Source organism: Gossypium hirsutum, chromosome A03 (genome assembly GCF_007990345.1).
Source record: "Gossypium hirsutum isolate 1008001.06 chromosome A03, Gossypium_hirsutum_v2.1, whole genome shotgun sequence".
Lineage (NCBI taxonomy): Eukaryota > Viridiplantae > Streptophyta > Magnoliopsida > Malvales > Malvaceae > Gossypium > Gossypium hirsutum.
The window spans coordinates 14468929-14541017 of record NC_053426.1 but is presented as its reverse complement, the minus strand read 5'-3'; the positions used below and the strand labels follow the sequence as shown (position 1 = coordinate 14541017).

The 72089-nt window shown below is 33.7% G+C and overlaps 3 protein-coding genes, 1 non-coding gene and 3 pseudogenes across 8 annotated transcripts; 2 read left to right on the top strand and 5 right to left on the bottom strand.

Annotated features, from left to right (window-relative positions):
* Positions 1-1295: 1295 nt before the first annotated feature.
* Positions 1296-4202, bottom strand: LOC121217828 (protein argonaute 4A-like; annotated as a pseudogene).
* A 6498-nt stretch (positions 4203-10700) lies between these two features.
* Positions 10701-10807, bottom strand: LOC121225668 (small nucleolar RNA R71). The gene has a single exon (XR_005923525.1). It is a non-coding gene; the product is annotated as a small nucleolar RNA R71 (small nucleolar RNA).
* Positions 10808-25316: 14509 nt separating this feature from the next.
* LOC107886169 (NAC domain-containing protein 7-like) lies at positions 25317-28657 on the bottom strand (annotated as a pseudogene).
* Positions 28658-35417: 6760 nt separating this feature from the next.
* Positions 35418-40129, top strand: LOC107886167 (pentatricopeptide repeat-containing protein At5g62370). 5 transcript variants are annotated; one of them, XM_016810020.2, is made up of 6 exons: positions 35514-38411; positions 38558-38667; positions 38799-38876; positions 39153-39244; positions 39370-39479; positions 39565-40129. In XM_016810020.2, exons 1-2 carry the CDS (start codon positions 35693-35695, stop codon positions 38584-38586), a joined length of 2748 nt encoding a protein of 915 aa, XP_016665509.1. In that variant the 5' UTR covers positions 35514-35692; the 3' UTR covers positions 38587-38667; positions 38799-38876; positions 39153-39244; positions 39370-39479; positions 39565-40129. The 5 variants fall into 5 exon arrangements, with proteins under 5 accessions (XP_016665504.1, XP_016665509.1, XP_016665508.1 ...); XM_016810019.1 differs by having other exon boundaries at positions 35515-38411; positions 38558-38658; XM_016810015.2 differs by having other exon boundaries at positions 35418-38658.
* On the bottom strand, positions 40096-42645 carry LOC107886168 (pectinesterase). The gene is made up of 2 exons (XM_016810021.2): positions 41074-42645; positions 40096-40962 (listed from the first exon to the last, which is right to left on the bottom strand). Exons 1-2 carry the CDS (start codon positions 41936-41938, stop codon positions 40271-40273), a joined length of 1557 nt encoding a protein of 518 aa, XP_016665510.1. The 5' UTR covers positions 41939-42645; the 3' UTR covers positions 40096-40270.
* A 20999-nt stretch (positions 42646-63644) lies between these two features.
* On the bottom strand, positions 63645-65531 carry LOC107886166 (probable pectinesterase/pectinesterase inhibitor 33). Its single transcript, XM_016810014.2, has 2 exons — positions 64551-65531; positions 63645-64450 (listed from the first exon to the last, which is right to left on the bottom strand). The coding sequence occupies exons 1-2, from the start codon at positions 65521-65523 to the stop codon at positions 63756-63758; spliced, it is 1668 nt and encodes a 555-aa protein (XP_016665503.2). The 5' UTR covers positions 65524-65531; the 3' UTR covers positions 63645-63755.
* Positions 65532-68203: 2672 nt separating this feature from the next.
* LOC107887587 (endoglucanase 8-like) overlaps positions 68204-72089 on the top strand; it is a 7050-nt pseudogene continuing 3164 nt past the window's right edge.

Below are 72089 nucleotides of genomic sequence, written 5' to 3'. Positions count from 1 at the left end.
GCACCAATCTTCATTGTCCCTTTGAAGAATATGACCTGTATAATGTATATGAGTTCATGCCTAATGATTAGGATGCTATGATCGAAATGAGTCAAATGCTCCTAATTAAACCTGTTATAATGCAAAATGTTTATGAATATGACCCCTATTCTAGATGTTACTACTCATTCCTTCGTCGTAGCTCATCATTGTTTCTCTCAAAATATCACTCCTACTCAGCCTCCAAATATTATGACCCATCGAAAATGTCTGTAAGATGATCCTCTGATCGAATCGTTTGATTTATCCAATCATAATTTAGACTGAAAAGAAATTTCAATTTCCCCGAGTACATCCGACCCTCACATATAGGAATTTCTTAAACAATTGTCTTGTTTCAGTTCTTGTATTATCTAGAAATTTCCAGAGTAATATGCAAAACTTTGTTTGTAAAGATATTTAGTTCATCAATCATTATTTCTATGCAACACACTTTATGAATAATAGAGGATGAATAAATAGATCCAGAGGATAATTAAATTTGAATGAATTTGTTCAAAAATACAAAGGAAATTAATCTGATAGCTTATCTTTAAGAAGAAAGAGAATCTAAAGATAGCAAGCAGGACAAAAGTTAGATGCCCTAGATATCGCCGCTTGAGCGTCCATACACCAGCTCCATGAAGACTTTTTTTTTAGTTCAACATGTGTTTAAAAGATCCAAAGTAATTCGTTGATGCCTCGTTATGTAACATACTTTACTTCTCGTCGAATCCGGTATAACAAGGTCACTACATGACTTTCCAAATTTGAGCTGCCCTTTCGGGTTTTCAACTCAAAACCCCTTTGGTCTCAAGGCGTCCTTTGCGGGTTTTCACCTTGGCCTCTCCATTTTTTTCTTTTTTCTCTTTTTTTTTTTATTTTTTTCTTTTTTTTTTGAAATAGAAGTCACAAAGTGCCCTTTGCGGGTTTTCACCTTGGCTTCCCTTCTCCTTCAGACAAAGTACTCCTTGACCAAGTCCGAATTCACTAGATCAGATAAATTCTTCCTATCCATTTCTTGTCAAAATCAGTGCACCTCTAGAGAAAGCCCTCTTCGCAACATATGGCCCTTTCCAATTCGGCATCCTTTTGCATGGGAATGATATCTTTCAGCACAAAGTTTCCTTTATGAAATTCTTTTGGACGAACCTTCTTTGTCATAAGTCTGTGTCATTCATTTTTGGTACATTTGCTTAGGATGAATACTTTCAAGTTAAGTTTACTAGAGGTATTCAATTCTTGACTCCATCAAAGCTTGGAGGAAAAATCTTGATTCATAAACCCATGAGAAAGGGATTGCCCCAGCAACAATCCTGGCTGTTGTTTGTCAAACCCTACAAAAAGATGGTTCAATGATTCTCAGCAGACAAGAATGAAGTTGCTGACTTTATCCTTCAACCTGGAAAGCTAAGGTATAGAGATTACTCTCGGAGTATACATCCCACCATGACTCGATGATGTTTCTGAAGCATCCCTAATCTTCATAAATTGCCCCCAACTGTGAAGCTACCAAATGAGTGTAGCAAATAGGAGCCACAAAAAATATGGCTGTGGTGCTCTTTTGGTACATATAAGTTAGAGAATGAACAAACTCTTACAGATCATCAGCCAAAAACCCAGCCTAGTCTAAGAGAACATGATAGTGGGTTTGCCTCGTGATTCCAATCATTCCAGCATAGGTACCAAGGTAAAAATCATTGTTCTTTGGATGGCATACTTTGTTGTCAATGACAGTACCATGTAGCACATTGTCAGGAGATGCTTGCTGAAAAAAAACTTGGTATGATGGTTTTTCGTACAACAATAACCACAATCTTTAGGGTTCCACTTCTCGTCAAGGAACTTGCAAGCCTCAACAACTTGATCAAAACTTGATTGAATTGAGACTCGCTAACCCCATCCCTGAAAATAATGATTTGATCAGGTTTCCTCTTCTCTGAACTTGTATAGAAGTCTAAGAGAGCTTCCTTCATGATACCGTCATCCACTTTGTTAGAAACTGGTTTTGAAGAAAGAATCTATCATTTTAAGCTTCAGAGACTGCGTACGGCCTGATGCCCCGTAGGTAGAAATCAATGGCCACCGCCTGGAGCTAACCATCGCAGCTATTGACGGCACATCAGACTGCTCAGGAAAGCCAAACAATGCACCCATTCCAAGGATAATGGCTGGAACCTTTGAAACAACTGGAATTGAAGTTGTTTGCCCCAGCGTAAGCATAGAGAGTAGGCGGTAGTTTCTTATGCCAATTTTTACCAGTCTCGGTCATCTTTTGTAATTTGTTTTTTCTTCTTTTTCTTTTCTTTTGGCAACCTTTGTTGTACCATGGTATGACGCGTTATCTTTGAAAAGACTGCAAACTTTTGGCATTGTGCAGTTATATATAATCTTTTTTCTTTTTTTTTTTGAAATAGATGACTTTTGACTTTGTAATATTGGCATATGAAGCTATCTCCCCTCTTAATGAAGCAGTTGATGTCCAAAAAGATTATTCATTGTCAGCTTGAAACTTTTGACGAGCTCGGGCCCACAGCATATATGCCCCATAAGTCTTGACTCCCTTAAATTTGGCATTCATTGTACAACTGATGCGATCCCTTTCATGGTGGACCAGCAGTGCCCCAAAACCTCATGTTTATTCTGGCAATTGCAAATCCTCCTGCATGCGTTTTTGGACCACATTTTTGAATTCCCATAATAGTCTCAACAAGGTATTGTCTTGTCTCTTTAGCTAATTCCAATTTCGCAATCTTTCCTTCCTCTAAGGCTATATTTCCTACCACCACTTCATGGGGTATAAACCATTTTTAACAAATTCAGAAACAAGTCACAATTTCTGTCACCTTCAAAGTACTGAGATTCCTCTAAACACATATCACACTCAAAAGGAGCTCTGAATCTGTAGTATCGTTGCCCGTGTCATTGATATCTAGGGATCTATGATAGGCACACAAAAGAATATACAAGGAAAAATGAATTCAAGAATGACTATTTACATGAAATGAAAATTTATAAAGAATGCCAAAGGTCAAAAGAATCAGAATGAAAGAGTATTTACTCGGATAAATAATAAAAGTATGTTTTATTGAAAATAAAAATGTCTGAACATGAGCCCACTTCTCAAAAGAAATCTCATTACTCTTAGGCTTTAGAGCAATAAGAGTGTTCTGAATATTACTCCGTAAAATTCCTAAATATTATAGGAAGTTCTTCTGCAGTCTAATTGTTTAACGAACTTCCCGGTTCGTAAGGGCGAATGCCCTCAAGGTTTCTTTGTGCAGTCCCTTCCTCATTGATAATTTTAATTTCCAAACACCCCCTTCTCCGGGTAAGCTATCCCTTCTGACACAAAAGTCGGGGATATGTAAGGGAACGTCGTTAATTCCCATTCAACTTCTTTTTCACTCAGCCGTGACCCTCTTCTCTCTCTCTCTCTCTCTCTCTCTCTCTTTCTTTCTCTTTTTGATAACTTTAACTAATTAGAGTCTTTTTATAATTTTGAATGCAAATGATGCGATGAGATGCGACCTGACACAAAAGTCGGGGATGTGTAAGGGAACGTCGTTAATTCCCATTCAACTTCTTTTTCACTCAGCCGTGACCCTCTTCTCTCTCTCTCTCTCTCTCCCTCTCTCTTTTTCTTTCTCTTTTTGATAACTTTAACTAATTAGAGTCTTTTTATAATTTTGAATGCAAATGATGCGATGAGATGCTATTAGATGCAAATGCATGAATGTAAAAGGATATCGATTCTAATTCAATTTCATTTTAGAAAACGTTATTTAAGGAACAAAAATCTTTTCATAAAACGAATTACAAATACGCTTTCGCCCGTAGGCCCAGAGTCTTAACCCTATCTAATAACAAAGCTAACTTTCGACCACGATTTGACTATAGCTCATATTGGTGCTCAACGTGCTTGCCCTTTCTACCAGTATCTGTAAATGATTAGCTATCTCTTGAATTTGAATTATGGCTTCACCTATGAAGTAAGCTCTACAGCCAAAGACACCTTCTCCAATGTCTGTAAAGTTGCTCTGATTACCGTGAAAGAAAGATTGGCGAACAAGTAGCCATTCCAGCTTCGCAGCATACTGCCTTAAAATGATATCAAACATCCTCAGTGCTTCTTGAGAGTCTTTAAATTTCTGCCTCCACAGAACATTTCGAATTGCTTGCATGGATATCTTTGCAGCATAGCTAATCTCCACTTTAAAGGTCTTTAAACGATACGATCTTCTTTAATCTCTTTCTTTCATGCTCATTTGGGTTGTCCCGGTCATCAGGGCTTGCATTTCCATTATTTCTGATAAGTACAACATCCTAAAGTGCCACAGTAAATTCCAGCTTGTTGTTTGGTAGCGGTCCTATAGTAAGTGAGCCTTTCTACCATCATAAGCAAAATTCTTTCCATCCAATTCAATGTTGTAGGTCTTAAACCCTTACCATCCACGAGGTGACTATCTTTATCTGTAATGGTAGAAGTGTCCATCAGTACTCCCCACGCTCACCTTGAATTGTTCATCTATCTTCATGTCAAGCAAATACTGCAATTCCCCATAACTGTTGTAGAACAACTGCTTGGCTTCGTTACTCCATTAATCCCATATTTCCTTTAACTCTTGGAGGTTATTTTGCATCACACTAATGAGAGTGTAGTCCCATAATTCTAATCTGTATCCTTCGATGACACTATTTCCTTTTTCTATCTGGGTTTTCTCTGACCAAGCACAAACGAAAGAGTTGTCCTCTACTTTATTAAGATATTCGTTCCCCATTACAAAACTTTCTAACTCAGAAATTGAACCTTGAATTGACACCTTTTAATGATAAATGACATGCAATGATAGCAAAATAAGAAAAACAAGTCAGTGTCACATATATAAAAAAATATAATAAATAAGAACTTATAAAGGTAGGCACTAAAGGTCATCATCATACTACCTGGGGCAAGCACTTAGAGTTCACTATATGTAGTTCGGTTCTAAAGCAAGGGTACCTGAACCAGCAGATTCCTCGATCCTCACCAATTATAGGATCATATGGACCAAGTTCGGTTCAGGGGGACACATTTCCCTATGGTCATGCGGAGATGAAAATCTCACGAACACATAGGTACGGATGTATCCTGGAAGCAATCCACTAGCCCATGCGGACGTGAAAACCTCACGAAAGCATAGCTTCTCACTCCCACTTAAGGGTGTGACCATAACGGTCATGCACATGCAATGTGTGCGTAAACAATAACAAACATATGCAACTAACACATGTAAAAATGACATATTTTAAAAATTTTCCAAATTTCTGACTTTAAGACAGAAAATCATCAATTTTCGGCTTGACTCTCTTATAAGTCCCCAGTGGAGTCGCCAAGCTGTTGAAACCATTTTTTAAAGGGTTTGAAAAATGGGGTTTGACTTTTTGATAAATGAAAATGGGAGTCGCCACCAACCTTTTTAGGTGTAATTGATCACCTTTATAAAACATTTTGGTCTACGAAATGCAAGAAAACAGGTTCGGGAGTCGGTTACAAACAAGGAAGGATTAACACCCTCGTAACGCCCAAAATTGGTACCGAATTGATTATTTATTGTCCTAATGTCGAAAATTTGAAAAGATTTTAAAACTTGAACAATTTAAAGTTGAAACTTGAGATTCTTTTGTTCCGAAAGTATACAAACATCACATCCAGCATGTTAGGACATGATGTTTTAAATCCTCGTCACTAAAATTATCTCATGATTTTGAAAATTTATTAAAAGGATATTTGGTCATTTAGTCAAACGAAAAAATTGCAACCCAGCATGATAAGGCACGATTTTCCGAATTTCTAAACACCAAACATTGCCTTATTTAAGAAAAAACTTTTTCAATTAAATAAAATATATTTTTTAAAACAATGAATAATATAGAATTTAATAAAAAAATAATTTGATATAATACTAAAATTATTAAAAAATAAAATATAAAAGAGAATTAAAAAATCAAGGAGATAGGGATGAAATAAAAAAAGGTTGAAAACGAAGATGAACAAAGAATAAATAAGAACAAACTGTAGAAAATAAGAACGCAAGAGGGAGAGAAATTTGAGTGAATGCTCTCAAGAATTCTTATTGCTTCCCAAAACTCAAGTATTTTACAATGAAGGGAGAGGCCTCTATTTATAGTTGAGTCTCCCAAAATCCAACGATACAAATCAATTACATCAGTGATTAAGATTAAAGGATATCTACAAATTAAATCTCCAAGATTACAAGATCATATCTTCAAGATTGCATATCATATCTAAGATTGTATATCATATCTAAGATTGTATCATATCTAAGATTGCATATCATATCTAAGATTGCATATCCTTAAAGATTATATTTCCATATGAGTCAAGCTTATAGATGGACCTTAAATCTTTTCAAGTAATGGGCCATTCCGATTGGGCCAAATTTTATGTTTGTAATTTTGGACTGAACTTGGACTTCATTTTTTTTGGGTTTATTATTTTTGTTTTTGGACTTATTTCTGGGCCCGGGCAAAATTGAGTGTCTACAACCATAATTGATTTACCATATATATACCAAAATGGGCTGATGGATAGTGTGAGTGATCTCTGCCAAGCTTCCAATCCAACGAGCCTCCAAATTACTATAGAACAGGGGAAAATAAAACAGAGTAAGCATGAAATGCTTTGTAAGTTTGTATAACATGGTAATTAACTTACCACTCATTTACATTCAATATAAACATACAAGGCACATTCAATCAACTTGATCACGAGCCCTAACACATATCCTCATCACCCTTGTTAGTCATATATTTCATATATATATATATATATCAAGAAACATGTATGGGCTCAACAATAATTAGGTTTCCATGTACATATATTTTCCACATCATGTATTCATATAACATATACAAATCATATCATTGTATTTCAAGTACATTTTCATAATAATTCGTCTCAAGTTCAGACTATTTCATGTCGGAACTTTGCCTATTAAATCAATCAAAATGTCGATGGTTACACAGGTAGTACGATCGAGGTATACAAATATATAATCATAAATGAACATATTCATCAAACAAATTCCATGTTCATATAGAATTATCTCATATTTGCATATATCATATATTTCAGGCAGAACGTGTAATAATTCAATTCGTGTTCATATTTTCTCATGTCAGGATTTTGCTCGTTGAATCATTGAAAACATTGATGGATACACAGGTAGTACACTCGAAGTGTACAAATCAGAAATCCGTCAATTAATATTCAGGAGTGCTTTTTAAAGTACATAATCGGGAAATCCTCTCTCGAGCCATATAATAGGAAGTTCACAAAGAGCTATTAATCGGGAAGCTCACAAAGAGCCTATCAAGAAGCTTATCCGGGCTATATAACAAGAAGCCCATAAGAGTCATAATCAAGAAGTTTACAAAGAACTTTTAATCAGGAAGCTTACGAAGAGCCTTTAATTAGGAGCTCTGGATAGCCATATATCGAGAAGTTCAAGCGAGCCATATTAGGACACTCACAAAGAGCTGTATTTGTGTCCGTAATATATGCACAATCACAACCGATCATATAACAGGACGTTCACAAAGAGTTGCGGTAGTCCGCAACACATGCAAGATCACTACAGATCAGGATGCTCGCAGGAACCATATAACAGGAAGCTCGAGAGGGCTTATAACGAGACGCTCTTTCGAGCTATGGTGTGTCCATAACACATGCAGGACCACAACCAATCAGGAAATCTTGTATCCATCAAATTTCATTATTCAAACGAGATTTAATATTTATCGAGCTTTTTCGGATATATAACCAATTTCATATATTTGGCATTTATACAATTCAGATACACAACATTTAATTCGAGCATATAAATATACACAATTTAGTTACACGAACTTACCTCGATAAACGTTCGTGTACGTAAAATCTACTAATCCGATATTTTTTCTTTTCCTTATTCTAACTTAGAATTTGGTCCATTTGAATCTATATGAATGAATTTAACATTAATTCATGTTCATTTCAATTCAATTCACATCTTAGGCAAAATTACCATTTTGCCACTAAACTTTTAATTAATGACGATTTCATCCTTAGGCTCGAAAAATGAAATTCATGCAATTTAATCCTTATTCCAAGCCTAGCTGATATTTACATGTAAAAATTACAGCCCATGTATTTCATAAAATTTAGAATTTTTCCATGAATTTTACATCTTTTCAATTTATTCCCTAAATCATAATTTCATAAAAATCCCCTTTACAAAAGTTGTTTATCTATTAACAACCTTTCATTTTCTACCATAAAACTTCATAATTCATCTATGTTCATCCATGGAAAAACCCTAGTACCTTGATAACTTTGCAAATTAATCCCCTGATAGCTAGATTAAGCTATTACGATATCGGAAATATAAAAATCATTAAAAACGGGACAAGAAAACTTACCTAATTGATCAAAGTAAGCTTGCTTGAACTACTTTCTCTTAGCTAGGGTTTCCATGGAAATAATTCGAGCAAGATGATGAGAAAGATGATATTTTCATTATTTAATTAATTATCATCTTTTATTGTTTTTCACTTTCCAATTTCATCCTTTTTTTATTTTATTTTCCATGGATGAATCATCATCTTTAACCACTAAGCATTTTTAAATGGTCTATTTACCATATAAGGACTTGTACTTTAAATTTTTATAGCTATTTAATCCCTTTTGCTATTAGAACTCTTTTGCACTTTATGTAATTTGGTCCTTTATCAAATTAAACATGTGATCTGTAAAATTTCTTTATGAAATTTTTATACGACATTACTATCATACTATAGACCATAAAATAATATAAAAATAATTTTTCTTCCAAAATTAGATTTGTGGTCTCGAAACCACTATTCCGATTTTACTGAAAACGGACTGTTACACGGGATGTCAAATGGCCATGTGGCAAGTCGTGTCAATTTAGCAAATTGCACCCAAAACAGCAAAAAATGTTATTTTCAAGGTTTTTCGAGTATTCTAAAACCTATATATGACAAAAATAAGAAGATAATATGGAGTCGTCATAGAATATTCAAGAAAACAACTTGAAAACACCATTGAAGCATATTCTGAAGCATATTTCCATCAAGATTAAAGACTCCTAGTTAATATCTTAGGAAATTATAATGAGTTTCTTTATTTCTTTCAGTTATATTGTTTCTTGATTGTTTTTACTTTCAAGCATGAATTAATTTTCTAAATATCTAGGGGAGATGAACCTTAAGATATATTTTGTCATTTGACTTTTATTTTACGCAATAAATATTTAGATATTGTTCTCAATTATGTGTGCTTAATTCTTGGTTTGATATTTCTAGATTATTAACTCATGTTTGATGTGTTTAAATCAGAGGAGGAATAGACTCTATTTAAAAGTAAATCTTGCGTAATTGAGTTGAGTTGCATGTAATTCTAGAAATATGACAATATAAATCTACCAGATTAGAGTAAAATTTAATAGGGGGACCCATAAATCGAGATAATGCAATAATATAGGTTTTAATTAGAAGCGAATTTTAATTAATTAACCTAGAGTCAATTGCTTTTGTTCTTAAAGAGAAATATTAGCATAATTTAGGGATTTCTAGGATCAAGATACTAAGTGAAGAAATTGCGTAGTTTAGATTGATAATGACAGATGAAATCTAGGTGAATTCTTTCCTGGATATTGTTTCGCCCCTTGGTTATTATTCGATTATTTTCCTGATTTGTTCTTTATCACATTCGTAATTTAATTAATTTTAGTTTTAATTAATCATTCAACTTTATCCGTTAAATAATAGGAAGACGATAATTACTAGTACTTTTAATCTTTTAGTCTTTATGAGAATGATATCTTTGCTCACCATAGCTATACTATTAATTGATAGGTGCACTTGCCTTAGTCGGATTTTTAGTTGGTTTACGATTCCATCAAGTTTTTGGTGTCGTTGCTAGGGACTAAAATATTAGGAAAACTTTATTTCTATTAATTTAAAATTTTTTAATTTTAATTTTAATATTTTTGTTTTTAATTTAATTTTTACATTCTAATTTTTTCTTTGTTTAATTCTGACAGGTTCTTTTGGTTTATGATTAGACGAAACCCGTTAGAACTATTAGTGTTTGATAGTGAAATTGAAAAGATTGCTCGTAGAAATCGTAGAAAGGTTAGTGAAGCAAAGTAAGGTCAATATATTTTAATAAATGATCAAGACAAAAATGATATTATTGTGGAGATGGATGATAATCAAAATAATCAATAGCCTCCAACATCTTTTGCCCATTATACTATATTTGATTATGCTAAGCCTACTCTGATTGGGGCTAAATCAGGTATCATCAGATTGACTATTGTTGCAAACAATTTTGAGCTGAATCCAAACACAATTCAGATGGTAACACAATATGTTCAGTTTCATTGGTTGCAAGATAAAGATCTAAATGCTCATTTGCCTAACTTTCTATAGATTTACGACACATTAAAGATTAATGGAATTTCTGATGATGCCATACACTTATGGATATTCCCATTCTCTTTAAGGAGCAAGGAAAAACAGTGGTTAAATTCACTTCTATGAGGTTCTTCACAACATGGGATCAGATGATTGAGAAGTTTCTGTTGAAATACTTCCCACAGGCTAAAACAACTAAATTGAGAAAAGACATCTCTTCTTTTTCTCAAATTGAGTTGGATACATTATATGATGCATGGGAGAGATATAAGGATCTTATGAGAGGATATCCTCATCATGGGTTACCTTTGTGGTTACAAGTTCAAACCTTTTACAACAATTTGAATCCCTCGACTATGCAACTAATTGACGCAACAGCTAGCGAGACATTGAATAATAAGACACCTGAGGTAGCTTAAGAGTTTATTGAGGAGATGGCACTAAATAACTATCAGTGGCAAGTCATGAGAACGAATTCGATTAAAGTAACCAGTGTTTTTAATATTGATGCAGTTTCTATGTTAGCAAATCAAGTTGAAGCTCTTGGTAATAAAATTTATGGTTTGAATTTTTCTAAGCGGGTGAATCCAGTAGTGTAATGAGATATGAATGGAGTGGGGATGATTGATTCAGAATGTTTACCCTTTGGTTCTAGCATGGAGCATAAGCAAGTCAACTTTATAGGTAACAATTTAGGCCTCAAAATAACCCCTATAGCAATAACTATAGTCCAAGATGGAGAAATCATCCAAATTGTTCTTGGAGTGGTCAAGGAAACCAAAGGTCATAACCCTCTCCGAGTTTTTCGCAATCTTATCAGTAAGAAAAGAAACCAAACCTTAAGGAGATGTTAGCTAAATTTATTTCAGTGTCCAAAACTAGAATTTAGAATATTGAGGCAACTCTGAAAAATCAGTAAGCATCAGTTCAAGGGCTTGAAAATCAGATTGTGCAACTTACTAAACTGGTTTCAGAGAGACAATTAGGTAGCTTACTTAGTAACACTGAAACTAACCCAAAGGAGCAAGTCCACGCAATCACTGTTTGAAGCGTGGAAGGGTTAGTCGAGCCTAAAAAGAAGCTGAATCTAGAAGTTGTTGAGAAAAATGATGGGGTTGTGGAAAGCAAGAAAGAACATAAGCCAGTGGTCGTAGAATACAAACCACGAATTCCATATCTGACAGCATTAAAGAAAAACCACATAAATGAATAATATGGTAAATTTCTTAAACTTTTGAAAAAAAATTATATATTAACTTACATTTTAGTAAAGCTATTTCGCAGATGCCCAAATATGCAAAACTTTTAAAGGAGTTGTTAACAAATAAAAGGAAGTTAGATGATTTGTCAACTATAGAGCTCAATGAAGATTGTTCAGTCATTCTCCAAAACAAACTACCCAACAAGCTTAAAGATCGAAGGAGTTTTACTATTCCTTGTCTTATTTGTAGTTTAAATGTTGAAAAAGTTTGGCTAATTTGGGGGCTAGTATAAATTTTATGCCTTATAAAATGTTCAAACAACTTGGTCTCGAGGAACCAAAACCCACTAGGATAAATATTCAATTAGCTGATAGATCAATTAGGTATCCTAAGGGTATTATTGAAGATATACTTGTTAAAGTAGATAAATTTATATTCCTTATTGAATTTTTTTATAATGGACATTGATAGGATATTAATGTAACCATGATCTTAGTTTAACCATTTTTAGCCACTATTAGAATTGTTATTGATGGTAATGGTGAACCTCTGTTGAATGTAGGTGATGAAAATGTTAGTCTTCAAGCACATGATTTTGTTAGAGTTCCAAAGAAGCGAGATGATACTCATTATTCTGTTAACGAGATGATACTCATTATTCTGTTAATGTTAGTAATCATGTGGCTCAATATTCTTTATAGGAGTTTACTAATGAATACATGTTCGAACAATATCCATCTCAAGGTGAAAAAAATCAATAGACGAATGGAGAGTGAATGGTGCAGCTTGATGAATTATATTTATGGCGGACAAAGGCTGATGAAAACCCAAGAACGATCAAAGAAATAACTAAGCAATGCCACAGTGTACATGTAAAGAGGATGAACCAATTCAAAGTTGGAGATAAAGTGTTGCTAGACAAATCAGATCCTCGAATTTCTCATTCAGAGCTTAAGGTCGAACCCATTTGTGGTACAAAACGTATTTCCATACGGAACCATTGAGGTAACACACCCTGATTTCGGCACATTCAAGGTAAAAAGTCATCGTCTCAAACTTTATTTTTGTGGTAATACTGATAACGAGAGAAAGGAGCTCTAGCTCTAAGACTTGCCTTAATCGTTAGCTTGAAAAGGGAAGTCAAGCTTAGACTTTAACAAGCGCTCCTCGGGAGGCAATCCGAGTGTGTTTTATTTTATTTAATTATGTTGCATGTTTAGTACACTTTTTTTTATTACTACTTAAAAAATTCAAAAAATTTTGAAAGAAAAATTGAAAAAATATTTTTTAAAAAAAGGTTATCCACTTAGGCATGTAAAAATTGGAGCTAATTTTTTAAATTTTCTTTTAGCTCATACGGGCACAGAGAGTTACATGGCTGTGTGATCCACACGAGCGTGGGAGAAATGAACGAACACCCCACACGGCCTAGATACACAAGCGTGTCCTAGCCCGTGTGGATATTGGGCTTATTTTTACTTTTTTTTTATCACACATGGTCTAAGTGATTCCACATGACCTATACACACAGTCTGAGTGATTCCACACGATCGATACACACGGTCGTGTGGCTCACAAGGCCTGACCATACGGCCATGTGACTTACATGGCCATGTAGTTTTTTTCTTTTTTAAAGTTATTTTTTCTTTTGTGTTTTTGTTCCTTTGTTCCCTACTCTAAGCCCTTTCTTTTTTTATTTTATTTTATGGATTGATATCTTTTATTTTATATTATTATGCATATTTTATTATGTTTTTTCAATTGTTTTTTTTTCTAGTTTGTAATCTCTTTATCTTATTTATTTTTGTCTATTTTCTTAATAGTTTGCTCGTAAACATGTACTTCATTTAGAATTGCCTACGATTTCAATTTTCACTATTTTGACGAATTCATCTAAATTCAGGGCAGTTTCAGTTCTCTTCCTCCCTTATAATATTTTCCTTATTCTGTTTCTATCTATTTTTACATCGAGAACAATGTACATCTTAACTGTAGGGAGGTTGTTTATATGATTATGCGATAAAATCCCTGAATTATTTATTTTCAAGTAATTTTCTCATAGCTGCCATTGAAGTAATTTCTTTTAATTTGGAGTTTTTATTGATTTTTTTGAATAATTTTTGGATTTTTATACATTGTTTTATTTATTCTTTAAGTCACGAGAGAATCAAGTATGTTAAGTTATTTTTCAAAAATATTATTTTACGTTGTCTCCCTGAATTTTTAAATATTATCTTTAAATTTTAAATTTGCAAGTTTGACATCAAAACCATAATTTTTTGTGAGCTTTTGAGCCTATAGAGCATTTATTTATTTCATGCTAATTTTAGTTTTGGTTGTGAGTAGAAGTGTACATGGGCCGGGCTACCCGGCACGGCCCAAAGGCTCGCCCGAAATGTGGGAGGGTTTGGGCAAAAATATAGGCCCAAAAAATGGGCTTGGACAAAAAAATAAGGCCCGTTTAAAAAATGGGCCGGGCATTGGGTAAGGTATTTTTAGTCCGAGCTCGGCCCGACCCGGCCCGAATTCACTAAAGGAAAAAAAATCTGCATATTTTTTTATTTTTGAATGTTATTTTCTTGTTGTTTTCTCCATATTTTGCTACCATTTTACTATTATGTTGCTATATTTTGTTGTTATTGTTTGGATATTGTATAAATTTTATTTTATTGTTAATTTTCTTATTATTTTAAAGGTATTTGTTAATTTTTTATTATTTTAGAAGCATTTGCTTGTTAAGTTGCATTTATCTTAGTGTTATTTAAGTTTACATATTTTTCAAAATTTATTTTCAATTTTTTGGGAAATATTTATTTTGATATTTTTAGTATTTTTAATGTATTATATATATTTAAAAATAATATAAAAAATTAATACGGGCGGGCCGGGCCGGGCCGGGCCGGGCCCGGGTTTTAATATTTTTATCCGGGTGGGCTTGGGCAAAATTTTAGGCCCATTTTTTGAGCCTGGCCCGGCTCGAGCCCAATAAATGGGCATGATTTTTTAGTTGAGCCCAACCCGAACCCGATCCGGCCCGGCCCATGAACACCTCTAGTTGTGAGTATGTCAACTTGATTTGTTATTTTAGAAGGGTTATGCATGTCGAGACAACATTATTGATTTGATATAATGAGATGATAGAGGCACTTAGGGTTTAACCCACCTAACCTTTAATCAGTTTACATGTTGTATTCACCCCTAGTAAACCACGTTGATCCTAACACACTCTTTTCCTAACCCTTTAGTGTTAACACATAACCCATATCTATGTTGTAAATTATCCATTTTTATTGACTCTCTCTTTGTCGGGATTTGATTTGGTTAATTGCTTAACTATGTTTTATTATTCCAATTATTGAATTTATTTTGTTTTAAAAAAACAGAAAAGGAAAAAAATCAACAAATCAAAAAAAAAATTTGAGCTTGAATCGTTAGCTTAATATTGTGTTGAAAAGCTCATTTTTATTATTTATTTCTTGTTGATGTGAATTCTTTTAATTCAACATTTGATTTTTTTTTCTAATTTGGTAACTTATCAACTTGATTCTCGATTTTAACTAACTTTTCTAACTTTTTCCATACCCTTGACCTAAGCCCCATTACAACATTGTAAAGACTTCTTGATTGGTGTGACATCTTATTCTATAGTGGTGGAGATTTGATTTTCAAGCAAGCCTATGGTAATAACATTTCTTGTTTGACTGTTGAGTGCACATTATTTGAACCTTAAACACTTTAAATGCTTTTCATGTATCTTAGTGAGGATGTTAGTCATTGTTAAGTTTGAATTTCAAGTAATTTTTGAGATAAGGGAGATGCCTAATTTTTTTTAAAGCTTAAAATTCTCTGCTTGGATTACTTGCACTGTTTAGTGTCATTTTAGTGTGAATTTCCAATGTATGATTATCTTTAAATTATCTTAAGACATTATTGGTGAAAACAATAAATTGAGAGAAGTTAACTTGATTGTGAGTTGAGGATTTTGCTTAAGGATAAGCAAACGCTTAAGTGTGGGGATATTTGAAAGGTGCTAAAAGTAACATGTTTTAATCCCATTCTTAATGAGTTTTTGAGTGATTATTCGATGTTAATGGTAAATTTTATTCTCCTAATACTTTAAATTCATGTTTTAATACTTAAAAGAGCATTTGGGAGCAAAAGGAGCAAAAAACGAATGAAAACTGGAAAATCGAAGCAAGTTACAGGAGCCACACGAGTTGGACCATATCACATGGTCGTGTTAGCCACATAGGATGCCACACAGCTATGGGGCAGGCCATTTCGATTTCACGAATTGCACCCCAAACAATAGAAAAAATTAATTTTTAGGGTTTTTAGGCTTACTAAGATCTATATATAACAAAAATAAAAAGATGGGATGGAGTTATCATAGAATATTCAAGAAAACAACTCTAAAGACACCACTGAAGCCAGTTCTAAAGTAGATTTCCGTCAAGATTGAAGATTCCCATTTAATATCTTAGGAGATTATAATGAGCTTCTCTCTCTCTTTTTCTTTTTTTTACACACTTTCTCTCACTTTATAAGAATATCTAGCTCTAATTATCACTTTGTTAGAGAAAATCTAGAGATGGTAAAGAAAAAAGATACTTAAAAATGGAATATGAAACTTTAGATTTTATTTTTAACTTTCTCATATATAATGACTTCATTACTTACAATCATTTATATAGATGGCGTAAGTGACTATTAGATTTCTATACATTCATACATTTTAATCAAGTAATTAATGTTACTCCTTTTTTATTTATTTATTTTTCCTCAGTCAATATTTATATAAATTAAATTTAAAGACAAAATATTGCCATAAGAGTTGCAAACCCCAAACAAGTGAATAAATCACCTAACCAAATACAAAAAAACAAGTAATACATGGTAGCCAAGAACCAAACCAAAGCTCCATAACACAAAACATGATGACTTGTAGACTTCCCATAACAGAATGCAAACAGGAATTGAATCACCACCCGAAGCAGTCATACTCAATTCAAGGCTTTTGATCATCCCTTGCAACCACACCAGAATCAAACTGAATCGATTCAAACATCTTAATCCAATATAAAACATCATTCCACCAAACCTTATGTAAATAAACATTTAGCCATCACACCTTGCCTATAACCCAACCACAATTCACATCAACAAGAGAAAGTGAAAACAACACTCAATCAACTAACACATCTTACAAATAAAAATATGTAGCTATCCAAGATTATAAATCGAAGAAGCAAATTTTTAAAACCAACACAAACTAAGGGCATAATCCCACAACTCATAAACACATTTATACCAACCTTGTCCCTAATATAATACACCATTCTCTTACCCCCAAAGACATTTACATGCTCCTAACTAAGACAACTTCCCAAAAAAAAAAACAAATAGAACTAAATTTAAATTACTCATTTGAATAGCTCCCAATGATCCAAGAATAACAATTTAACCATACACTTAAGAAAGAACCTTATAACTTGATGTTCAATCTACAAGCTTCAATATGAGCCAATTCTTCAATAATTTCCTTTTCATGATCATCAGCCTTCAATCCCAACTGTTTTCCTAGTTCTCATGCCTTTTTCACTTCCTTCTACATCATTTTTCCAATTATTAAAGTTTGAATTGAAAAGTGAATCTTTTGAAAAATTTCCAATACGAGAGTAAGGTTTTGGGAACTTGTTTTTAACCTTTCTCCCTCTTTTTTTTTCTTAACCTTTAAATTTGCTAATCTACATTCTTCTAATTCAAATAATTACTTACTTTTCTCGCTGTTTTTTTATTACTGCTAAATTAATGCTTAATATTATTTTCTTTCAGTAAATATGCATCTTCTTCTAGCATAGCATTAAAAGGCTCTTTCTCACATAAATTTGGTCCTTCATACTCATTGATCCCTATCTCGTCATCATTATATTAAAAAATTCTCACCTTTCTATGCACCCTTTGATCTTGATGCCTTAATTGACCAATTTTTTTTAGTAAAGGATCATCTAAAACTCGTATGGCAATATCCCTAATGGAATTGCCTTTCACATGTTAGTGCTATAAATATTATAAATATATTAGCTAATACAATGGTAAAATTTCATTTTAACTTTTATAAAAATTTATAATTTAATTCTGCCCCTTCAAATTTTTTTTGACTTTATCCCTTTTGTGACACTCAAGTTAATACATTCATGCATATTAATAAATAACTATTAATTTTTTTTTAAATTCATCCATTTTAAGCAATTGATTGACATTACATTATTCAACAAAGGATAATGTTAATAGACATTGCTATATGTCTTTACGTATGATTAATTATTTGTCTACCATTAAACCCAACTGTGGAGTGTGTCTCATATGTTTAGGTCAAACCAGAGTCAAAATAGAAGCAACATCATGACGAGGAATCACGTGACATCACAATGATGTGATGATGTTCAAAACAGAGGCAAGGTCGTAATAAGGAGCCTAGGACGTCACGACGTCATGACGAATTTCAAACTTAAAACAGTTACATATTAGACTCTTAGTAAGGTTAGTTTTCACAGTTAAACTCTGATTACACCAGAGATATTATAGTCATATTAGAACTTTAATATTAGCCTATTTAAAGGGCCCTAGTTACCTTAGAAAAAATGCGAACATAACACAACATTAGCAAAAAGATCAAGAGAGAGCTTTCAAAGAGCTTTAATGAAATTTTGTGTTTTAGCCAGAGAATTTTGTATTCAGGTTTAAGATTTGTTTTGAATTTTTGTATATTGTACTCTTCAACTATTTGCTCATTAGTGAAGTATTTTTTGCCCGTGGTTTTTATCCTATTGATTGGAGGAGTTTTTTCACGTAAATTTGTGTGCCCAAGTTTCTCTGTTCATTATTTCTCGTTGTTTATACAGGTTGATCAATAACAAATTGGTATCAGAGCTTGGTTAGGGTTTTGTATTAACTTGTTCACAGATTGTGATAATGAAATTCAATATTGAGAAGTTCGATGGGATCATAAATTTCAATTTGGGACAAGTTCGAATGATAACAATTCTGGTTCAAAACGGCCTAAAAAGGTCATTACAAAGCAATACTCCCAAATGTAGATCAGTCGGCATAGGAAGAGCTTGATGAGAAGGCCCTAATTCCAATTCAGATGTGCCTTACAAATAATGTATTGTAAGATGTGCTTATGAAGAAAACAACATTCATCTTATGGAGGAAGTTAGAAACCTTTTATATGACAAAATCTCTAGCTAATCAATTGGTGTTGAAATAATGTTTGTATATGTTCTATATGACCAAAGGTGTGTCCATTAGAGCTCACATAAGTGAATTCGTTACTCTCTTGAATGATTTGACGAATGTCGAGGCTAATATAGATGATGAAGATCAGACTATGCTATTATTGTGCTCTTTTATGTAAGACTTTTAAGGAGGCCTTGTTTTATGGTAAAGATAAACTCTCGTTCGAGGATATGAAGGGAAACTTGTTAAGTAAAGAAAACTTGATAATGAGTTAGGTTCGAATAACAAGTCAGATGATCAAGCCTCAGTTTTGGTTGTGAGAAGCAGGACTAGATCAAAGTCGAGGAATCGATTCAAGATTTATGGCTACTGCAAGAAATTTGGTCACATTAATGCATAATGTTATAAGCTGTAAAATAAGAATAGAAGGGTTGTTAAGACAACGAGAAAGGAAAGTAAAAGGCCAAGGTAGCTAATGCTAGTGTGGTCGAGGATAATGGTGATGATTGGTTGCTAGTGTCTATGACTAAAAGGTTTAAGCTTATGTCTGAGTGGGTCTTGAATTTGGGGTATGCTTATCATATGTGTCCCAACAAAGACTGGTTCTCTACATATAGTCTAGTTGAATGTGGAGTTGTGCTCACAGAGAATAATTGACCCTGCAAAATAATCGATATTGGTATTGTTCAGATCAAGATGTATGACAGGATTATCAAGACATTGTCAGGTGTCAGACATGTGCCTAATTTAAAGAAAAACCTCATCTCCCTAGGTATGTTAGACTCGAAAAATTGTAGAATGACTATCGAGTCAAGCGGTGTTAACGTATTTGATAGAGCTCTCGTTTTGATGAAAGGTTAGAAAACTGACACTCAATATATTTTGCAAGGTTCGATAGTGACTAATGCAACAACAATTTCATTGTATATTACAGAGTTGGAGTCAAATCAGTTGTGGCATATGCGACTTGGTCATATGAGTGAGAAAAGTATGACAGTTTTGAATAAGAGTCTTCGAATTTCCAAGTTCAAGCACCGTTTGGACTTGGTTAGTATCATCCAAAGACTAAGCTAGGCCCATAATAGGGCCCGACAAATAAGGCATGTTAAAATGCGAGTCAAAGTGAAGATTTGTGGAGTGTGTATTACATTTTTAGATCAAACCAGAGTCAAAGCAAAGGCAACATCATGACAAAGAGCTTGGGACGTTATGACGACATGATGAATTTCAAACTTAAAACAGTAATGTATTAAACTCTCAACAGGGTTACTTTTCTCTGTTAAATTCTGATTACACTAGAGATATTATAGTCATATTAGAACTCTAATCTTAGCCTATGTAACACCCTCAACCTAACCCAAATCACCGGATTCGGATATTGGGTATTACTTCACATTTCATTTAGCAAAATTTCAAAATAGTTGACGGGTACTCTTTACTTAACTCATTTTTTTATCAATTTATTTAATGGTTCAATATTAAATAAATAAAGAAAGGTATTTACAAATAAAATAAAATAAAATAATACATCAGACTAGTTACAACTTTTTACAACATTAAAAGTTTGCTAAGATAGACTTGAGGAATAATCCTACAATAAACCACTAACCAAAGATGTTCACTGTACGCATAATAACACGGACCGCCACTACCTTGGCGCATTCCTGGTATAGTCTCTCTTGGTGAACTCATTCTTTCAATAATACCTAAGACATAAACATAACATTTATAAGTTAGACGAACTTAGTAAGTTTGAAATACAAATTACCTTTAAACCTTTCATGCTGAATTCTTCATCCTGATTATTTAGATTACCCATTTCTATCTTTGACAGATATCTTTACATCATCGGATAAATACATGCTTATACGCTATATAATTTCTTAACATGTCATCTTTCATCTAAGTACATGGTTGACTCCAGATCTTACCAAATGATATTACCATTTCTCTTCTCTTCAGACAACTATCTTTGGTTATTCCAGAACAGTTAATCACATGTACTATTCTCTTGGCAAATACTACTTGCTGATCTTACATTTGGTGGATTTCCATACTGAGTTTTCTAAATCAGATCATTAACCAAATCATACCCTGATTCAACCCAATAATATACTCATACTGATAAGGAACACTCTAGGTTATTAAGAAGAAATCCAAACATCTATATTTCACAGCATAAAAATACCAGATTTATTGAAAACTTAGATTCCAACTATCCCTAGATAAGATATGATACTACTCAAATGTGATAGATATTGGATATTCATATTTCAATCTTTCATAGCGTAGTCCAAATTCATACTAACAAACGCGTATGCCTTTTTTAATTTGAATACGCTCATATTTTAATCTGACAGACTATTATGATGATTCTCTTTACAAGTACAAATGCAATTTCTCATTCAGAATATATCTCATATAGCTTATCAAACTTTACTACCAGATCAAATAACCCGATCTATTTTGAAAATCATCAGATACTCATTATAGAACTAACTACCAAAAATAACTTACCCAAATATTAGCACAAAGGCGAATAACCTAACTCTACATACATATACGTATCACTAAATATACTATATAGACATATCGAGACTCTCTATAGAGGTAATTGAGATTATGCCACATAGGCTTAGCAACTCACGCCACACAGGCAACATTCAAAATCACGTGTTTAAGTCTCGGCAAACTTTCACAGAAGGTGCTATGGGTTTCTCTCTCATGAACTTTCATATAACTTCATGTTGTGATCTACTAGTTCAATCTACACATTATCGAAGGCATCACCATGAACATTCATATCTTACTATGGGTCTTAACCACATGGACTTACACATTCTCATGCCGTGATCTATCAGTTCAACCTTCATCTTACTAGAGGCATCACTATGAGTGTTTTCATATCTGTTAGCTTTAATTTTTCAAGTATTTTGATGTAACAAAAAGTATATTAAAAATTTCCTACGTAAATTTACAAATATTATTTATAAGTCCTTAAAATTATTTTCAAAGTGTTGGACAATATAAACATTTAAAAAGACTTAAATTAACTTAATTTTTAATGAGTTTTTGAAGTCTGAAGGACTTCTATCGATACTTAGGAGGACAAGTATCGGCAGAACACAAGATGGAAAGACCTTGAAAAGGCTACAAAATTCTACTAGTAGAGTTGGGAGTTTTACCAATACAACCATGGGTTCTATCGATACAACCCGGACTTCTATCGGTAGAATGCACTCCAGTAAGTAAGGTAGTTTTGGCTTGGGACTTCTATTGATACCCTGGTCCATTCTACCGATACAACCAAAATGCTACCAATACTTTAAGGACTTCTCCTGAAACAAGTCAAGTTAGTAGCCAAAGTTCAGCATCTCCTATACTTCTACCGAAATAAGTCAAGTTAGTAGCCAAGGTTTAACATCCTCTACACTTCTACCGGTACTCTTATGGGTTTTACCGATACCAAATGAAACCATTAGAGTTTTACTGATACAAGAGAACTTATATCGATAGAACGAACCCAAAAGTCATATTTTGGAAAGACTTCTACCGACACAAGTTTCCTTCTACCAATACAACGAAGTTGTACTGCATTTAATTCTTACTTTTATGGCTGCAATAACTCCATTTTGTTTCTAACGACTACAAACATCCACAAGGTTGTTAGAGGACTTAAATACAAGGTCAAGGCTCCCTATTGAAGTAAAGAAAGACAAGAAACAAGTGCATAACTTCCAAGAACTCAATTTTCCAATCTTTCTCAATCTTTTACTAAATATTTATTGTACACACTTGTGGGTTAAGTTTTCTATCACTCTTTTAAGTGTTGTAACTTTGTGTGAGAGTGCTTAATTGTTGATTATCTACCTTTTAGATGTATTATCTTATTCATCATTTTTTTTCTCTCATTTTTGAGGTGTTACTTAAGGTTTTGGATAGAAAACCTTAAGGGGAATTGGTTCTATCTTACCTTTAAAAAGATAGGGATTTGTAAGGTTAAACCTTGCCCTTAAAGGTTCAAATCTAGTGGATTTGGGAAATCCTTAGTTGAGGAAAGCTAAGGTAGTAGATGTAGGCAATTGAGGCTGAGCCACTATAAATACTTGAGTCGTTTTATTTTTTCCCTTTCCCGAAAAAGTTTTATTTCGATCTCAACAATATCATACATTGTCATGAGTCTTAACCACATGGTTTTGCACTTATTTTCGTATCGTGATCTGCCAGTGTGGTTAGCAATATACTTGCCTTACCATAGGCATCACAAGGGACGTTTTACCCATAATTTACTTACCCAGATTTGCTCATACACCTGGTTGTTTTGTACTTTTACTTATCAGACTTTACTTGCATAATCACCACCTACTTTCTATCCAGATAATACTTCTTACATATAATCATTACACATGCAGAACTTTTACCATGCATCATTAACACCATTACCCATTATTCATATTTTATTAGCATATAGATACTTCTACTGGAACAGTACACATGCAGGAGTCAAGATAGAGACTCACCTAGTACTCAAATAAATTGTAGCTCAAAGCTCCAGACTTGGACATCTACCTCGACCTAGCATCAACACTGCTTAAAGAACATAGAACCACCATTAAAATCCTTTACAAACAACTAACAACAATTTGACTACAAACAACCCTCATTTAGAATCCTTTTTTTCACAACTCACTGTTCATATGTTTCCTAATACACTTATTCTCTTAAAAACTTAACATACAGAGCTATTAGACTTACTAGGAAGTAGATATTCCCCTCATCAATTCAAAAACCTTAACTTCCAGCTTAATAAGGAAGAAAAACCAAAGAATAAAACTGTAGGAAGAAAAACCATCCCCCCAACCAACCTTTCTCACCATACATATATATATGTCCAGTTCTCTTAGTGGAACTTGACAAGTGTCAATTGTTTCTAGAGCTTGTTTTTATAAATGGCCTACAAAGTCCGAGAGAAGTATAAACGAATATCATGTACAAAAATTATTTGATCAGTCAATTTAGTTGGCTCTTAACCAATTCACATTATGAAACCAAATTAGCACAATGACCAGACAAACTTGGCGTACTATGCATTTAGTGGTATCCCTTACCAGACTTACTCTCCGGTTAACTTACTTTCTTAAATAGTAGAATAATTTGAGATAGAATCTTTGATTACTTATGCGGTGGTTACCTTACATCATTTCGTATCCGCCAAAAGACAATAAACAGGTGGACTACACTACAAATTAATAATTTCAAACTTTCATGCCTTCTAATCGGGTCCTCCAAATCTGGGGCGTGACGGCCTATTTAAAGGGCCTTAGTGACCCAAAAAAAAGACGAGCATAACACAACATTAGAGAGAAGATTAAGAGAGAGCTTTAAGGGAATTTTGTGTTTTTGCTAGATAGCTTTGTATTTAGGGTTAAGGTTTGTTTTGAATTTCTCCATCTTGAACTCTTCATTTGTTTGCTTGTTAGTGAAGTTTCCTTTGCTTGTGGTTTTTTATCCTCTTGATTGGAGGAGTTTTTTCACGTAAATTTGTATTCAAATTTCTCTATTCCTTCTTTCTCGTTGTTTATACGTATCAATCCCCAACACCAATTATGAGAAAGAAGTAAATAATAATACACAATAAAAGAAACCTAGCCAGCACACCACTTAACTTCCATTAATGTTTTAGGTTGATATTGAACTATTTGAGTGCCTTGTACGCTTGAAAAGAATTTATACGCACGCATTTGTATATGCCCCATTTGCCAAACTTTCCAGCAAAGTATTCAAGTAATCATTTCGTGATTTCATATTCTGCAATACTGTTTTTTTTTTTTTTCATATTCTTTCCTTCAAGTTTGGATGATATTTTATAACAGCTTAGACATTTATTGTGGTCCCTTTCGCATGAGACATTTGTTCAATACTTATTATCATATCAAATCAGACAAACATCTTAAGGGTTTTGAATAGTAATTAGAAAGCATCAGCCTGCATGCATGCTTGCTGCAATATTTCATCTGCCTGCACAGTTTTTTTTTTTGGGTAATCTTATTTGTCGTTAATTGAAACAAACATTAATCTAGGATGTAATATAAAAGTCTAAACAAAAGGCAAATGAAAGTTTTTCTAACACTATTTCATTAACATAAACATATGTATACATATATGATCAACGGCCGGGTCAATCAATAAGCAACAATGTTTCGGGCTATTATACGTAACCCATATGCCACAATAAAAAGAAGGCTTTACTTGCAAAAGACAATTAAAGCTGCAATCAACTTAATTCCTCGAAGCAACACTCCGCCTAGCCACATATGACATTAATTTAGTACTACTAGGGAAGATCTAGGAGTTCAACAATTAATGTTAAGGTGTGTTTTGTTCGTATAGTTTTATTATGTACAGAGGATTAAAGCATTACTTACTTCCCTTTTTTATTCAGCGAAGAATGAAGACAGTGCATTTGAGTAATTATTTTGATTGGCGATATATCTCTTCTTCTTGACTAAGCTGAGAAGCAACAAAGGTGTCAAGGAGGCCCCAATCAGTGGCTTGATCCACGGCTTGCTCATTGCTGTGGCTCCCAAAGAGTGCATTCAAGTGTTGGTGATGAGTTTTTTGAATATGATGGTCCTGTGTGAGGGATGAGCACTGGCCAAATGCAGCCATTGGATTGCAGCTTAGAGGATCCCGTGACTGGAGGTAATGGTCATGGGGAACTTGGTACTGCAAATCAAGCTCTTTCTTGCAGGAATAGGGAAGGTGGTGGTAAGCGTTATTAGATAGGGATGTTTGGTTTGGGGAATCTAGATCGGGAATGAATGGGACTTGATCATCATAACAATACGAAGATTCATGTTCACCGACTTTGCGCATAGCTGTTATTCTCTTCTTGAATACCCTACATACAACCCATCCTTCGTCCTGCATTAATCAGTTTAAGAAAAACATAATTTTGCAGAAAATTTCATCTCAAAATAAAGTATAATAAGTGAATAGGTACATATATCTATGAATTTGGCACTTTATTACTGTTACAATAGCCAAAAGGAGGGTTTCTTGCATGTCTTCCTCATGACTAATAAGTATATCTCTGCTACTTTCACATGTATATCTAGGAAATTATGTTTCAGAATAATATTTATTTTTATTAGTAAATTTTTTATCATTAAAATATGTTTTTATTAAAACTAAAATTACACTTTGTATCGCTTTATTACTATATGTAAATTTAGTTTTGCATTACGCTTTTACATTAACATTTAAATTTTTATTATAATGATCAAGTTAATTAAATTTTTTTAATTATGCTTAAAAATTTAAATAATATTAATTTTGAAATAAAAATATATTTTTTAATGAATTACATAAAATAATCTGTGAGGTTAAGGAGGAGTAGGAAGGTGATGAAAATGGTTATACTTTTCAGGGGTCTTAAAAACGAAAAGGGTTAAATTGTATCTCTTCATAATTGTAGATGAAGGTATAAAAAAGAAGCGTGTGGCATGTATATATACACACATAATTAGCGAGAAGAAATTGAAGTAGTAAAAAAGAAGACTTGCCTGTGGAGTCCCATTTTCATAAGTTTCAAGGCGATACTCATGCATAATCCAGTCAGACTTTTGTCCATTTGGGGCTCGACCTTTATAAAACACTAAAGTTTTCCTCATCCCAATCAAGTCATGCTTAGAATAAATAGCCTTGTCTCTGCCCGTCGCTTTCCAAAACCCAGCTGCCGTGGCTCTATTTGTGCGACTTCCTGTTGGATATTTCTTATCCTTATGGCTGAAGAAATACCATTCATTTTGCTCTTCTCTCCCTATTCTGCATATCTCTGCTCAAAACACAATATAAGCATAAAGATTGCTTAAAAACATAAAGGAAAAAAGGGTTAGATACCTTGAAGATCCCAAGGCTCAATTTTATAGAGATCAACATCTTTAATTACATCTAGGTCAATCTTTCTTAATGAGATTTTCTTTCTAAGGTAATAATCAACCAGTTCTTCTTCTGTGGGATGGAAGCGAAAGCCTGGTGGAACTTGTGGAAGTACATTCATTTTCTTTTTCTTGGGCCTGCAAAGCCAAGAGATCGTAGTGCTTATCAGCATCTTTAATCTATATTAACACATATTAAACGATTGAATGAGCATGAATATGTATTTAACATAATGCACAAGTTACAAGTACATTAATTTTTTTTTATGACTGACAACGAATTTCATTAAAAACTAATAAAAAACAAATATTTCCTCCTCTTTGGTAGTTAAAAAAGTTTTAACATTTCCTCCTCTTTGGTAGTTAAAAAAGTTTTAACATAAGGCATACCATAAACCTGTTTTTCCCAACCTAGAATGGAACTATTTATAAATCATATAAGCAATATATTTTATAATCAATGACGTGCCCTCAAAACTTCAAAATTCAATTCTAATTAAGATCCTTCCTGCATTGAATTTCTTATTTGAATGTAGAATAACTTTGAAACCATCTTTGCAATAGATCAATGTGGCAATATTAAAATGGTTCTGTTTTTAGAATGAATCAACATATGACTAGTCTCAAAGTTTGATAAATCCTTAAAACTGAAATTAGAATAGCAAGAACAGTTGATGAAGTTGCAAGGTTTCCATGAATAAAATGAGTAGATAGTATCATAGTAGCAAAAAAGACGTATAGTTAGCAAAAGATATTTTCTCTCTTGGGTTATTCTAAAGTTCATCTAATAAAAATTTGAGAAAAGTAATGCAATAATGGAAATTTTGCATGTAATAATCATGATAGAATCAAATAGTTGAAGCTTAAGAAAGAAAATGAAGTTAGCTTTATTCTTTTTCTTCAGCTTCCTTTGAAAGAAGAAAAACAAACTTGAAAATCATGGGATTAATGCATATTTTTTAAGCATCTGAAAATGGTATAACCATGCAGTCATGATCAAATGTATTAAAGTTCCACCTTTTATTAATTATTAGCACAGAAAAATCTTGTAGATCTGCAGCTCAAACAAGTATTTAAATGTAAAAACAAACAAAAATAATCCATACATCTAAAGGGAAAAAAACCATATTAGTAGAATTGTCATGGAAAAATGGAGACAATGAGCTCACAGTTCAAATACAGATCTGGGGTGATTGAATCTTCTCTTCCAGCAAAAATCAAGAGTTGGATCGAACAACCCTTTTTACTTTTTTCTCCCAAATATGACGGCAGTATTAGAAGCTTTTATTCCAAATTTGGACAGGAAGGCGACAAAAATATAAAGAAACAAGCAAGTATGTTTTACGCCTGCCTGAAAGGGGAGTTGTCGGATCGAATCCCGATAAAGAAAAAACAGAAGAAAGGCCACAAAAATGGAAAGGGTTTGAGACTTTAGAAGAATGGGAGGATGGAGAAGGAGAAGGGTTAAATAAGAAGCAAAAGAAAATGAAAGAGAGAGAGAGAGGAACCCTAATGATCAAAGAATGGGTATGATCTATCTATCTATCTATTTTAATAAGCTAATCTTTTCATTGTCATAAGCTTACGTTGCCTTTCACTGCCGGTTTGGAGCTAAATTGGTGCAAAAGCTTAAAAAAGGTGGCGCAATATCGGCTAAGACAAACACACAGAGAGAACTTCCTCTATTGCCATCTCCACCTGCTGCAACTGATAGAGACCTAGGTCTTGTATTGTAAGAAGGTGTTTGGTAAGGTGTATTGTTTTTCTTTTTTTCAATTTAAAGGTGGTTTATATTATAGAGAAATCCCCGTTCAACAGCATGCCAAAAAAAAAAAAAAAACCAGAAAGGTAAAAGGTCTACTCTAGACTGTGGCTGAAAGTGGGTTGGTGGCCCTTTATTAGCCCCAAACTCCATTCCTAGTCCCTACCATTTCCTCCCTTATTTTCAAGTCTTAACTGTAATAAAATCGCAATGATAATGCTGGAGTCATGTTGGATTAAGCCATTCATTTTCCATCACTTTTTTTATTTTTGTTTTGTATTGCGGTCCGGTTGCATGGAAATATTGGTGTGATTTTCAGTCTTGATTTGGCTAAACAACGAACCAAGGAGTGCAAAAGTTGGTGGCTTCACCTTCATCATTGTCACAAATTTAGGCAAGACATATGCATTATGGCAATGACCAAACAATACATAATAACTGTCTTTAATACACTTCAAAAACCATGTGAATGATTAAGCTAGCTAGCGTCCAAACCATTTTTGTCAAATTTCTGCTCGTGACTCATAAGTTTCTTCACTGTCATAATGATGGAGTCTTTACATTAAAGCTTTAATTAAAGAATAAGCTCTTTATCTCAACCGTTTGATATTAGAACCACATCAATATTTATGGTTTTAGAAGTTGTTTTGAAGTGGTCCATGCAGAATTACTGATTAACCACATTAAAAAGCTTCTAGTAAGTTTAACTGATATCCAAAAATTTTTTGAGTAAAGTTTTCAATATTTTATCATTAAGTTAACATAGATGGATGTGAAGATATATATATAAGATTTTAATGTTTATTAAAAATAGAGATTTATATTATGTGTACTTTTTATGTCTATAAATATATTTTTTTGAAGAAACATTATAAACATTCTATCTATCGATAAAAGTTATATATTTTCTTAATCTCTCTATTTCTTTGTTCTTTATTTTCTTTTATCTTTATTTCATAATACATCCCAATTTGTTTGTTCCTCTAACTCTTTTATAAGATGCTATCAACACAATTCTCTTCTAATTTTTTTTTCATTTAGGCTCCAGCTCTTTACCTCAACCGTTCAGCCAAACAATCTTTAGATTATATGTGTTATGAAATTTATAACAATCTTTTATTCCTACCTAATCAGATTTATTCAATCGATCGAGGACTGAAGATCAAATTTATATTTCGCAATCATGGACAACAAAATATAGCATTTTTCAGGAAGTTTTTTTTATTTAATACTTTATATTTAATTTAATATTTTAATTAGTTAATTCATGATTAATTATAATTATGTTGATTAATTTATTTTATCTCTATGTTCATAAGGATGGTAAAGGAATAGTTGTCTTCTTAAATTTTCTTGAAAAAAGATTACAAAAAGAGAAAAAGAATTGGACCAAAGAAAAAAAAAAGGGGCCTAAAATAAGAGCCAAAGGTTTCAAACTTGCAACCCAAGGGTCATTAAAAGCTGATAACTACAAAACCAACTAAAAATCTGACTAAGGCAAATGCACATATTAATTAATAGTCTAGTTATGGTAAACAAAGATATAATTCACTTAGATTTCATTTGTCATTATCAATCTAAATTACACAATTTCTTCACTTAGTATCTTGATCACAATTTCTTCACTTAGTATCTTGATCCGTAGAAATTCCTAAATTATGCTAATATCTCTCTTCAAGAATAAGAGCAACTGACTCTAGGTTGATTAATTGAATTTTTTTTCTAATTAAAACCCCTATTATCGCATTAACTCGATCTATGGATTCCTCTATTAGGTTTGACTCTAATCCGGTAGATTTATGTTGTCCTATTTCTAGGATTGCATACAACTTCACTCAATTACACTAGATCTACTCTTAAATAAGGTCTATTCCTCCTCTGATTGAAGCACATTAAACATGAATCAATAGTTTAGAAATATCAAACTAAGAATTAAGCACACATAATTAAGAACAAGATCTAAGTCTCTTTACTGCGTAAAATAGAAATCAAACGATAGAATTTATGATAAGGTTCATTTCCCTAGGTATTTAAAAAATTAGTTCATGCTTGCAAATTAAAAACATTCAAAACACAATATAACCATAAGAAACAAAAAAAACTTATGATAATCTCCAAAGAAATCAAATGCGAATCTCTAATCTTGATGGAAATCTGCTTCAGAATCCGCTTCAATGGTGTTTTTTGTGTTGTTTTCTTAAATATTCTATGACAGCTCTCTCCTATCTTCTTATTTTTGTCATATATAGGTCTTAGAATGTCCAAAAAAAAAACCTGAAAATCGTGTTTTTCTGCTGTTTGGAGTGCAATTCGTGAAATCGACACTACCTGACACATGGTCGTGTGGCAGCTTGTGTGGAATGGTCCAACCTGTGTGGCTCTTGTAACTTGCTCTGCTTTTCTAATTTTTGCTCGTTTTTCGCTCCTATTGCTCCTAAATGCACTCCCAAGTATAAAAACATGAATTTAAAGGATTATAAGCATAAAATCACCATTTATATCGAAGAATCACCCAAAAATGCATTAAGAACGAGATTAAAACATGTTGCTTTAGCATCTATCAAATATCCCCACACTTAAGTATTTACTTGTCTTCAAGAAAAATCCTCAACCCACATTCAAGTTAACTTCTCTCAATTTATTATTTCCATCGATAATGTCTTAAGATAATCATACATTGGAAATTTACACTAAAATGACACTAAACAGTACAAGCAACCCAAGTAGAGAATTTTAAGCTTTAAAAACATTAGGCATCTTCCCTATCTCAATAATTATTTGAAATTCAAACTCAAAAAAAGAATTAACATCCTCACTAAAGATTTACTCAAAGCACTCAAAGTGTTTAAGGTTCAAATAATGTGCACTCAACAGTCAAACAAGAAATGTTAGTACCATAGACTTGCTTGAAAATCAAATATCCATCACTATAAATGAGATGATTCACCAATCAAGAGGTCTTTACAAGGTTACAATGGGGCTTAGGTTAAGGATATGGAAAAAGTCAGAAAAGTTGGTTATAATCGAGAGTCAAGTTGATAAGTTACCAGACTAGAAAAAAAATCAGTTGCTGAATTAAAAGAATTTACATCAACAAGTCATGGTCACATGTCTTGTGAACATTCAACCATCAAAAGTGAAGGTCAAAGGAATGCTTTTCTCAACGGAATTTCTTCTTTTCTTTTTTATTTGGAACCCGAGCTAATTTTTTTAGATCTTCTCCCTTCTCTGCTTCCTAACCCAAGGGCGATAGAGACTCTACTTATTGAGTTGCCTTCACTTGAGTTCTAGTTGATGAAAGACCTTTTTCCTATTCCACTGCAAGGGTACGAAACTACGTAGAAGCAATGTCCTCTAAAATTAGTCTTTCTACTATATAGGCGACCGCCTTCCCGAACTCAACTTAATCAATGGCACCAACAGCTGAAATAGCATAGGTTTTCCCATTTCTTTTTAGAGGATTCCCTTATATTCCTTGTGTGGGATGATCCCTTCTAGCCACCCGTAGCCCTGCCTCCAACCTTGAGCAATTCTTGTGTGACTTATGAATTCCATTTCCTCTACTTAACAGTAGAGTAACTTTCTTCCTTCGTTGCTTCAAAAAAGAGAAGAGCGCCAACGGTAAGAGTTAATTCAGCTAAATCAATGGCACGTGGGAGCCTTCCTAAAAGAAACAATATGAAACTAACGATTCAAGCTAAATCAATTTTTTTTTCTTTTCTCTCTCTCTTTTTTTAGCGAAGTAAGTTCAAGAATAAAAGTGATGAAATATAATCAGGCCACTAACCAAATAAAATCTTGACAAAAAGGGGCTAATAAAAAGGATGATTTTACAAAAGTAATATGGGTTATGGGTTAATATTAACGATTTAAAAATGTGTTAGGATCAACGGGGTTTACTAGGAGTTAGTTCAACGGGTAAGCTATTTAAAGCTTAAACGGGTTAAATCCTAATTGCCTCTATCATCTCAATATATCAAATCAATAATGTGGTCTCGACATATATAATCAAGACAAATTATAGAATAATAAATCAAGTTTATATACTCACAACCAAAAATAAAATGAGCACAAATAAATAAAATATATGCTCTATACGTTCAAAAGCTCACAAAAAAATATGGTTTTGATGTTAAACTTGTAACTTTAAAATTTCAAGATAATACTTCATTTAAGGAGACAACCTAAAATAATATTTCTGAAAAATAGCATATAATGCTTGACTCTATCATGATGTAAAATATAAATCAACCAATGCATAAAAATCCACAAATTATTCCAAAACAAAATTGATACAAACTCTAAAGTAAAAAAAAAATTAACTTCAATGATAGGTGTGAGAAAATTACTCAAACATAAACTACAATTTAGAGATTTTATCGTATAAAAATACAAACAACCTTCCCACACTTAAAATGTACATTGTCCTCAATGTACAAACAGGTATAAACAGAATAAGCATAATATCAAAAGGAAGGGAGAGAATTGAAACTACCCTAAATTTAGATGAATTCACCAGAATAGTGAAAATCGAAATCATAGCCGAATCTAAATGAAGTACATGGTTCTGAGCAAACTAATAATAAAATAGACAAAAATAAATAAGATAAAGAAATTACAAACTAGAAAAACAATTGAAAAAAAATACTAAAAAACATAATAAAATAAAATAAAAGATATAAATTCAGAAAATAAAAGATAAATAAATAAAATAAAAATATATAAATCCAGAAAATAAATAAATAAATAAATAAAAATAGGGATTGGGATAGGGGAAAAAAGGAATAAAAAGACAAAAAAAAAAGATTTAAAGAGGAAAAAAAAGTACATGGCCATGTGAGCCATATGACCATGTGGCCAGGCCATGTGTGCCACATGGTCGTGTGGATAGGCCGTGTGGAATCAACCAGACCGTGTGATTAAAAAAATAGGTAAAAATAAACCTAGTATCCATACGACCACGTGCCAGGCCGTGTGCGATAATCCTTCCCTTCTCCCACGCTTATATGCGAGGCCGTATAAGTCACATGGTTTACCACATGCCCGTGTGCGAGGCCGTGTGTCTTACACGACCATGTCTCCAGACCATGTAACTCTCTGTGCCTGTGTGGGTTAAAATAAAATTGAAAAAAATAGCTCCAGTATGCACACAACCTGGGACACACTTGATCTACCGTAATTTGGTGAAGCAGATTAAACTAGTTTTCACAGTTAAGGAGCTTGAATACAAGTATTTTCATTACATTTTAGTTAAGTTTCTTTAGTTTTACTTACATTCAATAAAATGTGCAAATTGAGTCTTTTATTGACTTTAAGGGTCGAATGAGGCCTAAGGGACAGCTAATACTTCATGAGTGTGCAGGAGATCATTAGAAGGCATTTTAGGGTGATACTAGATGCTATGTCACAACATGGTAGGTCTGATGTCGCAACATAAGGAACACGATGAAGAAAAATGAAGTCTTTCTTCGATGTCGCGACATAGACTGAGGGTGTCGCGACATACCCCTGAAGATGGCTACACAGGAGCATACTAGTTGCTATGTCACGACATAGGTCCTGGTTTGTCGCGACATCGACTCTTAGACGAAAATTAAACACGAAGCAGGGTCACTTTGGTCTGCACAACCAAACTGAAAGCTCGAGAATATCAGCTAACCTAGGGTTAAGGACGACGAAAACCTGAAGGCTATAAATAAGCTCATTTGGCACATGTTATAGACACCTTTCCATTAACCTAGCTTCTCGTTTTAGATATAGTTTCGTTTTCTTTCTTTTTTAGGTTTTCTAGAGTTTAGGTTTTTTGACATGATTGGTTGTAATAATTGGGATCTCTGTTGGGTTGCAATTGCTTCACATTATAAGTATAGATTGAGCTTTAGCAAATAGAATTTTGAATCCATTGTTTGAATAAATCATTCATTGAATAAAATTTTGTGGAGTAAGATTGTCATTCAAACTACATTAACAAATCTCATGTGTCTTCTTTTTTGCTTTACTCACTTAAATATTGTTATTAATATGTTTTATTTAACATTAATTTGGACATTGAATTAGGAAGGTAAAAATTCTTTTAAAACCAATTAACAACAATTTTGTCCAGATCAACGATAGCCACTTTCAACCATTACAACAACGCTCGGGGTGAATTTGGATGGGCGGTGCGTTTACTTACAATTAGTGTAAAAATAGTTGTGGTGGTGAGAATAAACACTGTAGCGTGAGACAGAAAATAAACTAAATGCACTGCACTAAACCCACCGTTCATCCAAACCCACGCTCAATCGGTGAAGATAGTAGCAAATAGTAGAGGAATTTGTACGGCTAAGGAAAGAAAAGAAGATTTAGTGATTGAGGACCTATGATGCAAGGGGACTCCTCTTCTACACCAGTAATTTAATTCAATCTAGAAGTGTAAATTATTATCTTCATAAATTTAATTAATCTATGTTAAATAAAATCTATTAAGTAAAACTCTAATTATCCAAAAATATCTCTAATAAGAATCATAATAGAATAAAAAAAATCATAATATAGTTAAACACAACAGCACCAAATTCACCCCACCATCTTTTTGTTAACCAAGTTATCTAAGGGCTAGTTACAAGATTAGTCCCACATTAATTATTGAAGATCCAATTTAATACTAAAATCAAAATTCAATTTAGTTTAAAAATTATATTCATAAAAAAAACTAAAAATCTAAAATATATGTTTTTATCAACTCCAAAATCAGATTTTAAGCCCAAAAAGCCGATTTAATAGCCCACTCTCAATGGAAAAAGGGCAGGGTGTAGTAGCAGAAAAACCCTGCGAGTAACGAGCCCAGGGTTTTAAACTAACACAACCGGAGCCGAAGCGCTTTTTGTTCGTTCGGCCTCAGCGCTCTACTTCAACTTCTTCCTATTTCTTTCTGCAGTTTCTTTGGGCCAATCATACTAAGAAAACGGGACATTTTTGTCTTCCAAAAGTTTCTGTTATGCCTACTTGTTCCTTCTTCTTACTAGTGCTTTAAACAAAACTCGCATACACCGTTTCTAAACATGACGAATAAGAGAGTTCTTTCACGTCCCCTCTTCTTCAAAACCAGAAGAGCAGTAACAACCTCAGCTGCTCTTCCATTAGACCCCTCCTACGCCACCATTTCATCCATCCCCGCCGACCATTTTTCCCTTTGCCTCTCCTTCTCTGAGCAACTCATTAATCGTGGCTTACTATCCTCTGCTCGGAAACTCTTTCAGCGCGTCGTTTCTAACTCTTCTCCTGTCTCTGATGCATTATCAACCGTTGATTTCGTCACTTCCCGTGGCTTGGACCTTGATTTATCCACATACGCTGTTCTCATTAAGAAGCTTGTGCAATCAGGGCATCTCCTGTTGGCCTACTCTTTTTACTCAGATTATATTATTGGTAGAGGTATTATTCCCGACTCCTCTATTGCTAATTCTATAGTCATTTGTTTGTGTAAGTTAGGGAAGTTAGAGGAAGCTACAATTCTTTTTGATCGGCTTGTAACGGACAATTCTTGTGAAAAGCCTGCCTTTAATGCTCTCGTTAGGCTGCTATGCTCGCAAGAAAGATTTTTGGATGCATTTGATTACTTTATTAAAATGATTAATATTAATGTTAATTTGGGTTGCTGGTATTATAATGTGTTGATTGATGGACTATGTCAGAAAGGGTATTTGGAAGAAGCGATTCAAATGTTTGATTTAATGCCTGAAAGAACAGAATCGTTACCTACGCTTCATTTGTACAAGTCTTTGTTTTATGGTCTTTGCAGACAAGGGTGGGTTGTGGAGGCTGAGTCTTTGTTTGGAAAAATAGAGTCGCAGGGTTTCTTTGTGGACAAGACGATGTACACTTCATTGATAAATGTATACTGTAAGGGTACGAAGATGAAAATGGCCCTGAGAGTTTACTATAGGATGCTCAAGACAGGTTGTAGGCCGGATAGTTATACTTATAACACATTGATCCATGGGTTTGTTAAGATGGGTTTGTTTGATTACGGTTGGGTGTTATTCAACCAGATGATGGGACAGGGACTGCAGCCAAGTGTGGTCACTTTTCACGTTATGATAAGTAATTATTGCAGGGAAGGGAAGGTGGATTGTGCTTCTATGCTTCTGAATAACATGATTAGCAAGAATTTAGCTCCTAATGCCCACTGTTACACAGTTCTAATTACATCCTTATATAAGGAGAATAGGATAACGGAAGCAGAGGAATTCTATGAAAGGATGCTTAATGGTGGGCTTGTTCCGGACCATGTTTTGTTCTTCAAACTTATGAAGATGTACCCTAAGGGGTATGAACTTGACATTGCTTTTATGGTTCTGAAGGCAATAGCTCTAAATGGGTGTGGGTTTGATCCATTATTACTTCCGGTTTCTGCTAATGAAGAATTGGAGCAAAAGATTGTGATTTTGATTGAGGAGATCTTGAAAAGCAACTTGCATCTAGCCAAAGTTGCATTCAATGTACTTATAAGTGCCCTGTGTGAGCAAGCACAACAGGATAGTGCTTCGTATTTCATGGATAAAATGGAGAGTCTAGGATGCATGCCTCTCCTTTTTACTTACAACTCCTTGATAAAGTGTCTTTCCCAGAAGGGTCTTTTTGAGGATGCTGAATCCCTACTCAATCGTATGCAAGCTCAAGGTATCTTTCCAGATCAAGCAACCTGTTTGATAATAATAAATGAACACTGTAAACATGGGAATCTGGCACCAGCTTTTGATATCCTGGACCAAATGGAGGACAGAGGAATGAAACCTGGGGTTGCTATTTATGATTGCATAATACGTTCTCTTTTCCGGAAAAAAAAGTTATCTGAAGCTAAAGATATGTTCGTAAGGATGCTTAAGTCTGGGGTGGATCCTGATGAGATTATTTATTTAACAATGATTAATGGCTTTTCAAATAATGGAAGAGTCATTGAAGCCCGTCGGCTATTTCATGAAATGATAGAGGCTGCTATTAGGCCGACATCTCATTCTTACACTGCTCTGATTAGCGGGTTAGTCAAGAAAGACATGACTGATAAGGGATGCATGTATCTTGAAAAGATGTTGGATGATGGTCTTGTGCCTAATGCTGTACTGTACACCTCTCTCATCAATAATTTCTTGCAGAAGGGAGAGTTTGAATTTGCTTTTAGATTAGTTGATTTGATGGACAGAAACCAGATTGGGCTTGACCTGATCTCTTATATTTCACTGGTCAGTAGGTTTTACAGAAGCATCAGCAGCAGGAAAAGATGGTTCGCTATGAGGAGAGGGTCTGAAAGAGCAAGAGAAAAATTGTTCCAACTGCTCCATCGTCAATCTCTACTGCCAAAAGAAAAGAATTTAAGAGTTTCTGATAGTTCTCCTGAAGCTATGAAATGTTTTGCATTGAAGCTTATTCAGAAGGTTAAACAAACAAGGTTTATGCCAAATTTGTACCTCTACAATGTTATAATTTCTGGATTTTGTGAGGCAGATAGGATGCAGGATGCATATGATCATTTTGAATTGATGCAAAAAGAAGGCGTGCTTCCCAATCAAGTGACTTTTACCATACTTATGGGTGGACATATTAAAGCTGGTGAAATTGATCATGCCATAGGCTTATTTAATAAAATGAATGCAGATGGTTGCACTCCAGATGGCATTGTGTACAAAATTTTAGTAAATGGCCTTTGCCAGGCTAGTAGATTACTTGAAGCGTTGTCACTTTTACATGTGATGCACAAGAGGGGGCTCATTCCTAGCAAGGGTACTTATGAAATTATACTTCAGTATTTTTGTGACAGTTATTTGGCCGTCCCTGCATTCAAGATATTCGAAGAGATGGTTGTCTATAGTCCAGGCCCACAGTTATATTATTGTAACTGGTTGCTTTGTATCTTATGTGTACAACAGAAATTGCGGGAAGCATGTATAGTATATGATTCAATAATTCAAAGGGGCAAATATCCTTATAAGCCAACTAAAAGTCTCTTCATCAAAACATTTAGAAAATGGTGAGAAAGGTACTTTGATTTAATGATTCAAGATAATATCCCAATTTAATTTACATTGTTGGTAAGCAAATCATTTTGTGTAAATTTTTACTTTAATTTTCTGCATGGTTCTCTAATATTTTCTTTTATTTGAAATGTAGCAAGATGGACTTCAGCTGACGGCAATGTTGGTATTAAATTATTAATCCCTCTCTTCTGTTGGCTTCAAGAACAAAGAGGTTAGTTTGCTATTGCTGGTGATGATGACCCGATAGATTTTGGTTCTACCAAAAAAAAGTTTGTTTTCTGCAATTTGGACATGAATTTTCAATTTTAAAAAAAAAGGCATCATTTCTTGTTAAGGTAATATGTTTGAAAAGGCAAAAATATAGGTTAGCTTATTCGAATTTGATGTAGCTGCATTTGGCATTTCCTTGTCCTCTTTAACAAAACCTTTTCTTCTTTGGTACGAATGACTTTTCCTATAGTTCTGATTCCAGTCTGTTTTTTGGCAGCGAAAGATATCATGGCTTGATGCCAGTGGAGAGTTATTGAAGACGTGCCAGAAGGTATTCTTTCACAAATATAGGATGAGATGTTGCTTATGGTGAGTACTTTTATTTTCCTCAATGTTTTTATATTATCTTTAATGTTTTCAATTTTCAAATATTTGTAGAATAAGTAATATCTATATTGTTTCTTGAATACTTAACAGCCTTGTTGCTATTACAGCCCTGAAAAATCAAGGGAGAAGTTTAAACTTTAGGCAGACATAAGAGTTTGTACTTCAGTGTTATGAGTTTTCCAGATCCTTCAGATTCCTGGTTCTATAGAACTTACAGGTAATCCAACATGAATACTGTATTTATACTATTAAGGATTTGTTCTCTACAACGCTCAACTTAGTGAAATATCTGCTGATGGCAGGGATAAAGATAAAGTGTTATACAAACTTTCCTGTGTTCTTACAACTGGTAATATGGCCCAATTTAATGGAGAAGCTAATATAATATGAAGAGCGTGAATGATGCAGAGTGATGGCTGTTGTAAACTTCTGATGAAATGCACCTTTTAGTGTGAGGCTTTGCATTCTGCAAGGGTGTAGGTTTTCAACCTTGCAAGTCGATTTATGGCGTGAGACTGCTGAAAACAAGTAGTGCGCTTGGGTCGGGCATTTGACAATATTTACTTCTGAGAAGCAAGTAAATGGGTACTGCTATACGGAGTTTCACTTTCAGAGTTTTGTTGATGGAGAAAGCTCGGTTTCTTGCTAGGAGGCAACTGTTATACTATGCATAGAATAGATGAAGCTTCCCTTCAACTTGCAGGCTGATGTTATGCATAAAAGCTGAAGGACACACTTTGTTCTGTTCTTTTACCTTGTTGATTTGTTTAGAAATAATTTTGGTTGGTTTCGGGTTCATACTGCATCATATATGTATAATTTGTTCCTCTGTGTATTGTGGCCGGGAAAGAAAGATTAATTTATTTATTATGCATGTATGACAAGGATAAATTCTTCTACATAATCATGTGGATTTCAACCAGTATAAGAAAGACGCGGCAGCAATGAAAGAACAAAACAATGTTTGGGAACAAATTGAAAATGAGTGATACGGTTAATATGATGAACTCAAAGACCAGAAGTGAATGGTATCCCAGCGTTTGGCAACCAAGATGTTCCGGCAATGAAGTTAGCCACTGTGAACTTTGATGCTTCAGTAGCACTGGTTATAACTCGGTAACCTTTCCATTTTACCCTTCTACTTGTCGGAGCAGAGGGGCCTATGTTTTGGTACTCTCCATAAAACAAGGTATTTAGAGCAAAGTCACCATCCCATTCAAGCCAGCCCGCAGGATCCACCAAGGAATCAAGGTAAGTTTTCATGAAAACAGTACGTGAGTACTCCTTCCATGGCCGTCCCAAGAACGTTTTGAATGAACTAAGCACCGGGGAAAGGTCAGCAGTTGCCATCACTCGTGATCCATGGATTATAATGCCAGTATTTTGGTTAGGATCGGTCCTGCCTTGAGCAGTTACCGTGTTCTTTTGCTTATCCATTGGCGTCCTTGCATAAATCATGCAGTTCTGCAAAACCACAGCTGCATTTCCAAATATGAAGTCTACTGTGCCATATATGTAGCATTCTTTGTAGAACTGTCGTTGAGAATGGACGTAGAGTGTGTCTTGGTATCCCTCGAAGCCACAGCGGTAGAAGACAGAAAGATCAGAGCCTGATCTCAAGGCCACTGCTTGGTGCTTCTGCGGTCCAGCGGTGTTGCGGAATGTTATGCCACGGGCAATAAACCCTTCACCCGTTACCGCTGAATACACAACATAATATAAACATTATTAAATTATTTCCAAGAAATAGTTATGAACTTATAATCAAAGGTTTACAACAGGAAATTTAGAAATCCTGTAAGCAAAATTACCAACAGTTGCAGAGTCAAAAGTGGTGGAACCATCTCCAACGCTTCTGCTGCCAGTAATAATGGTGTTTCTCAGTCCATCTCCAACCAACATAATATTCTTTAACTTAGTGCCAATTTCAAGGTTTTCTTGGTAAATCCCACTTTTTACACGTATCACAAATCTACTTTTCCCACTCCTTTTTGAGGCGGCATCAAGTGCTTCCTTAATAGTCCTATGGTTCCCCAACCCGTCTCGAGCCACCACAAGGTCGGGCGTTGGCGAAGAAGACTGCAACAGCTTTCTGTCACCGGCCTTGAGCCAGCTAGGAAAGCCGTGTTTGTAACTTTGGGGCACAAATGAAGCGTTACTAGTCAAAGCCAAAGCATTGCTTATTAGCTTTGAGACATTGTTGGACATGATTAGGGGTAAGACATAATCAGAAACCCTTAGCTCAACGAACCCTACCCGACAAGTTTCAAGGTTGGTGAGGGCAGTACTTAGCCAGGTTTGGACGTCGAAATCGGTGCATTTGGTAGAGTGTAAGGTTTGGTTGATTTGAAGAATGGTTTGTTGATAGAGTTTCAAACAATCAGCCCATGCAGCTTTCTCTTTGTCATTTCGACATTTCTTGCCTAGCCACTTGGTATGAGTCTCAGCACGGAGTGCACGTTCCAAGGCTATTCCCACTGCCACTTTGCGGAACTCAGATTTGGTCTTGGGCACCAAGGGTTTGGTTTGTTGGCGCATAAAATACTTGCAAGGCTGAGGGTTTGGGGTTTTGTCGCACCAATAGTCCATTGCATTGGTGACGACCGATGAAAGGGTTGGCGAAACCGCCATGGACATGATCATAAATAACACAAAGCAAGCTAGCTTAGTTGCCATTTTCAAATTCTCTAATTTGCTCTTGAGCTTTCAGTGTCGTTGTTTATATAGGAGAAACAAGATATGGTGCAGGCTTTTTGACAGGGTGGCGTAAGTTTGAACACTAGAAAATGACAATAATCATACCAACCATGTTTAATTAATTAATATCCAATAATCATTCAAACAATCTAAACTCTTCTCCTTAATCTATATATTGTTTATTCATGTTTACGGAAGGCATATTTGGTAGTGGGAAACACGTCTTTTGGTACATGCTATTTCTTATCTGTCTCCAATTAAAAACCAAATAACAAATATTTAGCTAGATATGTGTATGTGTTTTAAAATAACATATAATAAATAATGAAATGTAAAATTTGAAAATAATAATAATAACACATGCAATAAAAACATTACTTTGCATTGTGAGTAAAATAAAATTTAAATAGGTAAATATATTGGATTAAGAATATTAAATGCATTTTAATTATTTATTATAGCATTATCATTTTTTAAAGTTGGTATCAAGTTAATTTGGGACGCTAACTCAATCAATGAAATTATCAATATATGGCACACACACGATGCGGGTGAAAAAAGTTATGTAATATATTTATTAAAAATTGACATAAAAACTATTTTTTGGATAATTTAAAAACTAAATATTATATTGGTTGAAATGGTATGATTGAAAGAGTTTATGTTGATGTTTTGGGTTCAAATCTCATCATAATTTTTTTTTCATTTTATATTAAAAAAATAAAAAATGCATTCTATAAATTTTTTTATATATAGTATAAATAGATATACCACCCACCAATATATCTCAATTACATCTATATAAATATATTTAAATGTAAATATAAATTTTAAAATTATTAATTAAGTTTAATAATTTAATTTAATAGCTTTAATTTAAAATTTAATTATAAAAAAATCAAAATAGTTAAGATAAAAATTTAAAAGGTAGCGTAAAATATCAAATTTTTATACCAATTGATGTGGATGGTATGCACTATACAAGCCGGTATTGACTAAAATTGGCCGAAATACACCAAAATTTTAATCAAAATAAAATATAAATTACTTGATACTAATTGAGGGTCGGAACAACAAGTACCAATACGATATCGACTATCATAATTTCACCCATATGATACGTAAAAATTGTGATTTAGGATGTGTTTAAAGATTTTATTTTTAACGAACCAAAAAAAATTATTTTTAAAATTTTCATTTAATTTAAAAATGAAATTTCATCATTTAATTCTTTAAATGTATAATTCAAATGTTAATATTAAAAAGAATAAGTTGATAGTGTTTATTAAAATTTATATTAAAATAAATTATCTCATTATTTTTGTTAAAAAAACATATTCAAAATATTATAATTAATTTTTATACAAATAATATAAAATATTATAGTAATAAGATTAAAATTATAAATATGATAAAAATAATAATAAAATAAATATTTTCAAATATTTATTACTATTAAATAAAATAATTTTAGTCAATATAAAAATTTTACACTAAAAATTATATACTTAAGTTTTTTAATTTATCAAACACCTAATTTTGGATATGTTTTGACTTTAATTTGTATTGCTATAGCTGACTTTAATATATAAATAAATAAATAAATAAAAAGGAGCTGACTTTGAATTGTGAGGAGACAAAACCGCAAATTCCGGTTGCTATCATATTCATTCTGTCACAAAAAAATTTGATTTGTTATTTTCTTATTCAAAAGAGATAAAAAATAACGTGAAATTATAATTTTATAGAATTCTTTCTCTGATTTTAATACATGGTGCTATAACTAATTGTTTAAAATATGCCTTTAAGTTTCTATACTCTTTGCAAATTTAGAATTTAGTTTATATACTATTATTTTTAAAAATTTAGTCCCTTACTTTTCATATTTTAAATTTACGTATAATTTTTAACATTTTTAAATTTTTTTTTGTTAAATTTGTTAATTTGACATTTTAAATTTTTTTTTAAAAAAAGCTCGCTTAATAGCTATGTAACTAAAAATTGGTTATGTAATGAACTTGAATTTAAAAAAATAATTTTGATAGTGATAACAATTGAACATGAATTTTGAAATCTAAAAAATAGAAAGACTAGATTCCTAATATATATATATATATAAAAACTAAATTCCAAATTTATAATGATTATAAGAAGTTATGGCATATTTTAACCTAATTAATTTCTTAAAGCGATCAAGTTAAACAATAAAGGGATAAATCTCAAAATTATACATGAACTTTGATTTAATGTGTAATTGTATGGTGCAATTATACAAGAGAAACTTTAATTGTGGTTCAAATGTATACTTAAGCTTTAATTTTGATTTAATCATACACATTTAAATAAATAAATAAATAAATACATCAATTTATTTTTATATTTGAAAAAATATAATTATTTATGCATAAACATAAAATGATATGAAATCAAAATTTCATATATAAAATTACACAAAATCAAAGTTCATATACACAATTACATAATTTATATATAATTTTGAGATTTATCTCAACAAATAAAATATATATTCATAATTCATAAAAAAAAATATCATTGATGTTAGCATTTAAGGAGTTGGAATCAGTCTAGTCTTTCGAACTTTGCACTTAACAACCAAAATGTTCCGCACTCAGTTCTCTCTATTTTCTAATAATTATAATATTTATATTTAGTTTGAATGCACTTCTTTTTAAATTAATTCAATAAATATTTAACAATGTTTTTTGAATTTTCAGCTGGTTTGTACAAATCTACAAAATTGATTGCTTTAGTGTAATTAGATGCGAAGCCGTGCTTCATTTTGGTCTATATCTTTCTTCATGTTGCCGTGATTATAAATAAGGGTAATATAAATTTTAGGTTAGCTAAATTATTATTCATGTAAGACCCAAATTTTGCCCGGGGCCCAATAAAAACAAACCCAAAAATTAATCCAAACCCAATTTAGCCCAACAGACTAAAACCCTAAGCCCAGCCCAAACCTAAATAATTTTTAGCAAAAAAAAGGGAGGAGAAGAACCCTAACCTCGCCCCACCTTGGCCCCCCACTATCAGTTGTCTGCCACCAGCACACCCACTTGCCTCCACCACTCTATACCTGCAAAAGAAGACAAAAAAGGACAGCAAAGAAAAACACTAAAAAAATGAAATTCTTCGTATTTTTTTTTGGGATTTTGGGCTATATAAAAGCCCTATGTTCATTGTACGGGGGGGCTCTCTGGTTTTTCTTCCGAAAATTTGGAATAGAAAAGCAAAAGATTTAAAGTTTTAAGGTGATTTTCGTATTATTTATTTAATTTTAAGTTTATTTTTTTTGTTTTTTTACATAAATACGAAAAATAAAAAGGGAGGGGAAAGGGACTTACCGAATCACGTCGCCGAAACTCCTCCCTCCCTCGTCGATTTCGAACTCCAAAGGAAAAAGGGGGGATCGATGGTATTTTGGGGGAACCGTTTGTAAATAGGGGGCTTTCTTTTTTCCTTTGTTTTCAAGAGAAACGGGTATGGATTTTTGAAGATAAAATAATAAAAAAAAAATTTTAAGGTGATTACTTGTTGCAATTTTTTTATTCAATTTTTCTTCTTTCATTCGACACAAACACGGAATATAAAAGAGGACAAAAGGCTTACCGGAGTTGCATCGTGTTTTCGCTGTCGAAGGGTCTTGCTTTGTTGGTAGCAATCAAATTTTGGAGGGTGGTTGAGGGCTTGAGATGAGCCTTTCGGCTGAAAAGAAAAGGGGAAATGGGAGAGGTACGTAGAGAGCATTAACGATTTTTATTTTTTATTTTTTAAAAAAAAGGGGGCAAAAGTAAAAATGATTTTAAAACAGTTTTTTTTTTAAATAGTACAATAAAACAACATTGGAAAGGGGAAAGTCAGCATGCGACTTGGGCCATGTGCATTGTCCCTTTAGATGGGGAATTTCACTTTTAGTCCCTCCCCTTCACGCCAGCTTCTAAATTGGCCCAGTTCGCATTTTATGTTCTTGTAAATTTACCCTGGAATTTACATACTGTCCCAATTTGGCCCGCGCCCAGATGTTGCATTTAGGAGTTTGGATCTTTTTGCACTTTTGGTCCCTCCTTATTTTTCGCGTGTTTGATTTGGTCTTATTCTCTTTATTATTATTTCGGATTTGCCCCGAATTTTTGTTTTCAATCCAATTTAATCCTTTTTAGTTAATTTGCCATTTTATTATTAAAATTGATTAATTATATTTATTTATTAATTTTGTTATTATTGCTATTATTATTATCATTATTTTTATTCTGTTATTGTTATTATTTCTCTTGTTGTTTTCATTATTATTTATATTATTGTTAGTACTATTAGTACTCTTTAGTTTGTTATTATTATTACTATTTCGTCATTATTTTCTATTATTGTTATTAATATACTATTATCATTCTTATTAATGTATTACTATTACTTTTTACTTTATTACTATATTATCACTATTGCTATCATCACATTATTAAACTAATTAATTTCGTATTGATTTTGTCATATTATATATTTTCTCTTTGTATATATTTACATTATTATTGCTATTATTATTATTATTATTATTATTGTTATTATTATTATTAGACATAATATATATTTTATATTATTATCAACTTTAAATATTTTACATATGCTATTTCTTTTAAACTTTTGTATATATCGTTTATATGTTAATGATTTTAAATTCTTTTATTGTTATTTACTTTGAACTTTATATACATATCACTTATCTTAAATCTTATCTTAAAGTTTTACTGTGTATTATATTTATATGTAAATTTTCATTTAGACTCTTAAAAAAAATTCATTAAAACGAAAGAGATGTTTGATATTCGGCAATCCATGGAATTGTGCCCTAACATGCTGGTTTGCAATTTCTCGTTTGCTCAAAATAATCGAATGTCTCTTTAGAATTTCATTCATATTTTCTAAAAAACTTATAAAAACAAAGGAAATGTTCGGTATTAAGTAGTTTAGGGAATAGTGCCCTATCGTGCTGGGTTACAAATCTCCCGTTTGTTCAAAATAATCGAATATCCCTTTGGAATTTCACTCGTGTTTTCTAAGGCAAGGCAATGTTCAATGTTTGGTAATTCGAGGAAACGTGCCCTAACTTACTGGGTTTCGAATTTCCTCGTTCACCTTAACTAACCGAATATCCTTTTGAAATACACGAATTTTTATATAAAAGGCAAGCTCGCTCTCGAAAATTCAAGATGTCGTGTCCTAACTTACTGGATGTGACATTTTATATTTTGAGACGAGAAGGTCTTTAACATTTGAGCATTTTCTTTACAAAGAGGGATCGTATTTTAAATTCTTTCAAGTTTTCAAATTTTCGACACTAAGACACTAATTAATCAACTAGGTACCAATTCTTGGGCGTTACGAGGGTGCTAATCCTTCCTTGTGCGTAACCGACTCCCAAACCTGTTTTCTTGATTTACGTGGACCAAAATTGTTGTTTAAATAAATCAAACCATTTATTGAAAACAACCACTTTTACAAGGTGATCCAATCACACCTAAAAAGATTGGTGGCGACTCCTGTTTTCGTTTTTCTCTAAGTTGATAGGCGTTCGTTTTCCAAAAAAATGGTTACGACAATTCACATCTTTTATATTAACATCTCTCCACTCCTGCAACCTATATCTTTGTATTAAGGTCAATCATACACGGTTCTCCATAAAGATTAGGGACAAAATCCTAACATGAAGATAATACCTTCAATTATTGGAAATTACACTTTAAAAATTTCTCCCAAAGAATTATCATCCTACAAATTCACTATAACATACTATTCTAAAAAAAAACAAATTAATGAAGTAAAATTAGATGGTGGGCAATGAATAGTAGTTAAATTAAACTCCAGCTATGTTTATCTGTATTCTCTTCTTAATTAATCAAGGTATAATTCATCTTCTTAATTAATCAAGGTATAATTCATTGGTTGTAGTACATATAAAAGGATAAGGTCAAACTGGTTTCATCAGAAACAATGTTCTAAGGATTAAGAAAATTAAAAAAATGTGTGATTAGTGGTGATTAATCTTTGTATTAAGTAAAAGTTTTGAATTTAATTTTGTTATTTTTAGTTTTTATATTTTTTAAATTTTTAAATTTCAGTCATCATCTCAAACGATAATTGTTAAAATCATTTATTTAAATTTTGTTGTTTTCAAAATCTAATGCAACAAACATATTATCATATGTATAATATCATATTAACTTGTTATTTCTACATATTACTCACTAAAAATCCAGTTAATGGATTAACCACTGTCATTTTGCATTAAAAATGAAATTTTAGACTTTAAAGAAGTATAGAGACTTAAAATGATCCAATTGGAGAATATAACTAAATCTACAATTATACATATAGTACAAGACTAGTAATTAAATTTAACTACTACTGTTTGGGTGACTACTAAAGTTTCAAAATTCAAAAAGTATAATGATTAAAATTGATCAATTTTAAAAGTACAAGCATTAAAATTAATTAAATTAAGATGCAGGGATTATATTCATAATTTTTAAAAAATATAGGGACTAATAGTAGAATTTAACACACCATTGGCAGTCTTGAACCTAAAAAGGTGATTTTTTTTTGTTGGGGCAAAGTTCGTACTTATAATTAATTAATTGAGTTTTAGGTTGCCCTCTAATTGGGGATGGAAAAAATTAAAATTCGAATCTGACGAATTTCGATTTAATTCGTTAGTGTCAAAATTTTCTTTTTAAAAATCAAGTTCAAATTAGATCAGGTGAAATTAAAAAAAAATGGATTGGGACAAGGTTGGGTTCGAGAAAAATTCACCCTGCCCCTAAATATTTACAAAAATGCCTTCTATATATATATATAAAGTATTTTTGCCTTCAATATATATATATTAAATTTTAATTCTAAACTAAAAAGTCCTATTTACTTCAAATAAAAAAATAATTAAATTAAATTTAGGTCAGATCGGAGTCAGATCTTCTATTAAATTTCATGTTTAGGTTTAGGACAATTTTTTCTTAAAAGTCGGGGACGAGGTGGATACCTCAAGTTTCAGGTTGGGTTCAGGGCGGATGAAAATCCACCCCGCCTTGCCTTATTTCCATTCCTAAATAGATCCAAAACTATGATTTTGTGTGTTTTTTGTCACCCCCTAAAAATTGGGTTAGAAGAATTGGGTTTGTGAAAATCGAAAGTGGTCACACCCCGATTTATAAGGGTATTTTTGAGCATTTATAAATCGATGGTTTGAAATAGATATCGAAATTAGGTTCATAAATAATTAATTAAAGTATTAAAAAAATATAATCATGTATTATTATAATATAATCATGTATTATTATATCAATTAATGTAAAATGAAACTTGATTACGAGGTTTAATATGAAAATAAAGTCTTTTAATTGAATTAGGACCTAATTGGAAAAGGGGTAACATGGATTAAAATATTAATAATGAGACTTGACTATGAGTATTAATTACTAAATATAAACTAAAATATGGATGCGTTAAAAATTATAGAGTTAAATAAGTTAATAAGAAAAAAATTGAGTAAATGCGTAAGCTACTAAAGAATACGTGAGTTGAGCTCGAAATAAATATATGCAACTGACTTACTAAAATAAGCAAGAAATAAGACATAGGTTGAGTGGTTAGGTGTTACTGTCTCCATAGAATCTAAGTTCAAATCCCACTCCTTTAATTTTTTCCTTTTAATTTTCAACGGTTTAAGTCTTCTTCTCCTCTCCTTTAATTTTAGTTTCAAATTTTGGCAAAATATTAAGAAAATTGCAAGTACGGCTTCTAGGGTTCACAAGCCCTAAGATTTGTCAATTCTTCCTTAACTAGAATTCATATATTGTCCTCTTTAAAATCCCAATAGAATTAGAAATCTACTATCTTTTTATATTCTTTTACTAATTAGAATTTCAATTTGCCCTCCATCTTTCTATTTGTTCTCCTTTTATCATTTTTCTATTTTCTTTACATCATATTTTCATCCTAATTGTTGATAATTATTTTTTTTCGATATCAAATCATCCCTGATAAATCAATTCTTTACTGATTGTTGAATTCATTGTTGATAGCCTCTGTAATTCCATCAAGTTCGATAAGTGCATCTCATTCTAAAATTTAGACCCCAAATTTCGTAGAATTTCTATCCGGTATTAATATTTCAAATCAGCTAGATAATTTTTCATGGTTCTTGACAAATCTTTCGTTAAAATCAACAAATCTTGATAAATCTTGGAAATAAAACATTAATCGTTTGAAATTGTCATTTGAAGGACCCATTTTTGGTGCATCAACCGAATTTGAGTGTGAGGAACGTCATTCGAGATCCCTGTGACAGGTGTGTGTTCTTTAACAAGTGAATCAAGACAAACTGTGCCTAGAATTAGGGCTATCGAAACCATTTTTGAATTGAGTTTTGGAAAATGAGAATCGACTTTAAGAAAAACGAAAACGGGAGTTGCCACCAATCTTTTTAGGTGTGATTGGATCACCTTATAAAATGTTTTGTTTTAAAACATTAATTTTGGTCTACGAAAGTCGAGAAAATGGATTCGGGAGTCGGTTACGTACGAGGAAGGGTTAGCACCCTCGTAACACCCAAAAATTGGTACCTAATTGATTATCAAGTGTCTTTAATGTCGGAAATTTGAAAGTTTTAAGATGCAAACCTCTTTTAATTAGAATGTCTCAATTTTGAAAATTAAGGCTCACTTATTTTAAACGAGTCAAAACATCACATCCAGTAAGTTAGGACGCAACATTTTAAAACCTTCGAAACTAAGCTCGTCTTTCGAAAATTTCTATCTCGAAACAACAAAACGACATATCCAGTAAGTTAGGACACTATGTTTTGAAATCTCGAAATAATTGTTTAAGTTTTAAAACTCAAAATCACTTAGAAGGGTGCTTGACTATTCGAATTTAACGAGAAAAGTCGCAACCCAGTAAGTTAGGGCACTACCTTTCTCGAAGTTTCCAAACATCAAGCATTGCCTTTTATTTTTTTTAAAAAAAAAACCTTGGAATATTATTTTAAATGGCGTTTTAGGATGACATATTAATGCATCATGAAGCATAGATGTACAAAATATTCTAATATTTCCATACAAACATAAATAATATCATTAAGACAAAACTAAATAACATGAACATGCGTTTAATGAAAAAAATCATACAAGGGTAAATATAAGATAATAAACAAATAAAAATATGAGTAAACTAAAAGAAAAACATAATACATGCAAAAATTATACAACAATATATATCATAAAATAGCATATAAAAGAAATAATTAAACATAGCATATAAAAAATGAAACTATGCACAAATAAGATAAATGACATACACTAAAAAATGAATAAATAAAACATTTACAAATTATAAAAATATAATGCAATAGTTCAAAATACATGAAATGATAATATAATATATATACATGCATAGAAAATATATATTTGAAAATAAACTATATAAAAAGGTTAAATATTATAATATATAAAATACATAATCAAATGTATAAAAGATAGGAATAAATATACATATTTGAAAAATGAAGAAATTAAAATAGAAAAAGGGTTGAAAAATTAAGATAGATGAAGAATAAAATAAGAACAAACCACAAAGAGTAAGAACGCAAGAGGGAGAGAAATTTGAGTGAATGCTCTCAAGAATTCTTATTGCTTCCCAAAACTCAAGTGTGTTTACAATGAAGGGAGAGGCCTCTATTTATAGTCGAGCCTCCCCAAATCCAACGGTACCGATCAATTACATCAACTGTTAAGATTAAAAGATATCTACAAATTAAATCTCCAAGATTACAGGATCATATCTTCAAGATTGCATATCATATCTAAGATTGCATATCAAATCTAAGATTGTATCATATCTAAGATTGCATATCATATCTAAGATTGCATATCCTTAAAGATTATATTTCCATATGAGTCAAGCTTATAGATGGACCTTAAATCCTTTCAAGTAATGGGCCATTTTGATTGGGCCAAATTTTATGTTTGTAATTTTGTACTGGACTTGGACTTTTTTTTTTAATTGAACTTATTTCTGGGCCTGGGCAAAATTGAGTGTCTACAGCTGCCCCTCTTTGCTCATTGCTGTGTAACAAGAATAGAGCAAAGACTATAAAATGACCAATTTTGCCCGGGCTCGCCGAGTCTTGAGTTCTTGATCCTTGATCTTCTTTAAATGGCCTCTTGACGGCTTCAATCTGCTTCACTGCAACTTAGGAAGGCGATATCTGCTATCTTTGATCTACTCCCCGTCTAATACAGAGACGCCAAATCTGTTATCTTCGATCTGTTTTCTGACAATACAGAGATGCCAAATCATCTTAGATTTGCTTCATCGTAAGCACGCAAAAACCAAATCAACTATGTCTTCGATTTGCTCCTTGTAAGCACAAGGATACCAAACCATCTTGGATCTGCTTCAGTCTAATCATCTGAAGGTTAGATCTGCTATGTGTCTGCCCTCCGTCGAATATGGACACGCCAAACTTCGATTTGTTCTCTGACAATACAGAGATGCCAAATCATCTTAGATTTGCTTCATCGTAAGCACGTGAAAGCCAAATCAGCTATGTCTTCGATTTGTTCCTTGTAAGCACAAGAATGCCAAATCATCTTGGATCTGCTTCAGTATAAACATCTGAAGGTTAGATCTGCTATGTGTCTGCTCTCCGTCGAATATGGAGACGCCAAACTTCGATTTGTTCTCTAACAATACAGAGATGCCAAATCATCTTAGATTTGCTTCATCGTAAGCACGTGAAAGCCAAATCAGCTATGTCTTCGATTTGTTCCTTGTAAGCACAAGGATGCCAAATCACCTTGGATCTACTTCAGTATAAACATATAAAGGCCAGATCTGCTATGTGTCTACTCTCCATCGAATATGGAGATGCCAAACTTCGATTTGTTCTCTGACAATACAGAGATGCCAAATCATCTTAGATTTGTTTCATCGTAAGCACGTGAAAGCCAAATCAACTATGTCTTCGATTTGTTCCTTGTAAGCACAAGGATGCCAAATCACTTTGGATCGGCTTCAGTATAAACATATGAAGGCCAGATCTGCTATCTTCGATTTGTTCCCTATAAACACAGGGATGCCATGCTGAAATCTTCGATCTGCTTCGCTGTAAGCATAGGAATATTAGATCTGCTATCTTCGATTTGTTCCCTATAAACACAGGGATACCAAATCTGCTATCTTCAACTTGTTCCCTATAAACACAGGGATGCCATGCTGAAATCTTCGATCTGCTTCGCTGTAAGCACAGGAATGTCAGATCTGCTATCTTCAATTTGTTCCCTATAAACACAAGGATGCCAAATCTGCTATCTTCAACTTGTTCCCTATAAACACAGGGATGCCATGCTGAAATCTTCGATCTGCTTCGCTGTAAGCACAAGAGTGTCAGATCTGCTATCTTCGATTTGTTCCCTATAAACACAGGGATGCCAAATCTTGTTTCTTTGATCTACATTGCCCCATAAAAGACATAACCTGTAGAATGCATATGAGTTCATGTCTAATAATTAGGATGCTATGATCGAAGTGAGTCAAATTCTCCTAATGCAAAATGTTATGAATATGACCCCTATTTTGGACGTTATCACTTATTCCCTCATCGAAGTTTTATCTTGATAAATTAACTTAGTCCTATTGTACCATTCTCCAAATGTTGTGACCCACTGGAGATGTTTATGGAATGATCATTTCTTAAGATCAATATTGTTTAAAACGTCTAACCACCTTTTGGACTGAAGAAGAAATTTCCCTGAGTACATCCGACCCTCAAATATGGAAATTCTTTAAACAATTGTCTTGTTTCAGTTTCTTGTATTATCTAGAAATTTCCAGAGTAATATGCAAAACTTCGTTTGTAAAGATATTTAGTTCATCTATCATTATTTTAATGCAACATACTTTAAGGATAATGGAAGATGAATTTAATCTTGAGAATAATTAGATTTGAATAAATTTGTCAAAAATACAAAGGAAATTAATCTAAAAGACTATCTTTGAGAAGAAAAATAATCTAAAGATAGCAAACAGGACAAAAGTTAGATGCCCTAGATATCGCCGCTTGAGCGTTTATATGCCAGCTCCATGAAGACTTTCTTGAATTCAACATGTGTTTAAAAGATCCAAAGTACTTTGTTGATGCCCCGATATGCAACGCGCTTCACTCTTCGTTGAATCAGATATAGCAAGATTATCGTGTGCTCTTAAAAATTTGAGCTGCCCTTTCGGGTTTTCAACTCAAAACCCTTTTGGTCTCAAGGCGCCCTTTGCGGGTTTTCACCTTGGCTTCCCTTCTCCTTCAGACAAAGTACTCCTTGACCGAGTCCGAATTCACTGGATCAGATAAATTCTTCCTATCCATTTCTTGTCAAAATCAGTGTACCTCTGGAGAAAACCTTCTTCGCAACATATGGCCCTTCCCAATTCGGCATCCTTTTGCATGAGAAGGATCTCTTTCAGCACAAGGTTTCCTTTATGAAATTCTTTTGGACGAACCTTCTTTGTCATAAGTCTGTGTCATCCATTCTTGGTACATTTGCTTAAGATGAATACTTTCAAGTTAAATTTACTAGAGGTATTCAATTCTTGACTCCATCAAAGCTTGGAGGAAAAATCTTGATTCATAAACCCATGAGGAAGGGATTGCCCTAGCAGTAGTCCTGGTTGTTGTTTTTCAAACCCTACAAAAAGTGGTTCAATGATTCTCAGCAGACAAGAATGAAGTTGCTGACTTTATCCTTCAACCTAGAAAGTTAAGGTACAGGGATTAATCCCGGAACATACATCCCACCATGACTCGATGATGTTTCTGAAGCATTCCTAATCTTCATAAATTGCCCCCAACTGTGAAGCTGCCAAATGAGCGTAGCAAATCGGAGCCATAACAAATATGGCTGTGGTGCTCCTTTGATACATATAGGGTAGAGAATGAACAAACTATTGCAGATCATTAGCCGAAAACCCACCCTGGTCTAAGAGAACATGATAGTGGGTCTGCCTCGTGATTCCAATCATTCCAGCATAGGTACCAAGGTAAAAATCATTGTTCTTTGGATGGCATACTTTGTTGTCAATGACAGTACCATGTAGCACATTGTCAGGAGATCCCTGAAGTCTCGATAACTTGATCAAATCATTTGTTCATCATTTGACTGAACTGAGACTCACTATCTCCATGACTTGATCAGGCTTCCTCTTCTCTAAACTTGTATAGAAGTCTAAGAGAGTTTCTCTCATGATCTACTTTGTCAGAAACTGGTTTGAAGAGAGAATCTATCATTTCAAGCTTTAGAGACTGTGTATAGTCTGATGCTCTATAGTGGGAAATCGGTAACTATTACGTTGATCTATCCAATGCAGCTATTGACAGCATATCAGACTCTTAGGAGATCCATGTGCTGTATTCATTCCAAGGATGATAGTTGGGATCCTTGAAGCCGTTTGCCCCAGCATAAACATAGAAAGTAGGTAGTAGCTTTTTATGCCAATTTTTACCAAGTCTCGGTCATCTTCTATAACTTTTGTTGATTTTTCTTTCTTTCTTTTGGCAACCTTTGATGTATTGTGGCATGGCGCCTACTTTTTGAACAAATTGCAAACCTTTGACATTGTGCAGTTGGATATGATCTTTTTTTTTTTGAAACTCGATGGCTATTGACTTTGTAATATTGGCATATGAAGCTATCTCTACCCTCTTAACGGAGCAGTCAACAACCACAAAGATGAATCATTGTCAGCTTGAAACTTTTGACGGGCTCGGGCCCATCTCATACATACCCCATAAGTCTTGACTCCTTTAAATTTGGCATTCATTGTACAACTGATGCGATCCCTTTCCATGGTGGACCAACAGTGCCCCAAAACCTCATGTTTATCCTGGCAATTGCAAATCCTTCTGCATGCGTCTTTGGACCATATTTTTGAATTCCCATAATAGTCTCAACAAGGTCTTGTTTTGTCTCCTCGGCTAATTCTAATTTCGCAATCTTTCCTTCCTCTAAGGCTATATTTCCTACCACCACTTCATGGGGTAAAAACCATTTTCAACAAATTCAGAAACAAGTTACAATTTCTGTCACCTTCAAAGTACTGAGATTCCTCTAAATACATATCGCACTCAAAAGGAACTCTGAATCTGTAACATCGTTGCCCGTGTCATTAATATCTAGGGATCTATGATAGGCACACAAAAGAATATACAATGAATAAATGAATTCAAGAATGACTATTTACATGTTATGAATGCAATGAAAATTTATAAAGAATATTAAAGGTCAAAAGAATCAGAATGAAAGAATATTTACTCGGATAAATAATAAAAGTATGTTTTATTGAAAATAAAAATGTCTGAACATGAGCCCACTTCTCAAAAGAAATCTCATTACCCCTAGGCTTTAGAGCAACAAGAGTGTTCTGAATATTACTCCGTAAAATTCCTAAAGATTACAGGAAGTTCTTCTGCAGTCCAATTGTTTAAAGAACTTCCCGGTTCGTAAGGGCGAATGCCCTCAAGGTTTCTTTGTTCAGTCCCTTCCTCATGTATGACATTGATGGGATGATTTTCATTTCCAAACACCCCCTTCTCCGGGTAAGCTATCCCTCCTGACACAAAAGTCGGGGATATGTAAGGGAATGTCGTTAATTCCCATTCAACTTCTTTTTCACTCAGCCGTGACCCTCTTCTCTCTCTCTCTCTCTCTCTCTCTCTCTTTTTAATAACTTTAACTAATTAGGGTCTTTTTATAATTTTGAATGCAAATGATGCAATGAAATGCTATAAGATGCAAATGAATGCAAAAGGTATCGATCTCGATTCAATCTCATTTAGAAAACTTTATTTAGAAAAAGAATATATTTACATATAAATGGATTACAAATACGCTTTCGTCCTAATGCCTAAAGTTTTAACAACAAAACAAACTCTTGGCCACGATCAGATTGTAGCTCATATTGGTGCTCAATATGTCAGTTGTGCCGCCAATGTCTATAAATAATCAGCTGCCTCCTGAGTTTGAGCTACGACCTCACCTGTGGGGTAATCCATGCAGCTAAGGGCACCTCCTCCAATACCTGTGAAGTTGTTCTGATTATTTTGAGATAGATTAGCGAACAAGTAGGTATCCCGTTCTGCAGTGTACTACCTTAAAATAATATCCTACATCCTCAATGTTTCTTGAGAGCTTTCAGATTTCTACCCACGCAGAGCATCCTGCCTCGATACCTTCGCAGCATACCTAATCTCTAAAGGTCTTTGTATGAAACGGTCTTCTTTAATCACTTTCTTTCACGCTTACTTGAGCTATCCAGGCCATCGGAGCTTGCATTTCCATTATTTTTGATAAGTACAATAGTAAACTCAAGCTTGTTGTTTGGTAGCGGTCCTATAGTAAACGAGCTTTTTACCATCATAGGCAAAATTATTTCCATCCAACTCATTTTTGTAGGTCTCATGCACTCTATCAATCACTTTCCTTCCAATACCCTTACCATCCACATAGCAACCGTCTTCATATGAAAGAGAAATGCTATAATGGTAGAAGTGTCCATCAATACTCCCACACTCACTTTGAATTGCTCATCTATCCTCCTGTCAAGCAAATACTGCAAGTCCCCTTAGTTATTGTAGAACAACTGCTTAGCTTCATTACTCCATTGATCCCATATTTCCTTTAACTCTTAGAGATTATTTTGCACCACGCTGATGCGAGTGTAACCCCATAATTCTGATATGTATCCTTCAGCGTTTCCTTTGATCATTTATGGATGTTAGCGTTGCCATCCATTCTATCAAGAAGTCCGTTCTCCATAATAAAACTTTCTAACTTAGAAACTGACCGTGAATCGATACCTTTTAAATGCAAAATGACATGCACAAAAGAAAGAAAACAGTCAGTATCATATGATATTAATAAACACAAAGATAACCTAAGTATAATTCTATCTATATTGAGCTCTTACGGTTTTTCTATATGTGGTTTGTTTCTAAAGTTTGAGGTACCCGAACCAGCAGATTCCTCGATCCTCACCCATTATAGGCTCATTTGAATCGAGTTCAGTTCAGGGGAATACATTTCCCTATGGCTACACGGAGATGAAAATCTCACGAAACCATAGGTACGGATGTATCCCGAAAGTGATCCACTATCCTACACGGAGGCGAAAACCTCACGAAGGCGTAGCTTTTCACTCCCACTTAAGGGTGTGACCACAACGGTCATGTAAATGCAATGCGTATCAGATTATAGCAACACATGTAATAATACAAACATATGTAATACAAAGAGGATTAAATTTTTAAAATTTTTAATTTCCGACATTAAGACAAGAGATAATCAATTACACGGCTTGACTCTCTTATTGGTCCCCAGCGGAGTCGCCAAGCTGTCGAAACCATTTTTAAATCGAGTTTTGGAAAATGAGAATCGACTTTAAGAAAAACGAAAACAGGAGTCGCCACCAATCTTTTTAGGTGTGATTGGATCACCTTATAAAATGTTTTGTTTTAAAACATTAATTTTGGTCTACGAAAGTCGAGAAAATGGATTCGGGAGTCGGTTACGTACGAGGAAGGGTTAGCACCCTCATAACGCCCAAAAATTGGTAACTAATTGATTATCAAGTGTCTTTAATGTCGGAAATTTGAAAGTTTTAAGATGCAAACCTCTTTTAATTAGAATGCTCAATTTTGAAAATTAAGGCTCACTTATTTTAAACGAGTCAAAACATCACATCCAGTAAGTTAGGACGCAACATTTTAAAACCTTCGAAACTAAGCTCGTCTTTCGAAAATTTCTATCTCAAAACAACAAAACGCCATATCCAGTAAGTTAGGACACTATGTTTTGAAATCTCGAAATAATTGTTTAAGTTTTGAAAACTCAAAATCACTTAGAAGGGTGCTTGACTATTCGAATTCAACGAGAAAAGTCGCAACCCAGTAAGTTAGGGCACTACCTTTCTTAAAGTTTCCAAACATCAAGCATTGCCTTTTATTTTTTATTTTTTAAAAAAAACCTTGGAATATTATTTTAAATGACGTTTTAGGATGACATATTAATGCATCATGAAGCATAGACGTACAAAATATTCTAACATTTCCATACAAACATAAATAATATCATTAAGACAAAACTAAATAACATGAACATACGTTTAATGAAAAAAATCATACTAGGGTAAATATAAGATAATAAACAAATAAAAATATGAGTAAACTAAAAGAAAAACATAATACATGCAAAAATTATACAACAACATATATCATAAAATAGCATATAAAAGAAATATTTAAACATAGCATATAAAAAAATGAAACTATGCACAAATAAGATAAATGACATACACTAAAAAAATGAATAAATAGAACATTTACAAATTATAAAAATATAATGCAATAGTTCAAAATACATGAAATGATAATATAATATATATACATGCATAGAAAATATATATTTGAAAATAAACTATATAAAAAGGTTAAATATTATAATATATAAAATACATAATCAAATGTATAAAAGATAGGAATAAATATACATATTTGAAAAATGAAGAAATTAAAATAAAAAAAAGGGTTGAAAAACTAAGATAGATGAAGAATAAAATAAGAACAAACCACAAAGAGTAAGAACGCAAGAGGGAGATAAATTTGAGTGAATGCTCTCAAGAATTCTTATTGCTTCCCAAAACTCAAGTGTGTTTACAATGAAGGGAGAGGCCTCTATTTATAGTCGAGCCTTCCCAAATCCAACGGTACAGATAAATTACATCAACGGTTAAGATTAAAAGATATCTACAAATTAAATCTCCAAGATTACAAGATCATATCTTCAAGATTGCATATCATATCTAAGATTGCATATCAAATCTAAGATTGTATCATATCTAAGATTGCATATCATATCTAAGATTGCATATCCTTAAAGATTATATTTCCATATGAGTCAAGCTTATAGATGGACCTTAAATCTTTTCAAGTAATGGGCCATTTTGATGGGGCTAAATTTTATGTTTGTAATTTTGTACTAGACTTGGATTTTTTTTTTTAAATTGAACTTATTTCTAGGCCCGGGCAAAATTGAGTGTCTACAAGGGCCACACAGTTAGTCACATGGATGTGTGGAGCACACGACCCCTCACACAACCATGTTCCCCCTAAAACCATAAGAATTCGATTCTCACATGGCCTGAGACCCTCCACATAGCTAACCGTACGATTGTGTCTGCCCTGCACCTCGATTTTTCAATTACGACACCGTCTAGTCACACTGTCGTGTCTCCCTTGTTTTTCAGATTTTACAAGCATTAAATCTACCAAAAAACACCTAAACATAACCTACGCATGTCAGGCATCATTCCATATCCAAGCATCAACCAAAACATATTATATAACATGGTGCTTCCTCAGTTATAAGGAGACTAGACATATAATCCAAGCAACCAAACAATACATCAACAACATGACTAAATTCATTACATATATACATAATCTCCAAATATCAACAAGCCACAAAATGACCATTTTAAATATATAAACATCCTAGGTACATGCCAAGACTAAAAAGAACCATTCACTAACACTTGAGTTCAATATTGTCGTTGAATGTTGAAACGACGATCAAATCCTCAAGTACCTAACTTGTGCATGGAAAGCAAAACTGTACATTGAGTAACTCAATGGTATTTCTATAATTCGAATATTAATAACTAATCTAACATATAATGATGTATAAGTTAACATAAATAATAAAATGCAATATACCCATTACCATATACCAATTCACTTATTTATTTCTCAAAACTATCAGATATTTACTAATACTAGAACATGTCATATTCATTTCATATATCATTTGCTAATTAGATCATATGATAGCATATTCCATCTCAAAATTTACCATTGAATACATTCAAAGTTCATAATCATCCTTAACCATTATCGTGGTTCCGGCTTCCATTTTCAATTCCCTATTAAATGACTCGGACTCGGACTCGGACTCGGACGGATACGCGGATCCAACCAACACACCAATTTGCTACTCAGTGCCTGAAGGATAAATCTGTGACAATAAATTGCGCCCTGCGCTGGCCGGTTAAGACCGACAAATAAATGTGCCCAACACTAGTCGGTATAACTGACAAATGGAATGCCCAGCACTCCCTGACACGTAGCCGTATAACCTAGAACTCTTCCTATCCTATGGCATGCCATTTATACCCAACCCTGCCCGAGAAGTTAATAGGGTAACATGTTTCTCGATTTGATTCAACATACCAAATCCTCAATACCAAAACCAAGTTTCCATCAATCCATTATCACGCATCTGTCAACATTGTTCATTTCTTAAATCAATTCGGTTCAATATATAATTTAATGTACATTATTTACATAACTATCAAATTAAGTCTAATTTTACAACTAAACATTCAATCACATCGATTCAATTTAATTAGCATTTCACACAAATTTCCAAAGAACTAACTCACCCTATCAACTTGCCATATGATGCAATGTTTATATACAACAATTTAAATATTTTGGATTATAGAAATACAAACCGTGAACTCCAAGCTATTCGTCAACAACTTTATATTTTCCTTTGTTTTTCGAAGGATCCGAGTCATCATTAGCCACGGATTAAAAAACAAGACATTTCATCAATATAAAATTAAAATTTTCATTCAATTTCTAATTTATGCAGCATTTGCATTTTATTCAGTTTAGTCTTTAAAATCGGAACTAACATAATTTTCACAATTTGTGCATTTTAGTCCCTGTTGCACAAAATCATCAAATAACTTTGCAATTTAGTCATTTTTCACTTCTAATCTAAAAATCTATCAAATTGGTCTATAAAACTTTAAATATTCAACTAAGGTAACAACCTCAAATTTTAACAATAATGAAAAATACAACATGAGTTAGTTAGCTCGGGGTATAAGATTCCGAAAACATAAATATTATAAGAAAGTACTAAATTAACTAACCAATTGAAGTTTAAAAAATTTAAACCCTATTGACATGGGTCATTCTCTATTTTCTTTTTGCTTCGAAAAGTTTGGGATGAAAGGAGAATAATATTTCTCTTTCCATCCACTAATTTCATCTTTTCATTTCTTTTTGTTTTTATTTTATTCTTTTAACAATAATTTAACTAAAGTTTATAATATAAAATATATATAATAAGTTTTAACCCGTAACTCATATATATCATATATAATAGTTTATTTACTTTATAAGTCCTATATATTAAATCCTAATTGTAATTTCTTAATAATTCTTACTTGGATTACTTACACAATTTAGTCCTTGTACTCTAATTAAATACTATTTCAATGAAAGTATCTATCTAAAATTTAATTCACTCCTAATATAGATCTTTAAATATTTAATAAAAATATTTATGAATTCAATTTATAGAGTCCCGAAACCACACTTTCCAGTACCACTAAAATCCGGGTCGTTACAATCTAAATCCAAATATCCAATCACTTTCCACCAATTGGTTTTATTATACATCGGCATGCAATTCTTTACTCAAATTGTCCACAATATAGTCATAAGGAATTGGTTTATTCTTTTTCATTCTACATTATTCTTTGGACACTACATGAGATTAAATTTGTCCATTCTGTTATATAGGAACAATCTCCTTTGAACAATTATGCATATTAAATCTCTCTAAATCTTTTTCGATATAATTTTTCTAAAACAATCCCAACAAAGCTTGTGATCTATTACGTAATATTTCAATTCCTATCACATAGGATGCCTCTCCCATATATTTTATTTCAAATTTATTTGAGAGAAAAACTTTCGTCTCGTGCAATATACCAAAGTCATTTACAACAAGCAAAATATTGTCAACATATAAACTAAGAAAATAAACTTACTCCCACTTATCTTTTGGTATAAACACTGATCAATGATGTTTTCTTAAAAATCAAAAGATTTTATATTATCATTAAACTTGATGTACCATTGCCGTGAAGTTTGTTTAAGTCTTGGCTTCTTAAATTTACGCATCATATAACATTTTCCTTCAACTGTAAAATCTTCATGTTTATCCATATAAACTTTTTCAAGATTTTCATTTAGAAAGATTATTTTCACGTCTGTATGGTGTAACCTGCCACCTATACCATAATATAATCAAATTCAAAGAAAAAAAAATTATTCAATTTTTTATGGTACCCCTTTTCTTTTCTTCTTTTTCCATTTTCCTTATTTAATATTTTCCTTTTTCTTTTCTTAATTTTAGATTCTGATCCTTCTCTCTCCCCAATTTCAAGTTGCATGATTTTTTTTTTTTAATTCCAATGGTTGAACTTGTTTCGATTGCTATTGCATGAAAATAATGATACTATTTAAGGAAATAACAGCAGAGTGGAATCCAATTATATCATAGTACTTCTAATATATCTTATTTGAAAAATTAAAATCTTTTTATAAAATGGAATATTAAAAATTTAAACTAAGAAAAAACTCTATTTTTCCTAATTTTAGTGGAGACAAATTCCACCTGTTTGAAATTGATTAGAGTGCCGAATTTAGTATAGTTAATTTCGTAGATTCACATGTCAATATATTATGGTATAGAAAAAAAATCAAATACAATTTATTGTTCATAATTAAGAATGTATTCACAATGAACAAAAATCAAATCAAATAATAAATATGAATATAATGAATAATGCTAAATCTCCCCCGTACGTGTATAGGACACACTCAGAGGCCAGCAGTGAATGGTACACCAGTGGTGGGTAACCATGTCCCGCCAGCAATAAGGCTATTAACCGTGAAACGTGATGCCACACTTGCGCTAGTTATCACATGAAAGCCAGGCCATTTGACCCTCCATTTAGTTGAAGAAGACGGTCCATAATTCTTGTACTCCCCATAATACAATGTACCAAGAGCAAATTCAGAATTGCCCCATTTCGACCATCCTGCAGGACTAACTAAGCTGTCAAGATAAGTTTTGAGGACAACTGTTCGAGAATACTGCTGCCATGGCCTCCCTAAGTATGTGTTGAATGCATGAACCACTGGTTTAAGATCATTTGCAGCTAAGATTCTCGAATTATGGATTGCGATCCCGGTGGTTTGGTAAGGGTCACCACGGCCTTGTGCAGTGATTATGTTTGCCTGTCCTTTTAGGGGCCTTCTAGCAAAGATTGAGCAGCTTTGCAAGACTACTGCTGCATTGCCAAAGATGATGTCTACAGTGCCATAGATATAACATTCTCGGTAGAATTGCCGCTGTGAATGTACCATGAGGGTGTCTTGATATCCCACGATGGCACATCTGTAGAAGACTGAGAGATCTGATGCCGAACGGAGAGCAACTGCTTGGCCTTTTGTTGGACCTGCTGTGTTACTGAATGTTATGTCCCGAGCAATGAATCCAGGGCCATCGATCCCTACACTCAAAAGGTTAATCGTCAAAAGAGAGATCATATGGCGCTAAAAGAACTACTATGCACTTTTCAAGTAAGAAAGAGAAGGAGAACAAAGTTGTACCAGCAGTTGCAGAGCTGTAGGTAGTGTAACCTGTTTTAGCGCTCCGGCTACTGGTGATTATTGTACGTTTCATACCGTCACCAACCAGCATAACGTTACGGTTAGCGCTGGAAACCTCAATATTCTCCCGATAAACACCTCTTTTCACATGTATGATAAACCTGGTATACCTTTTCCTCTTTGCGGCAGCATCTAGAGCAGTTTGAACGGTCCTAAAATTTCCCGACCCATCTTTGGCCACCACAATATGTGCCTTGGTTGAAGATAGCAATAGGCGCTTATGGTGCCTGGAGAGCCAACCAGGAAAAACTTGTGTAAGGTTTCTCTTACGCAAGAAAATCCCATTAACAGCTAAACTATTGCTAATCATCTGGGATATGTTATTGGATGAAGAGGGAGTGAAAAAATCAGAAACATTGAAATCCATGAACCCAGCTTCGCATGTTTGGATATTGGTCAGTGCTGTGCTAAGCCATGTTTGTGCATCGAAGTCATTGCAGCCCATCCTCCTCCTGCTCTCTAGGCCTCGTAAAGTAGTGTTGAGTTGAAGAATGGTATTATCGAAGAGCTTGAGACAATCTCTCCATGCTGCCTTCTGCTTCCAATTCTCACAGCTCTGTCCAAACTCGTTGACTTTCTTTCCCGTCATAACGGCTCGATCAAAGGCCAGTTGAACCATTATCTTCCGAAATTGAGACATGTGTTTGGGAACAAAACGACGGCTGCCGTGGCTCATCAAATATAAGCATGGTTCAGGGTGAGGAGTTTGGTTGCACCACCATGTTATATTGCTTCTCGTACTCCTAGAAAGTGTAGTGGATAACATTGAAGAGAGTGATACGAAAAAGACTAACAATATCTTGATCTCCATGGCCAATATTGGTGAGTTTTTTTTTTTTGGTTTTTCTTTGATCTGGTTGTTGAGTACGTATGTAAGGGCCGTAGATATGTTTAAGTAGGAGAAAATGGACATGAGCTGAAAGACTGGATTGTTTGCAAATAAAAGAAAATGACATAATAATTGCGAATGCAAGATACAAAGAAGATTCACTAAGGCGCTTGCTTATTATGTAGTAATAGTATTAAATTACGACATTATATTTTATATATTAGCATTCTTTACGTAAACTGTAAAATAACACTGACTTAAGGAAAAGTTATAATAAACCTTTAATTCTAAGAAGAAAATTGGGATGCATGGACTTCCTACTTTGCCTTGCATCATGTCAGATAAACTAAAATCACACTAACTTTATGACCTGTCACAATTTCATCCAAATATTGCTTCAAACTTCTCAGCTTGCTTAATTCAAAGAATTTTTGCACTTACATTTTACATATCCCTTTGTTATAATATATTCTACTTTTGAACTTGATTATCTATCTTTTTGATTTCCGTTGCCAACGGACGAATGATTATATTGTCAATTAAAATGCAAATCATAGCTGTTAAGCAAACATGTTCCTTACAAAAAGAGGTACAAATCAGTAATCTTTTATCTTAAATATCTGTTATGCATATGGGGGCGGTCTTAGTTTGTTGAGTATATTGAGCTCATGTAGGATGGAAGCAACAGTGCCTTGAAAGAAATAACCATTATTCTTCCACCACTCGTGTTTAGACAACCCCAAAAGCTGGAGGAACCATGTGGCTTTGTAAATTATAGGTTAAGCAAACCGTTCACTTTACAATTTAATCTATGAAATTTAAAAGAAACAGGAAAGGATATAGGTTTATTTAATTAGTTCATGTTTTGAATTGGTAATTGTTCCATTGTCAAATCTTAAATCCATGGAAAAGCACTAATGTCAAAACTCAAAAGTCAGAGAAATAATATTGATCAAGCTGACAAACAAGTAATTGAAGCAAACGGGGAAGGATTGCTTCAAAATCGCCAGTTAGGGTATGATCAATGGCGCCAAACTAATTAGGATGTTGAATGATTTTTTATGGGAATTACATCTCCAAAAAAGAGGAAAACGTATGAGTAATAGAATTCCCTTTTAACCATCCTTCTCAATCATCAAGGACCACGTACCGATATGTAGCTTTTCCGAATCAACTATTACTATCATTTAAAACAAAAAGTTCTTCACTCACGTCTATTATCTACCTGTTAGCTACGAAGACATCAATGTCTCCTACATGTATCCAATCTACCATTATTTACTACTTTTTTTTTTTTTTTTTGATCGAGAAGATTTTTAAAAGTATATTAATTTTTTTTATTTAGGCCTGATTGGTAATTTAGAAATTTTATTATTCTAATAAAATTTTAAAATTAATTAAACAAGATAATTTTTTTATTTATAAAAATCAAAGTTTAGATTCAAGAGTACAATTATACATGAAGAATATATGAATTGTTTATTGCTATCACAAGTGTCTTTTTTGAAAGAGAATTTGTCTCTAGAAAAGGAAGTGGGAGGAAGATTGAACCTGAAGAAATTCGATAACTAGAAAATATCATTTAACCAGAGATATGGATTTCTTATTATAAAGCATGAAGATGTTGTATTTATGGATCAAAATGAACCTAGAAGTTATCAAGAAACGATGGCAGGCCTAGACTCTTGGAAATGGCTTGAAGCCATTTGGTCTGAGATGAATTCCATGTTTGTTAATCAGGTATGAGGCTTTCAAAGTTTTTTTTCTTGTGTAGGTCTTCACCTAGTTGCCTAAACTCCTTGTTAGTGTGTAATATGCAGGAACATAGTATGTTTGGAACAATGCTTTAATTTCGTTTATAATAAATTCTCGTTCATTTTTCGAAAAAAAAAATGGAATTAATTAATTTTCAAGGCAGTTATTAAGCATTATAAACAAGTCCTAGCTGCAATTAACACATATGCTTGACTTAAATTGGGAATTCATTTAAGTTGATACTAATTGAAGAAGGAAAATGTTACCATCTATATTCATGCAAACTTGGCAACATGATAAAACAGAAAAGACAATGGAGCGGAGGATACCAAAATTTATACCTCCATATCAAATAATGAGTACTGCACCGGTATGTGAAAGATAGAGATGAATAAAAATTTATCAAAACGGAGGTTCAATCCTGAGTTCCAATGATAATCAATCTAATTAAAATGTTCAAATATTAACTACATGGTTTTTAATATAATAAATTCACATTTGACTTAATTATACGGTGTTTAATATGAAGATAATATCATAATTAAAATCTTACCGTTTTAATATTTAAAAGAGGATTGACCAATTAAAAAATAAAAGAAAATTGCAAAATGACACAAGAAACCCAGATTTTCTGTAGTTTCATGACTCAAACTTAACTATATAACCAGGGTGTGTTAATGGTGTTTGACAAGTAGATTGACAAAGATAAGCTTTGTTATAGAGGGCATGAATTTAGCCTTTTAACCCTTTTGTATTGTAAAGATTAAAAACGAGAACGTAACTGAAACCAGACAGCTAATGTTTGAAATGTCATAGCCATATATGTATTTATATTTTATAATATCAATGTGTCTTTTCAAGCAAGAACTTTGTGTTCTTACTAGTATTGCACAGTGAAAGAATAGAGTGTATCGGAAAATAGAGTGAAGGAATTAGGTTTAATTTGAGGGAGAGAGCAATGGGCAGTGGTAAATGTATGACTCTGCTAACGTTGTTAGCTGTATTAGGCATGGTGATAGTAGACAAAGTTGGTTCCCAAAACTATGGTGATGCACTGTCAAAGTGCATTTTATTCTTCGAAGGCCAGAGGACAGGAAAGCTGCCATCTAATCAGAGAATGATTTGGAGAAAGGATTCTGCTCTTCGTGATGGCTCTGACCTTGGTGTACGTCTTTCTCTATTTCTATGCTACTATCTATTACTTTTTTATATTTACATATATAACATTAAAAGCATGATTGATTTTCAGATGGATTTATTAGGCGGCTATTACGATGCCGGAGATAACGTAAAATTCAATTTTCCAATGGCTTTCTCAACCACAATGCTAGCATGGAGTGTAATCGAATTCGGCCAATTTATGGGTCCAGACCTGCAACATGCACAAGACTCCATTCGTTGGGGTGCAGACTACTTGCTTAAGTCCACCGACCTCCCTGGTAAAGTCACTGCCGCCGTTGGTAACCCTATTGCCGATCACAATTGTTGGGAAAGGCCTGAAGACATGGATACTCCAAGAACCAGTTACGTGGTGAATCAAACCCACCCAGGCTCTGAAGTTTCTGCTGAGACTGCTGCTGCACCTTTGGTGTTCAAATCCGCTCACCACAGATACTCTATACTACTTGTCAATAGAGCAAAGGAGGTAAGCAATTAAAACTATCTTCTTTCTTTTTCCAAGCAACTCTACTGTTTTCTTTTTCTTGGTGTGGATTGTTAGGTCTTTGAATTTGCCGATAAGGTTCGGGGAAACTACAAAGACAGTGTTGGCCAAGGAGTGTGCCCATTTTATTGTGATTGGGGTAGCTATAGCTACATGGTAGGGCATCCAGAAATTTAATATATAGATTTCGGAGATTTAAATGAATTACTACCATTGCTATAGCTCAAATTTAAAATTATTATTTTGTGCAGGATGAACTGATTTGGGGAACAGCATGGTTGTTTAAGGTGACAAAGGAACAAAAGTACTGGGATTAGGTTCAAAACAACATTCCAAATCTACCGAGACGAGTTATAAGGCTTGTTGTTAAGTTTAGTTCCCATGCAAAGGTGGCCATGCACGACATGCAAAGGTGGTCATGCTTCTGGAATCGCAGCAGGCAGTGGTGCCATGGTGTGCAGCAAGCTGAAGCTATCCATTTAGTTTCCTTAATTGAATGTTTTGTATTTAGTTAGGATCAAACTTAGTTGGTAGCTGCATTTTGATGTAATTAGGTGCTGAATGACAAGTTTAGGTAGAAGCTTTTTGTTTTTCAATCAAGTTTACCAAGTTACTAGGCAATTTAGTGGTGTTAGGTATGTTATTAGGTGATTACTTGTTTGTTTTACTTGTTGACTGATATATGTAATGGCTTAATGCCTTGTTGGCTTGCTCAATGAAAGATATCAGCTCATTTTCATTCAATCTCTTTCTCTCTTTTCTGTTTTTCACTTGCTAGCTTCATCTTTCTGTTTTCTGCTTCCGAGTTTGCTTCTTCACCAAGCCTCGAGGCTTACTACTCAAGCAAGACTAGAAACAGCTTGCTGCTGCCTCTTGCACCAACAATTGGTATCGAGAGCTCTTGTCTTAGTGGACCTGTTGCTTCAAAACAAGGAACTTGATGGCTTCTTCAGGATTTTCACCAGCAGCCCCACCAGTCTTCAATGGAGAAGGCTTTCACATATGGCTGGTCAAGATGAAGACTTACCTACAGGCCTTCGATCTGTGGGAAGTTGTCAACACAGATACTGAGCCAGCACCACTGAGGGCTAATCCCACAGTAGCTCAGATTAGGCAACATGCTGATGAGAGGACCAAAAGGCACAAAGCCATGTCCTGCATCCAGAACTGTGTGTCAGATGTCATCTTCACCAGAATTATGGCCTGTGAGACTCCAAAACAGGCCTGGGATAAGCTTAAGGAGGAGTTTCAAGGCACTGAGAGAACAAGGCAACAACAGCTGTTAAACTTGAGAAGGGATTTCGAGAATTTGAAGATGAAGGAAGAAGAAACAGTGAAACAGTACTCAGATAGAATTATGGCAGTGGTTAACAGCATAAGGCTCCTAGGTGAGCACTTTGATGAGGCAAGAATTGTGGAGAAAGTCCTCTCCACTTTGCCTGAGAGATATGAGGCCAAGATATCCTCTCTAGAGGACTCAAGAGACCTTGCTAGCATCTCTTTGACTGAGCTAATCAACACCTTTTATGCTCAGGAACAAAGGAGAGCTAGCAGAGCTGAAGATCACCAAGAAGGTGCATTTCAAGCCAAGGCCAGAGAAACCTCGAGCACTAATGCTCAAAGAGGCAAAAAGCCTTGGAAAAACAGGCCTAAGCCTGATGCTGCAAGGAGCAATGACCAGCCCTGCAGATATTGCAAGAAGCCTGGCCATCCAGAAGACAGATGCTGGTTTAGGCCAGATGCAGTATGCCAACACTGCAAGAAGAAGGGCCATGTTGAAAGGGTCTGCAAAAACAGAAGTAAGCCAAGGCAGAATCAATTTCAGCAGTCAAAGGTTGAAGCTCGAGTAGCTGAGGACAGTAGTGACCAAGAAGAACAGGTCTTTGCTGTTTCCTGTGTACCTTCTGAGAAGAAATGCTCTAAAGGCTGGTTGCTGGACAGTGGTTGCACTAACCACATGTCACCAGATGCCTCCTTGTTTAAAACCTTGGACAAAAGTTATAAAACCAAGGTCAAGGTTGGAAATGGTCAGTTTATAAGGGCTGAAGGAAGAGGAGAAGTGCTGATATGTACTCCCACAGGTAACAAGATCATTCCAAATGTGCTGTTGGTACCACAGATTGACAGAAACCTTCTCAGCATAGCTCAACTGCTCGAGAAAGGTTATTCTGTTGTGTTCAAGGATAAACAATGCCATATTACTGATCCAAGTGGATCAAGCCTTATGACAGTCACAATGACTGATAAATGCTTTGAGGTTCACTGGGCAAATGACTCAAACTCAGCATACACAGCCTCTGTTGAAGACTCCAAGCTTTGGCATCAAAGGCTTGGACATGCCAACTTCAGATCAATGGCTCGATTGGCCAAAGAGGGCTTGGCAGAGAACTTCATCAGCTCAGTGGAGCATGATGATGTGTGTGAAGTTTGCCAAATGGGGAACAGGCAAGACTGCCATTTCCTACAAATTCAACCTGGAGAGCTACTGAAAGACTGCAGCTGGTGCACTCTGATGTATGTGGCCCGATGAGGACTGAATCACTCAGCAAAAACAGGTATTTCATCCTCTTTATTGATGACCTTACAAGGTTTTGCTGGATTTTCTTTTTAAAACACAAGTCTGAGGTAGCTCAAGTGTTTGTGAAGTTTAAAAATGCTGTAGAAACAGAAACAGGTTGCAAGCTGAAATCGATAAGGACTGATAATGGCACTGAGTACACTTCAGCTCAGTTTCAAGCCATTTGCAATGATGCTGGTATCAAACATCAGCTTACAAATGTCTACACACCTCAGCAGAATGGGGTAGCTGAAAGAAAGAATAGAAGTCTGATGGATATGGCCAGATGTCTGCTGTTTGAGAAGAAACTGCCCAAGACCATGTGGGCTGAGGCAGTAAACACTGCTGTTTACCTTCAGAACAGGCTTCCTACTAAATCTCTTGCATCCGAGACACCTTTCGAGGCTTGGTCTGGTTTCAAGCCTTCCTTAGCACATCTGAAGGTGTTTGGTTGCCTGTGTTATGCACAAATACCAGCAGCAAAGAGAGACAAGCTCTCTAAAAGGGCTCAACCAGGTGTTCTAGTAGGCTACAGCTCAGTCAAGAAGGGCTACAGGGTTCTGGATCCCTTGATAAACAAAGTCCAGGTGAGCAGAGATGTCATCTTTGATGAAAAAGCCTGCTGGAATTGGGAGAAAAATGAGCCAGAAGCAGTTTCAGAAGACCTAGTGCCTA

What these genes read in the sequence shown, in the direction of transcription:
- LOC107886167 (XM_016810015.2), top strand. Translation starts at nt 35,693, where the DNA reads ATGACGAATAAGAGAGTTCTTTCACGTCCCCTCTTCTTCAAAACCAGA.
- LOC107886166 (XM_016810014.2), bottom strand. Translation starts at nt 65,523, where the DNA reads ATGTCCATTTTCTCCTACTTAAACATATCTACGGCCCTTACATACGTA. An exon ending in CTACAGCTCTGCAACTGCTG is followed by an intron (nt 64,451 to 64,550) that starts GTACAACTTTGT and finishes TTTTGAGTGTAG; the next exon opens with GGATCGATGGCCCTGGATTC.
- LOC107886168 (XM_016810021.2), bottom strand. Translation starts at nt 41,938, where the DNA reads ATGGCAACTAAGCTAGCTTGCTTTGTGTTATTTATGATCATGTCCATG. An exon ending in TTTTGACTCTGCAACTGTTG is followed by an intron (nt 40,963 to 41,073) that starts GTAATTTTGCTT and finishes TTGTGTATTCAG; the next exon opens with CGGTAACGGGTGAAGGGTTT.